The sequence below is a fragment of the Ictidomys tridecemlineatus genome, chromosome 1 (genome assembly GCF_052094955.1).
Source record: "Ictidomys tridecemlineatus isolate mIctTri1 chromosome 1, mIctTri1.hap1, whole genome shotgun sequence".
Lineage (NCBI taxonomy): Eukaryota > Metazoa > Chordata > Mammalia > Rodentia > Sciuridae > Ictidomys > Ictidomys tridecemlineatus.
This window is the reverse complement of record NC_135477.1, coordinates 1,360,979-1,421,785: the sequence shown is the minus strand read 5'-3', so window position 1 is coordinate 1,421,785 and position 60,807 is coordinate 1,360,979. Positions and strand designations below refer to the sequence as shown.

The following is a 60,807-nucleotide window of genomic DNA, read 5'->3' as shown; positions in this document are numbered from 1 at the left end:
GCGACTGTGTGGAGAGTACATTGTGAGGCTCCTCCAAGGGTGTGTGGCAGAAGTGTCCCCTGAAGACGTCACTTCATGTGACAGAGGGGCCTTTGCAGGCGTGGTGAGGGTTGGACCTGGAGATGAAAGGTCACTGTGTTATCTGGGTGGCCTGATGCTATCAGCCCTGGGGGGGACAGCGGAGGTCAGAGAGGACCTCGTGCCCAGCATCGCGCACACCTCTAGCGTCGGAGCCTCTTCTCACTTTAGGACGTCAAGTCCTCTGTTACACAGGAGGGCTGCTGGGTGCCTGCGTCTTCCCTGTAATCAAATTTACAGCTCGGCAGTCCGCAGTGAAGTGCCCAGGGCCCTGGCGGGACGCCGGCCTGCCCCTGCTGCTGCTCTCTGCCAGCTCCTGTCCTCCACCTCCTCCTCCAGGACCTGGCGCCATCACCGTCTCCCCCACAGGTGGAGAGGACACGGGGCCAGCCTGGCCTTGTGAGGTGCCTTCGCAGCGCCAGCCCACAGGAAGCCCCCGGGTGGTCAGCCGAGTCCACATCCTCCCGTCTCCCTGACCCTGCGTAAAACACCTTCCGGGGGCCTGAGCTAGAGGAGTCAGCACTGCCGTCTCCTCCATGTGAGGTTCTGCTCCTCGCATTTCAGCATTTCAGAGCTCCTCCCCCTTGGCTGTGGTGACGGGGTCTGCAGATGGGGTCTGCGGTGGGTTCCCCGTGCACCCAGCTGCCCAGTGTCCTCCCCTGCAGCGGGCGTCCACTGCCCTCCCCTCAGGTGCTGACCGCCTGCTCCCTGCCCCGGGGGCCTGAGCACACCTGGGCCTGGGGGAGACACACACCCTCTGCAGCGGCACCCCAACACGGGCATGGCCTCCCAGTGCCTTCCTTGGTGTCCCCTCGACTGCCCTTCTGGTGGCTTGTAGCCCTTGAAGCTGGGACTTTGCCCCAACCAGACCCCCTGGCTGAGGGCTGGGGAACCTGAGGAGGGATGGCCGGGCTGGTTCTGGCGCTCTCTCCCTGGGCTCCCGCAGCTCTGCGGCTGCTGGGGGCAGAGGTCGTGCTCTGTCCACGTGAACTTGAGAGCTGCAGGGCACTTGAGGAAGTCTTAACTTTCACGAATCACCCGGAGTCGTGAGCGATTTTCACTGCGGTCATCGTGGGCTCACTAAAGCCGCGGGAGGCGGACAGTGGCCTGGTTTATGATTAAAGGGCAAATCCTGCTGCCCAGTCACTTGGGCCGGTGGAAAGTGAGCTGGTCCTCAGGCCCATCAGTCAAGTCAGGAAGCAGGAGCATTAAAGGCCAGCCTGGCCAAGCGGAGACCGTCCCCTGCCAGAGCTGGGCACTGCCACCCCAGAACAAAGGGCAGGCACAGTGGGTGCCCTGGGAGACCGCCAGGTGGGCAGAGGGCCAGGCCTTATGCCTGGCTGGGGACTTCTGCATAAGAGGACTTGGCTCCACAGCCCCCTGGTGGCTGGCATCCGCCCCCTCTGCAGACCAGGCCCTGAGAGCAGGACGGGCGGTCTTTCCATGCTCGCCCACCCAGGAAGCGCCCTGGTGGCCTGGGCTCCCCTTGCCCCTCTCCATCAGCACCACGTGGAACCTCCTGGGGAGGGGCGCTCTGAGCCCAGGTCATGGTTATCCATCAGCGTAAAGTCCAGCCCAGCGGACGCCCCCACCACAGCCTTGGGCATTCTTGCTGTGTTTTGAGTGTGGGTGTGTGGGTGTGTGGGTGTGAGTGTGTGTGGGGGTGTGTGCATATGTGTGTGTGTGTGTGTGTGTGTGTGTGTGTGTGTGTATGACTCACAGAAGGGAAATCAAGAGCAGGTCTCCCCCATCCCAGCCTCTGCGCCCTCTGCAGAGACCACCAGTACCTGGCCCCTCTACCCAGGGCACCGTGTGCGTGCACATGCCCTTCCACACAAAGCAAAGGCCTCCATGGTTCAGTCCAAAAATATGCAGTGAGCGTTCCAAAGCACCTTCAAGCTCTGGTTCCCAAGGCAGCTGGCAGCAGCCCACCGTCTGCACAGCTGCCGTGATAACATGGTGGCAGACTCCTCCAAAAAGCTGAGAAAAGATCTCAGAAACAGCACTCCCCTCTCATTTCCCAGCGCCACACACGCGTGGCACGAAGCCACCGTGACACATAGCTCACTACAGCAGGACGCCCTCACACTATCACAAAGCCTCAGCCATGTGACCGACTGCCGTGGACCAATGTCACTGGAAACGTGTCTGGAATTTGGCCTGAAAGGTGGAGAATGCCCAAGTGCCCTGAAGACAATGTGTCCCTGCTCAGATGGGCCAAGACACGGCGGACAGTCGGAGACAATGAACCATGTGCCGGGCGCAGCACGTGACATGGAAGCACAGCGCCCTCCCCGTCCACGTTGCGGGGTGGAGATGAAGCCGCCCGTCCCCCCCAGGCTCAAGTGCTCAGGAAAGCCGAAAGCCTTCCTCGCCCACCCGCTACAGCAGCCCTGTGCACCTTGAGAGGGGCCTTTCCACTCAGCATGGGTCTCTGGAGATCCATCCAGGTCCCTGTGTCTCCACGGCTCACCCCTTCTTATCGCCAAGTGGCTTTCCCTGTGGGGTGCCCAGGTTGCCTAACCAGTCACCCCTGGAAGGCCTCGGGCTGTTCCCAGGCCTTCCTGTCACAGGTGTATGAGTGTCACCTACAGGCCTGAGTGACTTAGGTTTCTGTGACTTTGGTACAAATGCCCAGCCATGCCATGGCTGGTCATGCGGAAGCCATATAAGACTGCTGGACTCTTTCCCCAAGAGGCTGCCTGTCCACATTGTCCCCCCTGTGTGTGAGGGTCCACTCCCTCTGCATCCTCTGCTGCCTCTGACCTACTGGCCACCTTCCATCTCAGCCACTCCCATGGCACACAGTAGGTCTCGTGATTTTGATCTGTGCTTCTGAGTGGCTGATGCTGAAAGCCTTCTCACTGCTTATCTGCCGTCCGCCCCCTCCTTGGTGCAACGCCTCCACCCTACCTAGATTTGTGGATATGTGGGTTTGCTGTGGAAGGCTGAGCTTTGTATATGCTCAATACTAGTCCCTCGTGGGGCAGCGTGGCGCCTAGCATGAGCTGTCTCTGCCTTCTCACAGTGGCTTTCCCAGGGCAAGTTTCTAATTTGATGAGGCCCAATTTGTCAGCTTCTCCCCCGGTGGCCTGTGTGCTTGGTGTCAAGTTAGAAACTGCCTCGCCCTAGGACCTGAAGTTTTCTCCTGGTTCCTTCTGAAAGTCTTAGTGGTTTTGCTTTACCCCTTGTGCCTGCGGTCTACTTTGAGTGTGTTTGTGTAAGAGCAAGTGCAGACCAAGGTCTACTCGCTGCCCATGGGTGTCCACTGGCTGCAGCCCACTGGATCGCTTTTGCACCTCTGTCAAATCTCACAGGAAGGCTCCAAGTGTCCCTTCGAGGGCTTTCTGCCCTGTCCCCCTGATGGTGCATCTGCACTTCACCCAGCTCCTGTCTGGATCTCTACGTAAAATCTTGAAATTGGTCAAATGGATTCCTCCCGCCTTAGACTTTTTAAAAATTATCTCAGCTCTTTGAGAGTCTGAGTTTTGCCATATAAATTTAAGGATGAGCCTGTGTATGCCACCAGAACTCTTTCCTGTGTGTGATAGGAATCATATTAACCCTGTAGATCACCTGGAGCAGAGTGGCGTCTCACTGTGCTGCTTTCTCTTTTTGAGGCATATTGGTCCCATTCTTCTTCCCAGACCTTTTTCTGTTAAGACCACATCATTACCAGCTGTACTTACCTGGCACCATAGACCTCTGGAGCTTATTCCTCCTAAATGGAGTTTGGGGCCTTTTTAATCCCCACCCCAGACCTTGGAAACCACCCTGGTGGCCCCCGCCTCCGCCTGGAAGTGAGAAGTGGCCTTTGCCTTTCCTGCTCCTGGCTGCAACGCCCTCAGCAGCACGTCTGTCGCCGAGGGTGGCGGAGCGCTTCCCTCCGACATGGGAGTCCTTCTTCCTTTCTAAGTTGCTTTTTAGTCCCTTCTTCAGGTGGTGGACACGCAGTGGGGGTTCCCTGTCCCAGCTCTGGTGAACGATGGCGCCAGGCCCTGTGCGGGACCTCCACGCCGTTCTCCGCGAGGGAGGTCCTCGTTCACTCCTGCCCACAGCACGCCAGGACCCTCCTCTCCACGCGGTCGCCAGCCCCAACCCGTCCTCTCTGGTAGCAGCCTCTGACCCTGGGCAGCGAAACCTCACTGTGGCTCTAGCGTCTCCCTGGCCACTGGCGGTCTAGGCCCTTTCCTGCGGACACCGGCCCGTCCTGAGGGAAGAAGGCCCTGTGCTGTTTCTCCCCGGTGGCCTCCTTCTGCTGAGCGACTCCTTCACATTCGTGGGTGTCAGCCCTTTCAGAGGGGTGGCTTCAATACGGCCTCCCTGGCGCAGGCCCTTCACCCACTCCTTGTTTCCGAGGCCGTGCAGGAGCGCTCACGTTGGAAGTCACCCCATCTGCCCTTTTGTCCCCTGTGCTTTGGGTGCCTGTCCAGAACCGAGGGTCCAGCCCAGGATCACGAGGTGGAAATTTGTAGCTTCCTGTCTGACATGTGAGGCTCTGATCCACTACCGTTAGCATGACCCTGTCCAGATCACCCTGAGCACATGAAGCACCTACTGTTTACAGGGAAGTGTGTCAGAGGCTGAGGGGTCACAGGGCGCAGCACAAGAACCTGGGGCCTCACCCAGTCACCCAGAGCCCTCCCTGCCCAGTGAGTGGGGACAGCAGCAGCTCCCGAGGCCGGGTGAGAACCTGTGACATGCAACCCAGGCACACAGTGCCGGCACCCCATCTGTGCCCGGACACCACGGCCCACACCCTGCAGGTGACTCGGGGTGCAGCCGCAGCCGCGCACCACAGTGCCCTGTCCAGATGCAGCGGGAGCCTCTGGAGGCCAGTCAGCAGCTCGCCTCCCCTGTAGGAAGGCATCCGTGGCTTCATTAGCTGGAGCCATCTCAATTACCGTGGGCCCCATCGGTGGGCCTGACATGACAGATCTCGGTTATTACAGCCACTATGGATTGTCAGTGATTAGCAAAGAAACTAGTATATTACCCTAATTTAATTATCCTACCATCTGATGTTTATGATGATCACTAACAGTACTTATTTCTAAAATGAAATGTGCTGTTCTCTAATTGTTCACAGTTCGAAAGAAACAGCTAGAGAACATTTCCAACCATTAAGGAGATGATATTTTAAATGATGAACATACTGTATATGTGTGTACTTTAGGAAACAGACTCTGGTAATGTTTGGGGAAATTAGTGAAAATTTACCGATTCCCAGAAGAAAAATTGTTCTGTCTAACGGTGCCAGGCCGTCGGTGGGGACCTCCCAGGGAGGGCCGTGAAGGCAGCCAGCTAGGATAACCCACCAGAGGGGCCCAAGCCCCCTCCCACCAGGGGCCTGGGAACCGGGTGCCCACGGCCTGCGGGCTGTTTCCTGACCCCAGCAGCACAGCTTGAGTGCCGTGGGGTGAGAGGCCGTCCAGCCCCACAGCACTTAGGCCAGGGCTGGGGCTGGAGAGATGGTGCCCACCTCTCCTGGGGGCCTCTGGGAGCCTTCGGGAGCCCGCAGACATTCTGGAGAGGTGGATCCTCTCCCTGGCCTGGGGACAGCCAGGCTCCCATTTGAGTGCCTTCCAGCCCTGTCTGGAGCCCTGGCCAGGCTCCTGTGCTCTTGTGTCCACAGTGGGACACGGTGCCCCTGGGGCGGGTCAGAAGAGGTGGGAGAGACTGAGGGACACAGTGCGGGGGCTGGGGCAGCTCAGGGGAGAGCGCTGGGCTCTGCTCTCTGGAACTGGTGCCCCAGCCCCCCAGAAGGAGAAAGGACACAGCGGGCGTGGCCTTGACCCTGGCTCCCTGGCCGCTCAGTGCTCCTCTGCCAGGCCGGACAGTGAAGGGCAGGAAGGCCAAGGAAAGGACTCACCCAGGGAGGGGTCTGCCCGCAGCTCTGTGGAGGGCCACTTGTGCAGTGTCGGGAGGGACAGGGTGGTTCCTAAGTCTGCCAACGTGCTATCCTGCTTCTCCCTGTCCCGAAGGGTTTTCTCCCTGTTTAAGAAACTGAGGGTAGGGATCACTGGCTATGGGCCCAGCCCAACCTCCCTGCAGTCCGAAGTCCTGATCTCGTTTCCACCACCCCAGATGCAGGGACGGCGCACGGGCTCTCCCCCCACCACGCCCCTCTGCCGGTCACCTCTCCCTCTACCTATTTAAGTTAATGGCGTCAATCACCAGTTGCCCCTGAACAGCCAAGCAGGGCCTGAGGTCACGCTCTTCTCCCCTGAGCCCAGGAGCACACACGCGGGAGCTTGGGGGAGACTCCCTCTGCCCCACCAGGAGTCACGGGGTGGGGGCACGGAGGTCTCTTTGAGCGCGTATGAAGTAGGAGATACGAGCGTTCCCACCCAGGCTGGAGTGCAGCAGAGGGGCTTGAGCCGACAGCTCCGAGGCGCCAGACGGAGGTGCACAGGGCAAGGAGAGTCGCATCTCTAAGCCGAGGGCCAGTGGGCATCACCTCGGGGAGAGTCCAGAGAGGAGACCTGCTGGGAATCAACCCAAAGCCCCCGCATGGCCAGGTGGAGGACAGGGACCAGAGGGCCAGTGGGCTAGGAGCCTGGAAAGAAGAGGTGCCTCCCTCAGGGCAGCAGCAAGGGGAGAGTGTGCAGACTGGCCACGTCCACCTTTCTGACAGCCACTTCCAGAGAGCAACAGTTGCTCACCTAGAGAGGAGGGAGACCAACGTGCTGGCCAAAGACCGGCTCCACCAGGGCGAGGGCAGAGGAAGGCAGCTGGGGCTCTGGGGAAAGCCTGGTCAGCAGGAGGCCAGGAGGGTACCCTCCATGTTGGACACGTCTGACTCCCTAGTGGACTGAGCTCAGGAAGCAATTCTGATTCATTCCAGAAACTTCATGGCATGCACGCTTTCGTTTGTTGTTGTTGTTGTTTTATTTGTTTTATTAGTTACACACGACAGTAGAATGCATTTATGCCCTTTGATATATCTATCATACTTAGATGGGATAGATAAGTGCACATGTTCTGAGTGCACATGTTGCAGAATCACATTGGTCATGCAGTCACGTAGACACACACAGTAATCATGTCTGTTTCATTCCACTATCTTTCCTATCCCACATCCCCTCCCCTCCCATCACTTCCCTCTACCTAATCTTAGGTAACACTATTCTTCCCTAGTGCCCCCTGTCTTATTGTGAATTAGCAGCTGCATATTAGGGAAAACATTGGTCTTTGGTCTTATGGGATTGACATTTTTCACTTAGCATGATAATCTCCACCTCTAACCATTTACTGGCAAATGCCATGATTTCGTTCTAATTTAAAGCTGAATAATATTCCATTGAGTATATATACCACATTTTCTTTAATCCATTCATCTATTGAGGAGTACCTAGATTGGTTCCATAGTCTAGCTATTGTGAATCGAGCTGCTATAATCATTCATGTGGCTGTGTCACTATAATATGCTGATTTTAAGTCCTTTGGGTATAAACCAAGGAGTGGGATAGCTGGGTCAAATGGTGGTTCCATTCCCAGTTTTCTGAGGAATCTCCACACTGCTTTCCATAGTGGTTGCACCAATCTGCAGTCCCACCAGCAACATACGAGAGTGCCTTTTCCCCCACATCCTCACCAACACTTATTGTTGCCTGTACTCTTAATGATTGCCATTCTTACAGGAGTGAGATGGGATCTAAGAGTAGTTTTGATTTGCATTTCTCTAATTGCTAGAGATATTGAACATTTTTTTTCATATATTTGTTGATCAATTGTATTTCTTCTTCTGTGAAGTGTCTGTTCAGTTCCTTAGTCCATTTATTGATTGGGTTGTTGTTGTTGTTATTATTATTATTATTATGGTTTTTTGTGTTATTTATATATCCCAGAGATTAATGCTTTATTGGAGGTGCACGTGGTGAAGATTTTCTCCCAGTCTGTAAGCTCTCTCCTCACGTTATTTATTGTTTCCTTTGCTGGGAAGGAGCTTTTTAATTTGAATCCATCCCATTTATTGATTTTTGATTTTACTTCTTGCGCTTTAGGAGTCTTGTTAAGGAAGTCAGATCCTAGGCCGACGTGCATATTTGCGTCTATTTTTTCTTCTATTAGGTGCAGGGTCTCTGTTCTAGTGCCTGAATCTTTGATCCACTGTGAGTTGATTTTTGTGCATGGTGAGAGATAGAGGCTTAATTTCATTTTGCTACATATGGATTTCCAGTTTTGCCAGCACCATTTGTTGAATAGGCTATCTTTTCCCCAGTGAATGTATGTGGGTTTGTCTCTGGGTCCTCTATTCTGTACCATTGGTCTACAAGTCTATTTGGGGGCCAATACCATGCTGTTTTATTACTAAAGCTTTGCAGTATAGTTTAAGATCTGATATAGTGATGCCTCCTGCTTCACTTTTCTTACTAAGGATTGCTTTAGCTATTCTGGGTCTCTTATTTTTTCAAATAAATTTTATGATAGCTTTTTCTATTTCTATGAAGAATGTCATTGGGATTTTAAGAGGAATTGCATTAAATCTGTATAACACTTTTGGTAGTATGGCCATTTTGACAATATTAATTCTGCCCATCCAGGAGCATGGGAGGTCTTTCCATCTTCTGGGATTTTCTTCAGTTTCTTTCTTCAGTGTTCTGTGGTTTTCATTGTAGAGGTCTTTCACCTCTTTTGTTAGATTGATTCCCAGGGTTGTTTTGTTTTGTTTTGTTTTGAGGCTATTATGATGGAGTAGTTTTCACTTGTATTCAACATCATCCTTGAAACTCTAACTACAGCAATTAGACAAAAGAAAGACATTAAAGGGATACAAATAGGTAAAGAGGAACTCAAACTATCACTGTTTGCTGATGAGATGATTCTATACCTAGAAGATCAAAAAAAAAAATTCCACTAGAAAACTTCTAGAACTAATACATGAATTCAGCAAGGTAGCAGGATATAAGATCAACAGCCATAAATCAAGGGTATTCCTATCCATCAGCGATGAACCCACTGCTTATTTTTATCTTCAGTGCTGTGGGCTGAGCCCAGGGCCTTGCGTGTGCTGGACAAGCCAGCTACCCCTGAGCTGCCTCCCAACCCCCTGTGTTTCGAGTGTGTGTTCAGTGCACATGTGGATTCTGCGACCCTCTCTGGGCTGCAGGAGCACAGGCTTTGAGGCTGCAGGGGTGGCCAAGAGGCGGCTCTCCAAGCACTGGAGGCTTCTTTGCATGTGCCACGGAGCTGAGAGGGGGGCGGCAGCTCCTGGGTGAACGGTAGCTTGAGAGCCTGGCGCAGGGGGCTCCAGAGCAGCCTCAGCTCCCTCTGCAGAGCAAAACACAAAATAACCACGGCAAAAAAAAAAACAAATTAAAAGTATAAATTTAACACAGCAGACTCGCCCAGCGGCCACAGCCAGAGGGATGGAGGCTGGAAGGAGCAGGGATGTCCCTGGCCATGGCCCCACCGCCTCCCTCTAGGGCACTCCCCCGCTTCTCACGCCCCCCCGCCTGGCTGCAATGACCAGCTGTGCTCCCAGGAGGCCTTGGTCTCTGTGGGAGATGCCAGCAGGGTGGCAGGAGGGCCAGCAGCAGCTCTCGGGAGCCACAGTGTTGCCCCCACCCCCTCTGCCTCCAGGTCCCCACCATCCCTGGCCCTTCTCCACCCCTCAAGTGGATTGATGCCAACCGGGATGGCCTGGCTTCCTCTAGACATCTCCCTAGGCAGCTTCCGGGCCGACTTGAGTGCAGGGTGGGAGTAGGGGCCACGGAGGCCAGGCCAGCACCAGCATGGGTGAGTAGGAGCATGTGACAGTCCCCACATGTAAACGCCATTTGCTTTCTTGGATGCATCCTTTTCCCACTTAAGGAGAGAACAAATGAATTATTGAAATTCCTCCCCAGATGTCTCAACAATGTCTACTTTAATTGCCATTTAAAGTGGGGGAAATGTGTTAAGTGCATTCCCTGTGATTTGGTGGGTGGCTGATGGCATCACAGGGCTAGGGGATTGGGTGATGTCTGCTTCTTGAGCAGATCCCAGGGGGAGCCGGCCAAAGGGCCTTGGGGAGCCCGAGGCAGGACCCTGAGGTCGTCTCCAGCACAGCTGCAGGACAACGCTGGCTTCCATCGCCCTGAGGCCTGAGATGGCTGCCACCCTCCCCCAGGGCTCCCCCCTGCTCCCTGGGAGAGGAGCACCATGTCAGCAGGTCCCCATCCACCGGCTCCCTCCAGCCAGAGGTGGAGGGCAGGACCCGGACCTGGTCTTGGACTTTCCTGGTGGATCCTGACATCTGGGCAGCTTCAGGAGACAGCTGCGGGAGGTGGCACTGGCAACGGTTTCTAAGGACAGCTGCTGCTTCAGACTTCAAGGCCAGGAGCTCTGTCTGGCAGGAGCTGCGCCCTCCAGGACAGCAAGAAGGAAAATGGGCACTGGGCCAAGAACAGTCGCAGCTCTGTGCCAACGACAGGCCGGGGTCAGCCTGCTCAGTGTGCAGGCCCCTGGCCCGGGCCCTGCCCCTTGAGGGTGCCGGACCCAGGGCTCAATCACCAGGATGGGCTGAAAATTACAAGGCCGTTTCAATTTTTCAAATATTCAACTAGATAAAAACTCTTCTTACATTTAGATTTAATTTGACTTTAAAAATAAAACTCATTAATAAATTAAACACAAAATAACCACGGCAAAAAAAAAAACAAATTAAAAGTATAAATTTAACACAGCAGACGAGCGTTCCACTGACGCCAATTCCTCTCCAGGGACACCACGCCACCAGGTTTCCCGCCCTGACGGGCGCCTCTGGCAGCACACAGCCCTGGGCCAGGACGGCACCAGGCCAAGGTCACCAGTCATGGACAATGCCTTGTGGTCCCCGGAAGAGGTCCCCATCTGCATTGAGCAGGCACCAAGCTCACAGGCAAAGAGGCTCCTGGGTGAACAGGTGAGATAGGTAAGAGAGTAGCTGTGTGCAAAGGGGGTGACTGAGAGACAGGTGAGCGAACCCCTGAGTGCAAGGGGGTACTGAGAGAGAGGAGGGGAGCACCAGTTTCAGGAGGTGACCATGTGTGTGCCTGTCACTGGGCGAGTGCTCGCGCGTGCTCCGCCGTGGGTGCCTGTGTGCATGTGTGCCGTTGTCTGTGCCTGTGTGCCCGTGCATTGTGGGGGTAGTGTGTGCACACATTAGACTCCCGTGCCCTATTATCAGGACACAGAGGTTTCAGGAAATGTGGGACTCGCCCAGCGGCCACAGCCAGAGGGATGGAGGCTGGAAGGAGCAGGGATGTCCCTGGAGTCGCCTAGGGCCAGCCACCTCGAGGAGGGGCCCCTGTCACTCCCTCTGGTCAGGAGCCGGCTGGCAGCAGGGAGCACGTGGCTGGGAGTCAGATGTGGGGACTGGTGTGCAGGGACCCGCCACGCTGCTGGAGCCCAGCCTCGTCCCGTCCTCCCCGTCATGAGCATTCAAGACAAGGAGCTGCAGAGACAAGACTCTACAGGCCACCTCCTGCTGGCTGAGGGTCACAGGCCATCAGGCCCCGCTCTTGACAATGTGTCACCCCAAGCCCGCGCCATGGTTGGCCCCTCCCGGGAAGCTCCCCAGGACAGAGGCTGTCGGAAGGGTGGGTCACTGGATGGGGACCTGCGGGAGAGGCAGGGACGGCTTGGGAGCAGATGGCTAGTGAGTTTGGCAGGAGCGGTCGACGGGCATGTGTGTAGCTGACCCTGTCCTCCACCACGGCCTCTTAGGAGAACTGGTGGGTGGTGCTTCCCGGGGTCTGGCTCTTCCTGGGGGCACGGGGACATTGGACCACTCATGGGAGACCAGAGGGTGTTCCCAGAACCCCAGCCCAGCCCTGGCTTGCACCTGTCTGACACCCCAGGGTGTCCACCTTCCAGTATTAGGGAGCAGGTGGTTGCCAGGGACAGAAGACAAGCCCTCGGCAGGAGGCCATGGTGGCCACACCCTGGTCCACCCTGGCATTCCCCAAAAGGGGTCTCATAAACAGGAGCCGGCGCTGGACTCCAGGCTGTTTCTATGATTGGTTTAATTTCTCTTCCCTGATACGGACATCAATATTTTATGTTCGTCACCCAGAGATTCTGTTAAGCCACAGCAGCTGGCGGCACCCAGGGAACACCAAGTGCAGAGTCCCCCTGCCTCCCCGGGCCGCAGTCAGCCTCTGCTGGGCTCAGGTCCAGGCTGAGGGCCAGCACTCGGGGACCTCAGAGCACAGAGAGCAGGGAGCTGCCACTCCGCGCCCAGAGACGCGGGCCCCTGGGGGGCAGCAGGAGGCGGCGCAGGCCTGCCTGACGGCATCCTCGGGCACTGCGGCTGGCCTCCCCTGCACCACGGAGACACGAGCCCCGGGGTGGGGGCTCTTAAGGCCATGTAGAAGTGCAGCAGTTACAGCCCAGAGAAGGCCCCGTGGGCCCCAGGGATCGGGCCTCTGTCCCAAGAGAAGAAGTGTCCCTAGGAAGGGCCACGGAGCCGGGACCAGCAGGGCTCTTGGCATATGCGACAGAAAGGAATTCCAGCTTGTGGAGTCAGAGGCCTAGACAGAGGCTGACTCAGGACCCCGAGGGGAACGCGGCCACGTTTTAGGGTTCCTGGCTCCTCTTCCAAAGGAAGCTTGGCGAGGGGAGCGTCTGTGAAGGTGTGTGGAATGTCCCTCGAGGTGGGTCTGGGGTCCAGCGAACCTCGGGTGGAAGGTGGTGGTCTCCAGTGTCTGCTCAACAGGTGACACTGAAAGCCCCTGAATCCCAGGTGTCTTAAAACACCACCTCCTTTTATTCAATCCGTTTATTGGGGTTTAGTTAACAGTGCGCAGATTGACAGAGTTCCCAGAAATCTGGGAGTGGTCAGCCCAGAAGGAAGATGGCGTGGGGAGCCACGGGCCTGGGAGAGTGTGCAGAACTTGGGATTCACCTTCTGTTCCCTGTCCTTCTGCGGGCTCCTTTCCTGTCTGTCCCTGCTGCTGGATCCTCTGCCGCACCTCACTCGCAGAACTGGGGGAGGGGGAGGCGGCTTCTGCTGCAGAGAGGAGCACCCCCTGCACCCAGACCCCACTCTGAACTGTGCGGTGGTCAGTTGTCCTCTTAAGCCGTGAAGTTTGTGATGGTTTCTTACAGCAGCGATGGGGAAACCATCCATCATGTCTTTAAGGAAAGGAAAAAGTGTTATGCAACTGAATTTGTTCCGGAATTATGTATGGAACGTATCTCCCACTGGGAGGGAGATCTGAGTGACTGTGAAGTCGTCTGGACCAGCAGGCCCAAAGCCAAGAAGACCCGGAGGTGGGTCGGTGGAGGGAGGGCGGCCCACCCGTGGGCCAGAGGAGGAGGCTGAAGCCCCGTGGAGGCTCAGGGCCCAGCGCCCACCTGGTGGCTGCTGTCCTCTGAGGATGACCGCTCCTGCCAGCGCAGTGGACCTGTGCCCAGCTCAGAGCTCTGCCAGCCCCTGACTGTGGTGGGGAGGACGCAGGCAAGTGCAGTGAGACCTCGTGGGAACCCGCCTGGGTCCCTGCAGCCAGGCCTCAGCCACCCAGGAAGCCATGTGCCACTTCCAGGAGCCCACACAGGCCAGTTGTCCTGGAAGGAGGAATTGTGAGGCTGGGGGACCCTGGGGACCCCTGGCAGAGGAGGCAGATTTGGGCTCTACTCATGCAGGGAGAAGCACAGAGGTGCTGACCGTCCCACCACTGGACAGACGAGTGTGGGCGTCCAGAACCCAGCAGGGGCCCAGGGCCATCCAGGCAGTGGTTCTGTGGACTGGGGGAGAGGCAGACCTGGGGCGTCCATGACGGACCATCCCAGGAGATGCCCTGGCCAGGTGGGTGTGGCTGAGGAGGCCGGTCTCGGCTGCTCTCTGCTTCCTGGCTGTCACCTCCTGAGCTGCCTCTTACTCCACACCCTCTCGCCACCCTGCTCTGCCTCCCTCGGGCCCAGAGCCACGGAGCCGGCCCACCATGGCTGAACCTCCAACGCCTCCCGCTCTGGTGGTTCCTGTCAGGTACTGGTCACAGTGACCACAGGCTGACCAACACCCGAGGCGCGACCAGGTGTGCCTGTATACAGACGGCCTCAGGGTGGCAGTCACCCTGTGCAGAGTTGGGCAGGGTGCAGGCCCCCGCCCGCCTCGGAAGGTGTGCAGATCCTGTGCCATCCACACCGGGTGACCTGCCGTCCAGCTGCCCCGAGAGATCACAGGACCAAAGGAAGTCCGCCGTGCCCTTTCTCTCCCCTTTGAAGGCCGTGTGGGTTCCACGCAGGACACAGGAGCAGGCTCCAGACGGGGAGGCAGCCGAGCTCGGCTGGAGGAGGGTCGAGTGTGGAGCTGTGCCTCCCACCCAGCAGAACACTGGGCTCCTGCGTTCGTTCAACAGACGCTCCTCCTGAGCACGGGCCAGGGCCGGGATTACAGCATGGACAAGACACTGCCCATCCCCAGAGTCTCCCAGGCCTGGAGGGCAGGGGACAGGGCACCATGAGTGGCCACATGCAGCACAGCCAGCAGTGGTGTCCCAGACCAAGGAGGAGGAAGCCCAGAAAGGCCTCCCAAAGAGGTGGCCCGAGCAGGCCTTGAAGGGCCAAACCTGAGCTCTGTGGGAGCCTGGCTGCAGCTCTGCCCCGTGGGCTCTCCCTGCCCCTGGTGGGCTCTCCCTGCGCTGGTGGACTCTCCCTGCCCTGGGGGGCTCTCCCTGCCCTGGTGGACTCTCCCTGCCCCTGGTGGACTCTCCCTGCCCCTGGTGGACTCTCCCTGCCCCTGGTGGACTCTCCCTGCCCTGGTGGACTCTCCCTGCCCCCGGTGGACTCTCCCTGCCCCCGGTGGGCTCTCCCTGCCCTGGTGGGCTCTCCCTGCCCCTGGTGGACTCTCCCTGTCCCTGGTGGACTCTCCCTGCCCCGGTGGACTCTCCCTGCCCCTGGTGGACTCTCCCTGCCCCTGGTGGACTCTCCCTGCCCCTGGTGGACTCTCCCTGTCCCTGGTGGACTCTCCCTGCCCCTGGTGGGCTCTCCCTGCCCCTGGTGGACTCTCCCTGTCCCTGGTGGGCTCTCCCTGCCCCTGATGGACTCTCCCTGCCCCTGATGGACTCTGCCTGCTCCTGGTGGACTCTCCCTCCCCTGGTAGACTCTCCCTGCCCTGGTGGACTCTCCCTGCCCTGGGTGGCTCTCCCTGCCCTGGTGGACTCTCTCTGCCCCTGGTGGACTCTCCCTGCCCTGGTGGACTCTCCCTGCCCTGGGTGGCTCTCCCTGCCCCTGGTGGACTCTCCCTGCCCTGGTGGACTCTCCCTGCCCTGGGTGGCTCTCCCTGCCCCTGGTGGACTCTCCCTGCCCTGGTGGACTCTCCCTGCCCTGGGTGGCTCTCCCTGCCCCTGGTAGACTCTCCCTGCCCTGGTGGACTCTCCCTGCCCTGGGGGGCTCTCCCTGCCCCTGGTGGACTCTGCCTGCCCCTGGTGGGCTCTCCCTGCCCCTGGTGGACTCTCCCTGCCCTGGGTGGCTCTCCCTGCCCCTGGTGGACTCTCCCTGCCCTGGTGGACTCTCCCTGCCCTGGGTGGCTCTCCCTGCCCCTGGTGGACTCTCCCTGCCCCGGTGGACTCTCCCTGCCCTGGTGGGCTCTCCCTGCCCTGGTGGACTCTCTCTGCCCCTGGTGGGCTCTCCCTGCCCCTGGTGGACTCTCCCTGCCCTGGGTGGCTCTCCCTGCCCCTGGTGGACTCTCCCTGCCCTGGTGGACTCTCCCTGCCCTGGGTGGCTCTCCCTGCCCCTGGTGGACTCTCCCTGCCCCGGTGGACTCTCCCTGCCCTGGTGGGCTCTCCCTGCCCTGGTGGACTCTCTCTGCCCCTGGTGGACTCTCCCTGCCCCTGGTGGGCTCTCCCTGCCCTGGTGGACTCTCCCTGCCCCTGGTGGACTCTCCCTGCCCTGGTGGACTCTCCCTGCCCCTGGTGGACTCTTCCTGCCCTGGTGGACTCTCCCTGCCCCTGGTGGGCTCTCCCTGTCCCTGGTGGGCTCTCCCTGCCCCTGGTGGGCTCTCCCTGCCCCTGGTGGGCTCTCCCTGTCCCTGGTGGACTCTCCCTGCCCCTGGTGGGCTCTCCCTGCCCCTGGTGGGCTCTCCCTGCCCAATGGACTCTCCCTGCCCCTGGTGGACTCTCCACACTTCCTCTCCTAGGTGCTGGTTCCACGGTGCAGGGGGACCAACACCCCAGAGTGCTCCTGCCACATTCCCCAGGTGCACAGTGGTCCTGTGCCAGGACTGGCCACCACCCCCAGGCCACACAAGAGACTGGACATGAGAACAAAACCCACTTGCTCTCGTTTGTATCTCTAAACCTTTCATCAGAATCCAACATGTATGTATCTTAAGAGAGGAGCTCAACCAGCACTCAGCACTACGCACACCCACATGGTCCACCTGGAGCCAGGCACAGACCATGACCAGCCCCAGCCCCAGCCGCAGGGTAACCAGCACCCTGCACTCTGACCTCATGGTGCAGCCTGGTTTCTTTAATCCAACGAAGCTTGTTTCTTATTGATGTGCTACTCACCCTTAGACTGACTGTTGTTTGTGTTTATTTATTTTTATTTGACAAATTAGTATGTTTATGGGAATGTGAAATAAAAGGGAGGTCAGGATGAAGATGATATGGCCGGAGGTGGAGTCGGCCATCGCAGAGACAGGACACAAGACGGCTGCCTGCAGTGGGAACAACTGTCCCTTGGCTGTGACCCCAGGCATCTGACCTCAGGTCCTCATGCTGCCCAGAGGCACATGGTGCAAATCAGAGGTGTGGGGTCTCCTGCTCTCCCCATGGTACTCAGACCACATGTTCTTTTCTTGATTCCACAGCCTCGTAGCCGGTTCTTTCTCAATACTCCCGGAAGTTTCCCCAAGGGGATTTTTGCTGCTTTGCAGTAAATCAGCCCTGCTTGCCTGACCGCCCCCCTCAGGCGTGCCTTGCTGGAACACTGATTCAGAGCTATCTGAATTTGGCTCGTGAATTAAATTTCCTAAGACCCCAAGTCCCTTCACTGGGCAGTTTCTGAACTTGAATTGACCCATGGGCACATCTGAAATTTTGACCTATGTCTACATTATGGAAACTAAATCAGGCTAATTAATGTATCCATCACCTCACCAACTTGCGTTTCTTCATGCTGAGAACATTAAAAATCCATTCTCTTAGCGACTTGGAGGTGTACCGCGCATTGTTAGGAACGGCGGCCACCATGCGGTGCAAGAGACCATTAAACCTTCCTCCTCCGAGTCACTGAAGCTTCACTCTGATCACCACGTTCCTGGGCCACCCTCCTCCCCCACTAGCCTCCCGCAGCCCCCATTCTCCTCCTCCTGTGAGAGCCACGCAGTGGGGACGCAGGCTGAGTGATAGAAGCCAGACCCGGGAAGACGAGCAGCCTGTGACTCACTCACACACAGAATCTAAAGAGGTCCATCGCCACGAAATTTTTGGTTTGTGTAAACGGCTTCATTGAGACAGAATTCACAAAGATGGCACTCACAGTTAAGAGTGTACAGTGTTGGTTTGAGCAGACTCAGAGCTGTGAATGCCACAGCTGTCTGACCGTGTCACACAGCGTCACCCCAGGAAAAGCTCCACACCATGACGGGTGGCTGCCACCAGTCCACCTGTGCCCTGATCACTTCTAGGTCTGTTCGCCTTCTCTGCACACTGTGAGCCCTGCACCTGGGCCAGCCCAGCCCTGGGGGCCACTCAGCCCTTCAGCAAGCCCTGGGGGGCCACAGAGGTCCTTCATCCACCTGTCTGTCCACTCATTGTTCATGGAAGGGCAATGGATGCCCTCCAGCGCTCCCCCGGGTCTGTGTGGAGATCCTGTGGGTTTGTTACGTGACAATGACACTGATTTTTCAGATGCTCAAAAACCTCGCATGTCTGGATTCAGTTCCCTTGGTCGAGGTGCTGACCCTCCTTGGGTATCATTGGACTCCACTTGGTCACTCTGCTCACCCTCCTTGGGTGACTGGGGACTCTACCTAGTTATGGTGCTGACCCTCCTTGGGTGACTCAGGACTCTACCTAGTTATGGTGCTGACCCTCCTTGGGTGTCACTGGACTTCACTTGGTCACCATGCTGACCCTCCTTGGGTGACTCAGGACTCTACCTAGTTATGGTGCTGACCCTCCTTGGGTATCACTGGACTTCACTTGGTCACCATGCTGACCCTCCTTGGGTGTCACTGGACTTCACTTGGTCACCATGCTGACCCTCCTTGGGTGTCACTGGACTCCTTGGTCACCATGCTGACCCTCCTTGGGTGACTGAGGACTCTAACTGGTCACCATGCTGACCCTCCTTGGGTGTCACTGGACTCCTTGGTCACCATGCTGACCCTCCTTGGGTGACTCAGGACTCTACCTAGTTATGGTGCTGACCCTCCTTGGGTGTCACTGGACTCCTTGGTCACCATGCTGACCCTCCTTGGGTGACTCAGGACTCTACCTAGTTATGGTGCTGACTCTCCTTGGGTGTCACTGGACTCCTTGGTCACCATGCTGACCCTCCTTGGGTGACTCAGGACTCTACCTAGTTATGGTGCTGACCCTCCTTGGGTGTCACTGGACTCCTTGGTCAAGGTGCCAACACTCCTTGGGTGTCACTGGACTCCTTGGTCACCATGCCGACCCTCCTTGGGTGTCACTGGACTCCTTGGTCACCATGCTGACCCTCCTTGAGTGACTCGGGACTCTACCTAGTTATGGTGCTGACCCTCCTTGGGTGTCACTGGACTCCTTGGTCAAGGTGCTGACCCTCCTTGGGTAAGTCAGGACTCCACCTGGTCGAGATGCCGACTCTCCTTGGGCATTCCTGGACTCTACCTGGTCACAGTGCTGACCATGGGTGTGCGTGACTGGACTGTGCTGGCTTGTGCTGCTGACCTTGATGGCTTCACTGAGTCCACCTCCCTGGTGCTGTCCATCCTGGGTCGCTGGAGTCCGTCCGCTGGTGTGTGCTGGACGTGGGATTGTGTCCACTGCTCTCATCTCAGGTGGCCTGGTCACTTGGGAGCGTGGGGACCTGGGACCGGGGAATGTGCTGGGGAGCTCTCGTTCCTCCTCCACTTCTGGGAAGACCTCGAGAAGCGTCTGCGTCGAGACCTCTTTGATGTTCGCTAGAAGTCGCCAGTGAGTCCAGCCATTCTTTGGGGACGGGGTTTAAATAGCCGGTCCCTTCCCTCACTGTGTGTCTACCACAACTTGCGCTTTCTCCCCGGGTCCCCTCCGGTTGCTGTCTTTTTAGGAATTTCCCACCTCATCTGCCATGCGAGTTGTGGAACACAATTGTGCAAGCGTGACGTCAGCACCCTTCCTGTTCCGTGAGGCTGGCCTCAACGCCCCTCTCAGCCTCACTTCAGCGGCTGGAGTCTTCTCTGTCCTTCCTCGGTCAACCAGCAAACACTGTGCGCCTTCTGTGGAGCTCCTCCGACAGCTGTCGGGGCTTGTTGGCCTGCTGCTTTTCTACTCCATACTGCAGCTCTTTTCTCTCTGACCTATGTCCTCCCCTCTGCTTTGGCTCAGTTACCCCTTATCTGGTTTCCTGAGGTGGGAGGTCGGCCTCTGCATGGAGATCTCTGCATCCTGGTGGAGGCGGGTACAGTGCACACCGCCCTCTGAGCAGCTTGGCGCACCCAGAGAGTTTCCCGTGCTCCGTTGTCTTTTTCGTTCATCCAGCATTTTCAGCCTCCTTTGTGAGTCACTTGACCTCCTGGTCATTTCGGAGCGTGTTGTTTAATTTGCACACTTAATTTGAAATTTCTTTCTCATATTGTTTTCCAATTTTATTCCATTGTGGTTAAGAGATATTTTGTATGATTTCTTTAAGTCACTGAGGCCTGATGTATGGTGTATCCTGAGGAGTGTTCCATGTGCATTTGAGAACTACCCTCTGCTGATGCTAAGTGACTATTTTCTGTATGTCTATTAGCAAAAGTTCATTTACAGTGCTGGCCAATTCTTTGTTTCATTATTTGTCTTGTATCTAGTCTTTTATCCATTAAAATTGAAATCACCAACTAGTTATTGTTGAACCATGATCTCTACTATCCATTCTAAATCCACGAGGATCTCATCTCAAGATCCTTAACTTAACCAATCCATGAAGATCCCTGCTCTGAATAAGGCCACCCTCACAGCACCAGGTGGGCATGTCTCTGGGGAGGGACATTAGTCGGCCCACTAAGGACAGCGCATGAACTGAATTCACCAACAACCGGGGGGTGGCAGTTCAGAGGCCCTGGGAATCAGTGGCAGCCCCTTCCGGGCTCACTGTTGCCTCTCTGGGCTCCACCCACCAGTGACCAAGGCTTGGAAAGGCCTCAGGGGACCTCAGTCTCCTCTGCCCTTAGCTGACGTGCTCGCCCACAGCATCAGAGGGGGCTGCAGAACTGAGAACCAAAGCTGAGGGCCGAGCAGCTGGGTGCTCACCTCCCAGTTCTCATGTGTCCACCTGTCCACTCCCTGATCCTGCTGAGGACAGGGCCCTTCCCCCCCTCCTGGGCCGGGATGTGTCTGGGGGACCATCAGGCTTTGGAAGGTCCCATGTGAGGGTTTGGGGGTTCACATCAGGTGCTCTAAGGGGAAAAAGCTCCATTGAACATCTCTCTCCCTTTCTGGCTCCAAGGCACCACTCCAAAGGCCAGAGCCATTCGTCAAAAACGGCAGAAGAGACATCAAAGACAGAGGGCGGCCCGAGTCCCCTTCCTGCCCACCTGCATCTAAGTAGGACCCCCGCCTCCAGCCAGGCCTCCCAACCGGGCAGCACTGGGGCCTCCATCCACTGCCCCACTTCCAGTCCCTTCCCCTCCTCTCCGACCTCTGCAGACGACATGGGAGATGGTCACCCTTTAACTCCCTCGCATTCCGGTGGTTTCCTCGTCTAGTTTCCATGGTAATGGCCGTGTGGATACAGGCAAGGAAGCGGGAGGGAGGGCCCTTGAAATAATGATGTTGAAAACTTGCACGGGCCTGTGCTCCCAGCTACCTGGTGGTTTCCATGGAAACTGAGGCAAGTGACAGAGCTAAATGGAACAGGCTCTGGATTTCCTCTCCAGCACCCAGGTACCTGCAGGAGAGCTTCCCAGGGCAGGGGAGTGCTTTGGCATCGGCTCGGGGGGTTGCCTTGGCACCCACCACCAAAAGACATCTTCGTTTCTTATAAGGGGGCAGAGATGCCCCTCTTGAAACTCACCTGACAGTGGGAAGTGCAGGTGAGCAGGGCCACAGTGGCCGCTGTCCTGAAGTCAGACCCGGGCTTCACTCTCCTCCTCTGAGACACGCAGGGGAGGCTGCGGGTGGGCGTAGCAGGGGCACTGAGCACCTGGAGGGTGCAGAGGCTGCCCACCTCCAGCCAGGACCCAGGCTGACGCCATCATGGTCACGTCCCCCCAGCCACTCTCCACAGTGGCTTGTCCAGGTGGCTGGGCCAGTAAATCCAGGCGGCATCTCCTAAGCAGCACAGCCCCAGGAGCCAGAAGGTCACTGGAAATGGACTCCAGGTACCCCTCATCCAAAGCTCATCCACTGAAGAGGCCCGGGCCCCTCTGCTCCACCCAGGATGTGCTCAGGAAGTGCCCCAGGGAAGAGAGGTACAGGACGTTGCCACACCTGGGGCCATTGCCAGATTTATAGCTCTGGTTCCCAGCCAGGAGCCCAAATCAGCCCAGGGTTCCTCGTCCTGCCCTGGACACCATCTGGACACAGAAGAGTGACTTGTGCCGTAGTCCCGCTGGGCTAGATAACCGGGAGGTGACAAGCAACTTGAAGGTTCAAGCGGGAACTACTTTATTGCGAGTGAACTCAGCAGGAACTGAGTGAGAACCCAAAGTAGCGGGCACCCGAGATAGCAGGAGCCGCTTCCCTGCCGGACAGCAGAGGTACATATACCTGATTACACACAGCTTAACTCAACCAGCATCATCTAGATACTGCAGTCAGCCAATAAGGAATCCCCATCGTCTTAATGGCTCGCTGGTGTTGTTCACAAACCTCTCCTCCTGGCAAAGTGCCAGGCGCCATCTTGACTTGATTTCAACCCTCAACAGACTTGGAAGCCAGGCACAGCCTGGTCCTGCCTGTAGCCTAGCCCAGGTCTGAAAGTAGGTCTGGGCCTGTGTCCCCTTCTACTCTGGAGACAACCGGGAACACCTCTGGACTCTGTTCTCCCTTCGGCGAGATCTGCACTCCTTGAACTAGCTACTTCATTTCACAGCCACCGAGCCTGCGGTCACATCTCTCTCCATGTCTCAACACGACTGTCACATTTGAAAAATGCTGGAACCCAGAGGCGATGGCACGCAGACAGGCTCACAGGGTGCTTTCTGGCCAAGCCCTCCAGTGGATCCCACCCCACAGACTCCACACAGAGTCACACAGAGGGCTCCTGTGGAGCCTGGGGCCATCGCAGCTGCACAGAGGCCCAGCCAGCCACTCAGGAGACGGGCTGGAGAACCTGTGCACCCACGCCCAGCAGAGCAGGGACAAGCTCAGACCTGCACAGTTCCTAAGTGAAATCTGTCCCTGACTTGCCAAACCTCGTCCCAGCCCCTTCCCCAGGGTCCTGCAGGAGGCCGATTCCCGGGGCTCCGAAGCACGGCGCCACCACCCTGGGGAGTTCACTGTTATCCCCTCAGCTCTACACCCAGGCGGCTAGAGACACCTCAGACCTGAGAGAACGCGCCTGGTGAGCTGCAGCTCCAAGCCCCCGATGCCCCGGACCATTGTGGTTCCCAAGTGTTCCTAAGAAGGAAGAGATGAAAGACGTCCTCATTCTGGGACATGAAATGGGAACGCGAATTTAGATGAAACGTTTAAATCCCTCTCAAAGGACAGACAAATGTCTGAGCAGTGGGATTTCCACAGGCAGGAGCAGAGACGCCAGCAGCCTGCCCGGGAGTGCGGGGCTGGAGGGGGTCCTCACGCTTACGGGGGGCTGTGGTCCAGAGGAAGAGAGGCCTCGTTCCCCTCAGAGGGCTCCTGCCCCACAGGAAGGCTGGGCAGCCCCTCTAGGGAGCCAGCCCCTGGCCAAGCAGGCCCTGGGGTCCTCCGGCTGCTCCAGAGGTGGAGGCTCCACAGCGGGCAGCGGAGACAGAGCAGAACAGCCTGCTCTCCAAGGTCCTGGAGCTGTGCGCGCAGACCCACCCTCCGTCCAGGGAGCGCCTGCCCTTCCTGTGCGAGCCACTGTCTGAGCTCAGGCTTTGGTCGTCAGCCCAGGCGAGGACCCCACAGGCAGGCTGAGACTCGCAGGCCAAGCTGGCCACAGGTGCTGGCCAGCAGAGAGGTGGTCCAGGAAACAGGGAGGCAGAGTTCGCCATTGCCACGGCTGGCCATGGGGCCCCACTGCCCCACATCTGAAGTGAAGCCTGCGACTTGGAGGAAGGACCCTCTGAGCCAGGACAAAAGCAGCTCTCCCCCCTCTAGGTCGTTCCTGTCCGGTGTTTTGGTCGCAGTGACAGAAAGCTGGCTGATACCCCACCCCGTGGTTTCTACGCGTGACCCATGTCAGCAAAACCTTTGAGATGGAACCACAGGTTACTCAGTGTCCTTCAATGTGACAGGAGGTGCCCAGCGCTCCAGGTTCTCTGACTCTGTGGAGACCGGCGCCAGGCCTTAGGTTGGGCCATCTCCAGCTCCCTGAAGAGAGCAGTGGGCACGTGGGAGGCCGCTCCTGGTGGAGAGCGTCTTGCCCACAACAGCACCTGCCACTCTCTAGTAGAGAGAAGGTTGTGCTGAAGATGGCGCCACGGACCCACAGGACACCCCTGCTCCCGGCGGGGAGTTCCCCCCTGCCCTCCTGTGGCAGCTGCCCTCCCCCCTGACCTCCTGCTGGCGGCTGCCCTCCCTCCTGCCCTCCTTCCTGCCCTCCTGCTGGCGGCTGCCCTCCCCCCGCCCTCCTGTGGCGGCTGCCCTCCCCCCTGCCCTCCTGTGGCAGCTGCCCTCCCCCCTGCCCTCCTGCTGGCGGCTGCCCTCCCCCCGCCCTCCTGTGGCGGCTGCCCTCCTTCCTGCCCTCCTGCTGGCAGCTGCCCTCCCCCCTGCCCTCCTGTGGCAGCTGGCCTCCTTCCTGCCCTCCTGTGGCAGCTGCCCTCCCCCCTGACCTCCTGCTGGCGGCTGCCCTCCCTCCTGCCCTCCTGCTGGTGGCTGCCCTCCTTCCTGCCCTCCTGCTGGCGGCTGCCCTCCCCCCTGCCCTCCTGTGGCAGCTGGCCTCCGGTTCTCGCAGGAACTGGTTTTCATATCCTCATTAACTAATGGGGTAAATAAAAACCACGAAGTATGTTTATTTTATAATCTTATGGAAATATATGATTTTTGGCTTTTAAAAAAGTTATCTGTGGACACCCGTGACCTCAGGGAGCAGTCAGAATACTTACACCCAAATACCTCCAGAGTGGACCAGGCAGGGCCAGGAGGAGCCCCCGCAGGGCCACACCCTCGTCTCCCCAACCACAGGTCAGCACAGCTTGCAGTCATCTCCCTTGTAGTTGCAGATGCAAAGTTTAAAGTTCAAAAAACCTGAGTCCCGCCTTCCCCTCAGCTTTCCTTGTGCTGGGATTGTGGGGCGCATTTCCCCAGCTGCAGAGCTGTTCTGGAACCGTGAGAGCCTCAGGCCCCAGCATGCATGCTCATTTGTTTTCCACCAACACCAAGGAGATGAGGCGCTTTCTAAATTAGAAAACACAGCACATGTGGTAACTAGAAATGTGCTTTTATGAGCTGAGTACCTTTCCGACTCCCAGAGAACTTGTGGTACAGTTTTAGATTCAGCGATCACTCCATGCAGTCTGTCTTCATTCGACCTAAGCCAGCCAAAGCTGGTCGGCCAGTCAGGGACTTTGGTACACACCTGAAGGTCCCCCGGCTAGAGGTAGGAGGAGGCCATCGTCCCCCCACATCAGGAGCGAGTAGCGCAATGAAGTTAGACTTCACCAGAGCTTGGCTGAGGGTGCAAATATTCATTTCCAAGCACCCCGGTGGCCAGGGATAACCCTACTGTCTGCCCCCAGGAGTTCTGACCAGCCCCTGGCCTGTGAATTTCACTTCCAGAGATCAGTTCAGTGACCGCTGACAGTGGTCACTGTCACTGACACTGTGGGTGTCAGGCTCCAGGGCTGCTCGTGGAGTCGGGGTGCTGGGCTCCTGGAGCACAAGCCACATCCAGGGGCTGCAGAGCCTCCAAGGCCACTCAGCTCACGTGAGAAGCAACTTCCCACCTTGCCAGGAGCTGGGACTCAGGCCAGTCAGTTTGGGTAGTGAGTCAGAGGTGACATCAGAGCTCTCGAGGGCCAGCACCCTGGCTGGGTTGAGCCCCTCACAGACATTGGAACTCTATGCAGAGGTACTTTTAAATTTAATGCCACACGGGTGATCATCTGCTGCCTTTCCCAGGGGGAGGAGCTAGCAGATGGGTGTGCGTGGCAGACTTTGGGGATGAGAGGTTGCTGGCTGAGCCAAGCAGGAAGCCAAGAGGTGAGCTGCCAAGCCCACCCCAGGAGCTGGGGTTGGGCTCACCTTGGCATGGGAGGGGCTCCCCTCTAGGAGAGAGGCAGCTGGACGCAGGTGCCCTGAGGGCAGCACTGGCCCTCCGCTTCACAGGGCACCTGGTCCGCATCCCTAGGCAGCTGCCTGCCCCGGGAGGACTGCACAAGCCTCTTTAAACCAGTGTCCCTCTCCTGGACAGGGACAGGCAGCTCCTGTCCTCAACAGAAGAACACTGAAGCCCAAGAGAGCAGCTCTGAACCCAGTGCTGCCATGGAGATGCCATCGAATGCCATCGAATGCCATCGACGCGGAGGCTCTGAAGCCCCAGCGCCATCCCACGCCCGTCCGTGAGCAGGGGCATGCGAACACACTGCAGCTCACAGAGTCTCCCAGGGCTGCTGGGGGGGCCAGGAGGCCCGAGGCTCTTGGAGGGACCCCTGGTCCACGTGCTGCTCAGAGCTGAGCTTCAGTCCCCAGCACCTGAGCCTTCAAGTGACTGAGGGAAGAGGCACCCGGGGCCCCGCTGGCCAGCCTGGAGGCAGAGACAAAACAGGTGCCCTCTCTTCTGTGGCCTGGCATCAGATCATGCTGCCCACCTACAGCTGGTGGCCTCCGGTGGCTGCTGCAGCAAACCCCACCAATGCGGTGGCCTGAAACAGCACAGGTCCCCACACTCAGCTCTGGGTCGGAGGTCTGGAAGAAATCTCCAGGGCTAGAGCCAAGTGCTGCCAGAACCAAGCTTCTTCTGGAGGGCGGAGCCTGGGGACTATCTCCTGAGTCAGGACCTATCTCCTGCCTCTTCCCACCCCAGGGGCCACCACATCCCCAGGCCTGGGTCCCGCACTCAGTCTTCAGAGCCAGGCATGCAGCGTCTGCCAGACCTCTGCTCGGCTCTGAGCCCTCTTGACCTCCTTCTTCCACGTGGAGGAACCCGTGACTCTATGGACAGCCTGGACGACCCACGCTGTCTCCCCACGTGGCGGTCAGCTGATGGGCAGCCTCCATTCCCCTCTGTCACATGACCCAATCCACACCAGGTCCAAGGGGAGGGGTCACCTAGGCTTGGTTCTCCACCTACACGCCAGAGTCCAGCACCTAGGACGCTCCAGAGATGTTTGCAGACCGGGAACGAGGCACAGAGCGGCCCTTTGCTGGAGATAACAGCTGTCACATGAGAGATCCACACAGACGGCCAAACCCACGTCCTCATCAGCTGAACGGGAGCCTCGAGGATGAAGCCCTCGGAGCATGGAGCCCTGTGGGGAAACACGTCAATAAGAATTGGAAGATTTTTTGCCCACAAAATAGTCACTACTGGAGTGCAGGCTCCAGAGTCTAACCTTGAACTTGTGGCCAGGTTGAACCCGATTCCAGGCTCCCATCAGCTCCTCTGCTGCAAACTACATGTGCCACTGCAGAAAAAAAAGCATAAAACATTAAAATCACAGAAGAGATCGCGGGAAGGAGGACTGTACTCAGCCCTTGCCCACAGGAACACCTGGGACCCTCCCTGGGCTGGGCAGAGGGTGTGGGGAAGAATGAGGGTGAGCCTGGCACCCAGAGAGGGCAGAGAGAGGCTGCCTGTCATCCTGCACCCTGCCTCCTCATCAGGCCACACAGCAGGTCCCCACCCGGGCTGCGTGACCCCAAGACCTCAGGGAAACCGGAGTGGCTCAGGTGTCGAGAGAAGAACGAGGAGCAGGAGAGGAGGGAGGGGCAGGTCCTCCCTGGGGGGACGCAGCTCCAGCCCAGCTTCCTCCTAGGAAGAGGAGACCCTCAGACAGCGGCACTGGAGTAGAGATAGCACCAGTGATTAGGGAAGCGGAATGGACTCGTGAGACTTCAGACACTGGAACATCAGACGTGTGCACTAAAATTTTAATATGTTTTAAAAATTCAAGGGAAGCTTCAAAAGGAAGCTTAAATGTATTAGCAGGGAACAAGATGACTTGAAAAATTACGAAACTTCCCCTAAATGGGAATGAAGCAGAAGCAGAATGGACAGTAGGAGAGGGACGTGTAGTGTGGGTCAGAGTTATCTGAACACAGTCCCGAGAGGCACAGCGTAGGGCACAAGCATGGAGCCAGGGTGGGCTACAGAGAGACTGCCATGGGCCACTGTGCAGAGATTTGGACTTCAAAAGGGAACAAGAGAAACATGGGAAAGAGACAATGAGAGATAAGAGCTGATAATTTTCCAAATTATGGGGAAACGGCAGTCACCAGATCCTCAAATGTCCCCAAATCCCAGTCAGGGTACAAAGTTCACCCCGAGTGCGACATCGTGAAACTGAGAAAAATCAAAGACAATGAAAAAAACTTGAAAGCATCCAGAAATGGCCTGGGGCTGGGGGAGACCAGGGACGGCTCACAGGAGGAGACCCAGCTAAACACGGGCCACCAGCAGCAAACGGAGGGGACCGTGATTGAGCAGCATCTTCAAAGTGTTCAGGACTTTCAGCCTGGAGTTTTATGCCAATTCTAGAACTCTCTAGGATGAAGATAAACAAAGCTATTTTAGGCAGATGAAACTAAGTCTGTGCCATGTGTATTAGCTTTTGTTGCAAAACATTCCCCCTGGAAGCTCAGGGAGTGACCCCTCCTGACTCTGCAGGCAGTGCCTGGGTGAGACCTTCCTGCATCTGCAGCCAGCTGGCCTGCAGTCAGCTGCTGGGGACCCAGGACGGCCTCCCTCCCTGCCTGCTGGTGGGCACACTGATGGTTGGGGACTCAACTCTCCTCTTTGGAACACTTCATCCCCAAGAGGGGTCCTGCTAGGGCTCATTCTCAGTGTGGTCTCTGGGTGCAGTACACAGCCGGGGAGCAAGCCACGCCGAGCACCTGCCTGACAAGCCTCCGCTCCTGTCACACTTCCAAGCAGCTCCACAGGGTGGAGAAACTGACTTGGACGGGGAAGAATCTGTGGCATTTTTGCAACTTGGAACACCCCAAGGATTAGGCATGGAAATCCTAAAGGGTGCAGCTTAGGCAGAAGGCAGGCCTCAGACAGAAGAGGCTGGTGCCCCGAGAGAGTGGTCAGTCGGGGCAGAGACAGGCCTGAGAGCATGGAAAGCAGGCATGGCTGTGGGGTGGGCAGGGAGGACGCGGCCAAGGGCGCGCTGGTCAAGAGAGGAGATCAGGTTGAAGCACAGGAAGGTCACCTTGGTTCACCCTGGACCGCAGTGACTGGGGGCCCAACGTCATGCGTGTAGCATTGCCTTCTGGACAGCCCTTTAACCATGTGGTAGGTGGTGACTGGCACCTCCAGACACAGGCCCTAGGAGCAGGAAAGGAGAAGAGGACCGGCCCCGGGGCGGCAGGAGGGCGCACATCATAAACGATGAGACAGCAGGATTTCTTGAAAAAGGCCATGCAGCAGACCAGCGCTCAGAGCGTGACCCAGGTGACGGAGACACACAAGACCCTTTAGCGGGGGGGTTCTCACTGCAGCACCCCGCCACCGCGCAGCGCTTTCTCCAGAGGGTGTGATGTGGCCAGGAGCTCTGGTGGCACCATCTAACTTCTTCCTGTGGAAGGTGCGTGCATGGCGCAAACCACAGGGGGCCAGCCCTGCCCTGAGCAGGAAGACCAAGGCAGAGCCCTGCGGGACGGTCACCGGAGACCCCTTCCCCCTCCCCCATCTCCCACCCGCCCCTGAAAGGAGAGTGAGAAGGCAAGAGAGGGCGAGGGAGAGGTGAGGGACGGAGACCAGGCCGAGAGTCACACGGGGGTTTGTCTGAGCTGACATAAAGGCCATCTCCCTAGACAGGAGAGAGGCCCCGAGATGTTTGGGTGTTGGGGACCGCAAATCCAGTCCAGATGGCGTCTGGCAGTTTGCCAGGAGGAGAGGTTTGTGAGGCAGCGCCACGGAGCCATTGAGTTGGTGGGGATCCTTATTGGCCGACTGCTGTATCTGGATGATGCTGACTGAGTCAAGCTGGGTGTCATCAGTTAGGTGTCTACACCGCTGTTGTTCCGCAATAAAGCAGCTCCGCTTCCACCTTCAAGTTGCTTGTCACCTCCCAGTTATTTTGCCCAGCCAGACTGTGGCATTCGGGGGTCCAGCTTTGGTGGGGTAGTAGTTTGGAGTGGGAGCCGGGTGCTGTGGGATTGGCGGGGGGTGCCTGCATCAGAGCTAGGCCCGTGGGAATAGCATGGGATTGGCTTAGGTCGATGGCACCATGGGGCTTTCCAGAGTCCAGGGTCCTGTCATCGTGGATTGGCTTAGGGTTATGGTAGCATGGGGCAGGTCACTAAGGGGTGGGGGAAGTTCGGTAAGAGGAAGTACAGGAAAGCAAATCCTATCAGATGGCTGCTCGGATGTCAAGTCAGTATTTTATAGCCCCCAGTTGGCACAGAGAGCTCCTGGCAAGAGCTGGGGACGTCCTCCCAGCCTCAGGAGGACACCACAGGTGGGAGAGGAAGCTGGCCACACGGCCTCACAGGCAGATGGCTCATCCAGGCAGAGCCAGGGCCTTCCTTCCAGCAGGCCCAGCAGAAAGAGCCAGAGAGGCCGACGGCAAATCCAGATCCATCGCACACCTCAGACCAGAGCAGCGGCCCTGGGTGAAGGACGCGGGGACCCACACCCACCCAGGACCTTCTGGCCTGGCCGGTCCAGACTGCGCTGCAGGTGCTGCCTGTTGGGAAGAGGATGCGGGGCTGGCGAGGGAGCCAGGACAGACGCCACCCCGAGGGACGTCCCTGGGCCTGGCTGCAGCAGCACAGGAAGCACCGAGGCAGTGTTCAGCACAGACCTCTCCAGGGGGACTCGGAAGGTGTCCTTCAGCAAGGAGAGACCTGGCTGTAGGAAGAGCAGGAACGGGGCAGATTTGAAGCTCCACGTCACCAGGACCACACCTGGGGGCTGCCTCTGAGGTTGGGAAGAACCGTGACCCTGAGTCAGCCTCCCCACGACAGCAAACACGGAAGACGATCCACTGAGACAAAGGATTCCGTGGGACGTTTTGGTCTGCGAGGCGTGGCCCTGGTGCCGTGGGCCAGGGGGAGGCCGCAGGTCATGGCAGTGGCTCATGGAGAAGCCAAGCTGCTCCTGAGACTGGGAGGTGTGAGAGAGGGAGGGGCTGGGGCCACTACCTACCAGGGACCTCAGCCCCCCCACGAGGCCCCACCCTCAAAGGTCCACCACCTCACCACGCGGGGCCTGGCTCCGTCAGGACTTGTGCTGGTGACGAGGAAGAGCTTCTCAGGGTGCCGTGCTCCCTTGGTGCTGGACCACACCTGTATGTAACACCTCCTGAACGCCCACTCCAGGGCCGTGCCAGGCCGGGTACCCAGGCCCATGACACAGCCTCATCCTCGACCCACTCACACCCCGTGGCAGGATGCCATGAAAGTCACTTCTAGAACCTTCAGATCCCGTTGTGGTTCCAACCTAGTTTTTCGCCATCTCTCCTAGCTGGCAACCTAATGCTGGTTCTCAACATCTGACTACTCCAGCAACCTCAGAAAACCACCAGGAAGACACGCAACCACACGGAAGTACCTTTCAAATCAGAGGCAGCTCTCTGATCTCAAGGTCAGTGGAAAGAGAGCCACGGAATTCCTTATTATCATATAGGGGACACCCAAGGGAGGTTCCATGAACATTCCATCCCCAAAAGGGGAAAGGGGTGGGGTTACAAAGGAACAGGTGAGTGTGGCTCAGCCCCCGCGGGTGACACCTCTTCCTGGAGCCACGCCTCGGTATCCGAGCTGGGGTGACGCCCAAGTTACCACGACCTGGCACTACCAGGCCCGACTGAAGGCAAGCATTGTCCAGAACCCTGTGCCTCAGGACCTAAAGGCCTCTGCATCCAGGGCAGCTCCCGACACTAGTTCATGATAAAACTAAGCACACAGTGACATCGACATCGCAGCCACCCCTTCCACCTCCAGTAACAGCTTCAGGTGTGCTTGGCCCTTCTCCGTGGCAGCAAGGGTCATGCGGGGCCCTCAGGTCAGCAATGTGAGAAAGCACTCCCATCTCTGCCTCTGGCCAGCTGTGTGACCTGGACAAGTTACTTAGCCTCCCTGAACCTCAGTATCTTTATCTGTTACACCAAGCTATCCATTCCCTACGCTCAGGGAGGACCAACTCAGGTCGGAACTTAGAGCCCATAAGCCAGCGCTGTGAGCTCTGGGGAAGCCGCACTCTCCTTGCTTCCTGTGCCATTTGCAGCGCAGACCGTCAGAACATGGTGGTCCACGTGCTAACAGGCTCTCTTCCAGACCTTGCCAACCCGACAGGCTCCAGATGTGCTGAGCTCGCAGCCGTCTTAGACCTGCAAGTCACTTCCTTGTTCTGCTCCTGCAGCCAGGGACTCAAGTGCTGCACATCCCATGACGCCGCAGAGCCATCGCAGCCTGCAGGCCCGCGCCCTCCCCAGCGCAGTCATCGTTCACATAGAACCACACACTATTGATCTTGTCATAATAAACTCCCTGTTTTGCCTTATCAGGTCCCATCAGATCTATTCATCCATAATGTATTGTCTTTTTAAAAGTCCAAACCCCGGGGCTGGGGATGTGGCTCAAGCGGTGGCGCGCTCGCCTGGCATGCGTGTGGCCCGGGTTCGATCCTCAGCACCACATACCAACAAAGCTGTTGTGTCCGCCAAGAACTAAAAAATAAATATTAAAACTTCTCTCTCTCTCTCCTCTCTCACTCTCTCTTTAAAAAAAAAAATGTACACGCAGTGAAATGCAAAAATTAAAAAAAAAAAAAAAAAAGTCCAAACCCCAACAGGATGAGACGGCCGCCTACGCGCCAGTCATGCCGATCCACCTGTTTGACTCTAGCTCCCCCTAGTCCCAGGTGGGGCCATGGCTCAGCGCTTCTTACAGCAGAGCCAGGCCGGGCTGTGACCCGGGTGGCCCTCCTGCTGCCGCCTCTCCCTACCCTCTGCCTCCCTCCCTCAGAAGTCTTAGGGTGCTGGGTGTGTCTGGAAGTGTTCCCAGGGACCTGCAGCCAGGGGGACGCCCACAGAGCACTTCTCCTTCCTCCACAGCCAGGGCCCCAGACCTGCCTGGCTCCACCCTGGCACCCTGTGACCTTGACATTTTAGTAAATGCAGGAAACCATAGAAAGGCCTCCAAGCAGGACCCCCACAGGACTGTCCTTCCGGAACCACTCTTTGGCTCTTCTTCAAGAATGTGGCATCGCATGCCTGTGTGCGGCCCTTCCTTCCTGGCCCAGCCGTGGCCCTGCTGGCCAACCATCGATGATGGCTACTAGAGAAGACTCACCCTCACCCCGGGACCTGGCCGATTTAATTCTTTAAGTCAGTTCAGTGTAAGATGCCATCATGGAGTGATCGTGTTGTCCCCACAGTCATCTGGCTCTAGGGGCTCGTCCCACACACCGTCTCTGGAGGAGCCAGCAGAAGGACATGCCCCAGGTGGACCAGAGGAGCCCCTGCCAACAGAGCCCAGCTGGGACTGCATTGGCAGGAGTCCACTTGTGTAGGTGACAAGCTGTGCAGGTGGCAGTGAGTGGACCAGCCCCTGTCCCCCGCCCTCACTGGCACCGGTCAGGCCCTCGGGGGTGGTCTCTAGGAAGCCTGCTGTGGTGGGGCCCCACTGTGAAGGTGGCCCCTCTGCAGACCCGTTCCTCACGCGCTCCCAGGGGTTCACTGGTGCATGACACGTGGAGTCCCAGAGGCCTGAGGGACGGTGTGCTGGCAGCCCTCCTCAGCCCTGCTCCACACACACGGAGGCTGGAGGGCAGCACCCAGCCGGTCTGCCCCCTCCCAGGAGCGCCCAGGAGCGGCGCTGGCTCTCCCCAGCAGAGCACAGGGCCCAGAGAGACGCTGGGGCGTGGTCCAGAACCTGGGGTGGCTCGTCTTGACGCCCAGAGACAGGGAAAGGTTCTCCTGTATCAAGGAAACCGCGGCTGCTGAGTGTCACGGGGAACTGACTTCGACTTGGAGCAGTGGAGAGACTCGCTGGATTTTTATGAGGTGCATCTCCTGGAGTTGACGATAATGTCCTGGGCTCCTCTCCAAAACCCACCAGATCTGACCAGGCCTCGGGCTGCCGCCCTCTCACTCAATCAGCTGGGATCGATGCCCGCCCGGCCGAAATGAAATGACCTCTGACTCTAAAGCCCAAATTGCCATTCCACTCAAAGTGACATGATCGTTGTCACCTGAAAATGCTAACATCACGCCCATGGCATCTCGAGGGACACACCCTGGCGGTGGAGGGGACAGAGGCCAGTGAGTCTTGGTGGCCTGGTAGCCTAAAGCTGGGGTCTGGGGACACTCGGTACTTAGAGCCCTGGAGCCGTGCTGTGGTAGTGGCCCCAGCACCTGCAGGACTCCGTTTTGTCACATCCCCTGGCTCCCCTGTCAGGTGGCACCGACCAGCGCTGGGTAGTTCTGCTCCCTCACCAGGCCAGGCTCCCAGTGCCGCAGCAGGTCTCTCTGTTGGTGTGCGGCCACGCGGAGCTCTTTTCTCTGTCCTTCCTCGGTGGACATTGGGGGGGACAAACTAGCTGCACCTCAGCTCTGCTGGACACAGGATGCAGACGTGACCAGGACCCCCTCCCTCCAGAAACTCACCGAGGGCAGACCAGGAGGCTGCACCCTGGGAAAGGTGGAGCCCGCGGCTCTGAGGGTCCAGACGGTCTTTGGGGCTTTGGGGAAGGAAACTGCCGTGGCTTGATGACAGAGTGGGGCTGAGGACACACAGCTGACGAGGCAGGCGGAGAGGAGACATTTGTTTCTGGAGGGCAGGGAACATCAGAGCAGCAGGTTGGGAGCAGACGGGGACAGCATGGCCCAAAGGACTTGCAGGGCCAAGGCTGCCGGGCCTGTGCACCCGGGGCCAGTCCTTTCACCTGCAGAGCTCCTGGCAGAGGGAAGAGCGGTGGGCCTTCAGGGTGACGTGGAGGCTGGGGCAGGTGGTGGCAGAGAAGCTGGCCCCAGGGCCCACAGGAGCATGGAGGCAGGACAGGGAGAGGCACTGCGGCCATGGGCAGAGGTGTCCATCAGCAGAGGTACCCGTGGGCTGTGCCTGGACTGTACAGGGCTGGTGTGGAGGGCTGTGTCCTGAGGCTGCAGGAGAGGCCCAGCCCAGGAGCTGGAGACCGTGGAATCAGGAGGGGCTTGGGGTCAACACACAAGGCCAGGCAGCGCTGTCGACCCCCATGCACGAGCCCAGGGATCCTGAGGGGCCCCAGCTCCCGGCCCACAGTCTGACCTGAGGCACCACTGCGCAGGGTCCCTCCCAAGCTTCCAGCTGCCTGAAGCCCGAGATGTCCGCCAGAGGAAGTTGTGCCCCCTGCTCCCCAGAATCGGGCAGTGCTCACCAGGCCTCCTGAGGGGATCCAGGTGCTGCCTGTGCTTGGCAATTCTGCTTCATGCAACCTAAGGAAGGGGAGAGTGGGGGGAATGACCCGTGACAGTGTCTGCTTTTCCTCCGTCCGTGAGCTCCTCAGGAGAGCGGTGGACCCTACCTGCCACGGCGCAGGGCCCTGAAGGGCGCACTGCCCGCTGGGTGCCAGGGAGCGAGCCCGGAACGAGAGGAGGGGTGGTGAGCACCAGGGACACTGGGCAGGCATGCTGTCCAGCTGGGATCATGATCCAACAGTCAGCACAGCCACCCACCACCCTCTGGAGACATGGGAAGGACCCTGGGTCAGCCATGGGGATGGGCTTGCTCCTGGAGTGGCCCTCGTGCAGCCTGGCAGCGGGCCCCCTGGGCTGGGACCGAGGCTCCTCTTTGCGCCTTCTGGTGAAGTGGTAGCCGGCTGGGTGGCCCTGTCCCTTCAGTGCTTAGCCCACATGCTGGAAATGGAAACCCACATGGCCAGAGGGACACAAGAAAACACAGCAAGGGTCTTGGGACAGGTGCAGCTGGGGCACACGGGCTCCACCTCTCGGAGACCTCCACCTGGTGACGCCCAGGAGAAGCACCATGGGGCCTGCCCTGTGCTGCCCAGGTGGGGGCTTCTGTGTGCCTGAAGGCCACACGGCAGCCAGTCTGGAAATAGCCCAGGTGCGAGGCAGTTCTCCAGGTGGACTATGAGTTGCGAAGGGAGTGACCAGACTCGGGGTGTGTGCTCCGAGTCAGCGGTCCCCGCCTGCGGGCTCCTGCTCCTGGAGTGCACCCGCCATCTGGAGGAAAGTTTTCCTCTCACCACTGCTGGGGAGAGGTACTGCTGCTCCTCGTGGTGAGCACAGGGTGGCCCCTCCCCAGAGAATCGTCCAGCCAGGACAGTGGGCAACGCTGCACTCAACAGAAACCTGAAAGAACAGCTCCGCCTCCTCCCAGATTGCAGCTCACGTGAGTGCCTTGAAGAGGAAGGCTCTGTTTAGCCACCAGGTGCGTCCTCTCACGTACTCCTGCACACACATGCACACACGGGCACACAGGGCACACAGGGCACATGTGCTGAGCGCCATCTTCCAGGTCAGCAGACGCTCACTCCAGCTCCTTCTCCAGCTTCTCCTTCACCTGATTCTGCAAACTGCTCGACTGGGCTCTATGTCGGAGGCTTGGGTTTCTCACCAGGCCCTCCCAGGAAGACAGCTGCTCCCATTATCACGTCAAAGACAGTGTTTGAACAGGGAGCTCCACACAGCTCTTCACAGTGCGTCCAGAGTGGCCGTGGGCTCACGTCTGGTTCCAGGCTGTTTTCATTTTCCAGCAGAGTCCATCCACAGAGGAGGTACCTGCATGGCTGCCACTGCGGGCGGCATCATCACCTGAGAAGTTCACCCTCATCTGTTTTAGGAATGAGAATCCCTTAAAGCCCACTGGAAATTGAGGTAAGTTCTAGGAAAGCCTCCAAAACTGAAAGTACATAAGTGCCGCCCTTTCTGGAAGGATCCGATGATGTCGAGCAGGCGCAGGTGGAACATAATTAAATTAGCCCTGTCTGAGGGCCGTCTGGAGGATGTCTGAGGGATAAGCCTGTGCAGATGAAATGTCAATATTTTAATAACTTTTCCTGGAAATATATCGCTGTGTGATTCTCTTCTGGTTTGCTCTTGGCAGTTCCTTCTGTCCCTCTGGAAGATTAGCTGAGGAGTTACGGCGTTTGCTATCGATTCCCACTCCCCTCCCATCCCCCACGCCCCCACTGCAGGTTTAGATTGGAAACAAAGTCCCATGGGGCTAGACACTGCGGGTGCCTTGAGCACCATTCGCAGCTCTGGAGTCCACTGTCAAGTCTGAAAAGAAAACTAGAAGGCCCTGGCCAGCAGGACAGTCACAGCTGCTCCACCAGCACACCCCTGGGCCAGAGGCTGGACGTGGTGTCATCTGCTGGGAGCCAGGTGTGCATCACAGCAGGGCCGCAGGGTCGGCTGCAGGGGGAGTCAAGGAGAGGGCCTGGAGCCGCTGCGGCAGTCCACCTGAAAGGCACCACCTGTGTCCAAGAGCGTCTCAAGGGGCCCCCGCCACCCACAGGACAGAAGGCAGGCTGGGGGCCTCACCCACATCCCACCAAGGTGAGCCTCTGAGGGCTACACGGAAAGCCCCGCCAGCACCCAACACCGCACACTCACCCTGCAGGCCCTCCTGGCACCCCGCCCACCCCAGGGTTCCCTCCAGGGACACATAGGGCACAAAGGAAGCAGAAAGAGCGGTGTCCCCGGCAGCCTTTGGCCATCAGGAAGTGAGGTCAACCACAGCCCCTTGGCAGCCGTGGGATCTGAGGGTGCTCTGGACCCCAGGCAGAGATGGAGCTCAGTGGCCCGCACGGTGCCCCCTCCCTCCACTACGCCCCTGCCTCTCACCCCACCAGCCAGGTGTTCCTGAGACCACCCACGGACGCAGGTCCTCTCCTAGAGTCTGCCTGGGGAAGGAGAGGCCAAGACATCGCGTGGGGGTAGCTCAGGGGCACCGGGTCTCCAGGGGCCTGCGTGTCTCGGTGCCCATGCCCCAACCCCCTCCCACATAAAGGCTCAACTGCGGACATAAAACCAGATGCCCAGGGCAGGGGAACAGGGCCTAACTGCCCTGTGTACAGAGGACAGGCCAGCATCAAAACTGGTCCTACACTGAAATGGGCCAGGAGAGAGGAAAGGGACGTGAGCTCCAGGTGAGTTTTGCAGCATCAGGGGCAGGCACAGCCTCGAGGCCAAGGAGGCGAAGGCCCGCTGGCCGCAGGCAGACTGCAGCCGAGCCCTGGTGGAGGGGGCTGCTGGGCCCTGGGCGGGGGGCAGAGGCAAGGAAGGTGCTGGTGGGCCAGGCTGTGCCGCAGGGTGCCCTGGGCAGAAAGGAGCAAGGGCCACTGCCTCCCCGTCTTCCTCACTCAGGGCCCACACAGGCCTATGTGTGGCGCCAGGAGGACGGGACCTCCCAGGATCCGGGCCCCCCCTCCCCTCTGACCTGCAGTATGGCTCTGAGTCCAGGGCCGCCGCCTTCTGCCGGGTCCCCAGCAGTCTGTGTCAGTTTCATGTGAGCGCCCCCAGCCCCAGGACAGCTTCTGTGGACAGCGGTGGGAGAAGGGGACGTGTTTGGTGAGAGGCAGTCTGGAGAAGACAGTTGGTGGCTTCCTCTAAACACTCAGATTCCACAGTTAAGACCCACCCCTGGGCCCTGGTCCACTCATTGGGACCTTCCACCCTCAACATGCCAAAGGGTTCACAGCCGTGTCTGCAGGAGACGAAACACGACCCGAACTCGTCACGGCTCCACGGGACGCTGAGGGGCACGTCACGGCTCCACGGGACGCTGAGGGGCACGTCACGGCTCCACGGGACGCTGAGGGGCACGTCACGGCTCCACGGGACGCTGAGGGGCACGTCACGGCTCCACGGGACACTGAAGGAGGCACATCACAGCTCTACGTACAGCCTTGCGGCTCTGGTGAGGCTGCACGTGACACTGGGTTCGATCCCTGGCACTAGATTAAAAAAATAAAATAATGAAAATAAAGGTATTGTGTCCATCTACATCTAAAAAATATATTTAAAAAGAAGAACAGGTGTTCTGTTCAGCAGGTTGGCTCAGCCTCAGAACTGTGGGCGCCAGGAGTGTGATCCCTCTGGACCACGGGGGGCTGACATCACCACCGGCTAGAGGCCAGGAGCAGCCCAAGCATGAGAATGAGTGTTCCCAGACGTTGCCAATGGTCCCTGGGGACAGAGCCACCCGAGGGAGAACCACAAGTTAGACTCAGCAAGGACAAGCATGTGTGGGATGGCTCTGCTGACTACCTATCCGGGAGGCGTCAGAGGACAGGTCCGGCAGAGCCTCGGCCAGCTGGGTCCCAGTGAGTCAGCCACAGGGAGGACGGGAAAAGGCCAGGCAGGGACAGCCTGCCTTGGATGGAGACCAGATGGAGGCCCCGCCCTCCCTCCCACACACCTTCGGGAAGCCTCTTCTCAGAGGAGCCCTGAGACCTGCCGCCCCAGCTCAGCCTGCGCTCGGGCACGAGTGGCACCTGCACACTCGCAAGGTTCCTGCAGGGTGCCCAGCAGTGGCTCACCTTGTTCCAGGCTGTCTGCCCTGGCAGCGCCGACCTGGAGGCCATGGCTGGCCGGTGAGACAGGGTTTTTCCAGCAGTGTGCCACCTTCCGTCTCGTCTTCCTGGGGCAAGAAGTCCTCCAGCCCCTAGGGGCTCTCACCTGGGAGCCAGCCCAAATACTGGACTCCGTTTGGAGTGGTGCTGGCCTTTGCTGTGCTGTTTCCGAAGGCCTTGAAGTCCTTGCTTGGGGACACTCTCACTGCTCATCTCCTGGGTTCCAAGCCAACACCTCTGCACTCTACTTTTCATCCACAATCAGAGGGCAGCAGGGCAGCTGTTCGTGAAACTAGACACCACACCTGCCCCTTCCCCTGGGGGGAAAACAGACATTGACCATGGCACCCTTGTTCAGGACACCCGGGGGCCTTTCCTCGGAGCTCCTCCTGCTTGGCCTTTTAAGGGAATGGTAACACTGTGTCCCTCTTTCTTCCTGAAACCTTTCAGCCACAGTGACACTGTGCTCACTAGGTTCTGCTGCATCCTACAGAGCATCTCTGGGTGGGGTCCCTTGTCCTCCTTCCAAGCCCTATGGACACAAGACCTTGGATGACGAACGTCTACCTGTGCTGGAGCAGGAAGCAGGTGAGGACGGTATTTCCTGTCCATGAACCACACTTCTGGAGGACATCGACAGCAAACGTGCTGTGTGCAGATTTCCCAGGGTGTCTGTCCATATCAGCCTGAACTCTCCAGAGAAACAGAACGAGAGAGAGAACATGTTATCCATCTACACAGGGAGGGGGTTGTGGGACAGACAGAGAGAGGTACTGCAGTCGGTCCCCTGGGACCAGGAAAGCCCACAGTCTGAGCTCCAGTCCCAGAGCCAGCAGGTGGCTGACAATCTGCTGGGGGCAGAGCATGGAGACTGGCCCTTTTGTGAAGGTCCTGGAAGTTCTGGGGTCGGCCCTTGTCTGCTGGAACTTTGTGCACAAACCAGCACCTGTCCCAGCCCAGGACATGGTAGCATGCCACCAGCAAACACGTCCTTGGCCATAGGGGAGCCTCTCCTGCCAGGCCCATCAGTCAAGCCTGTCATCAACGATGCGACATCTCTTGAGGGCTTTGTATGCTTTGAAGTTTTAAATGTTGATGCTTTTCTTTCTTTTTTTTTTTTTTTTCCAAATTATTTTCCACTCAAAAGACCAAATCTCTGGGTAAAATATGCTGCCACCAGGTGGTGCTTAAGGCAGTCACGATATGTTTCACAAGTAAGGTTTGCTCCAGAAACTGGGTTTTGTCCAAGACAGCACTAAACATTTTTTTCATTTATATATGAACGTATTCATTGTTGACTCCACATGTGACAAGTACAGTTTGAACAGCAGCCTCGAGCAGCATCTCCTGACTTTATTGAGGTCATGGATGTTTTTGAAAATTTGATAAATTTGGAAGGTTCTCCCCAGGAAATTGAACACAAATGCTTGTTCAAAAAATCTCATGTGCGTGTTTGAGGAAGCACTGTACAGAATGAAAACGCTTGCTTTAAAAAACAGACCTCATCCGATGACGGCGACCAAGGGGCTCTGTCCACAGTGCCAGAACTGACCCTGTGCCAGTTCCGAGTCACAGCTGGGCCACCCTCATTCGGTCGAGGTTCACTGTGAGGGTGTACAGACAGGAGACACACGCGTGCAAACGTGTATGTGTAACATGAACACTGAATACTGACATCATGGACCTATTTATTCATGTAAAAGTTCTCTGCGTGTGATCCTTGAAGCAGACGACTGGCTCAATAGTCATCACAGGGCTGGGCTGCTCACAGCGCCACGAGCTGAGTGCTCAGAGGACTAAAGGACAGCTTCTGCACACAGAGCCCCACAGCCTGGTGTTGAGAGCCACAGCCAAAGGGGCCCCAGCAAACTTCCAGCTGCCAGCAAACTTCCAGCTGCCGGCTGATGATTGGCTCACAGCAGCCCCAGCAACTTCTAGCTGATTGGCTCCTCTGTGGTGATGCTCATTGGGCTGTTTCCCCGCCCTTTCAGACCACGGAGCTGCTCATTGGGGGACTTCTTTGGCTCCGCCCACACAACCCAGCCAATCGGCCTCAAGAGCAGGAGGATTGTGGGAGGTGGAGAGGCTGGTGTGGGGGTGAGAGGCTTGTGGGAAGCCGGTGGTGGCAGTTGGGCTCTGAGGGTTTTTCCTGAGGAGCTGTTTTGTTTGGCGTGTGTGGTTCTAAAAATAAAGTTAGTTTCTTTTGACAAGTGGCTCCTGATTTGTGCCCAGCCAGACTGCGGCAGCTGGTGGCAGCACGGGGAGCGACTGAGGGTAAGTAAACTGCCCGCCCCTGAGGGCAGGGCGAGAGGATGGGGAGCCATTCTAAGATTCCTCTTCTGTTTTGCTTCACTTTTGTTTTAACTTTCCTGTCCCTGGAGATGAGTGAGACGGAAGAAAAACCGTTCACATCTGAGGAAAAACTATTTCCGTCTGAGGAACAGATAGGGAGAAAGGACAGATGGACATTTCAGGAGGACAGAAAGGCTATAATGATTTTGTGTGGTTCCATTTTTATTGGATTCTGTCTCGGTTTGGTTTGGTGTTATCTTGCTGGGTTGTATTATAGTAGAAATACGGGATCAGAAATTAGTAAAAAACAAACCGAAAGAGTGTTAAGTAAATTGTTAGAGGAAGGAGGCATCCCAGTAAAATCAAGAGCAGTCAGGGCATACGTCGATACAATACAAAAATGTAGCCCATGGCTTTTTAAGGAGGAGTTGTTAGATATATCACAATGGAACCATCATGGTGAAGATTTAAAAAGAATAGAAAAGAACAGCCCAGGGACTCTGCCAGTTGGCACATTGTCATTGTGGACGAACGTATCTGGTTTGCTTAGTCCAAAGCCAGTTCAGACAGAGGTAGAGGAAGGAGAAGACACATTGATTCAAGTAAAAGAGAAGGTCTCTCAAGTTAGTCAGAAAGAGGAAAAGGTTCAAGTAAAAGAGAAGGTCTCTCGAACTAGTCAGACAGAGGAAGAAAGTGTAAAGCAGAAAAAGCCATCAGGGGAAATGTTACAACAGGAGACTGCTACTAACACCTTTCTATCACCAGAGGGCGTAAGTGTCCAACCAACAGCACCACCTCTACCAGAGGGCGTAAGTGTCCAACCAACAGCACCACCTCTACAGGAGACTGCTACTAACACCTTTCTATCACCAGAGGGCGTAAATGTCCAACTAACAAGGCCACCTCCATATGCTGGGAGGCTCCCAACCCCCGCAGTTGATAGTTGGGATCCTGAGACAAGATCTCAAATATTAACATGCCCTTTATTTGAGGCAGGGGGGCAGCAAGTTCACCATGCTTTAAATTTCAAAACAGTGAAGCAGCTAAAAGAGGCTGTAACAACCTATGGTCCTCAAGCACCCTTCACTGTAAGCTTGGTCGAATCCATTAACAACTTGAACATGACGCCAGCAGATTGGGCTAATATGTGTAAAGCTGTGCTAAATGGAGGACAATACCTGTTATGGAAGGTTGCCAATGAAGAATTTTGCAAGAAAACGGCTAGGCGAAATGCAGCAGCTGGTTATCCTCAGAGAAATATAGATATGTTGTTAGGAAAGGGACCTTATGAGGATCAGAGCAACAAATTGCATATGATCCTGGCGTATACTCACAAATTGCTATAGAGGCGATTAGGGCATGGAAGACTTTACAAGGACATGGAGGTTTACAAGGTCAATTATCTAAGGTAATACAAGGAGCTAGTGAACCTTATGCTGAATTTGTAGATAGGCTTATTCAAACAGCTACCAGAGTTTTTGGGAATACAGAACAAGCAATGCCATTAATGAAACAACTGGCATATGACCAAGCGAATCGTTGGTGCAGAGATATCATTAGACCATGGAAACATGAAGATTTAAACACATATATTAAATTATGTAGAGACATTAATGAATAAGAGCAAGTCGTGGCAGCTGCAGTAAAACAGGCTTTAGATGCCAGGCCAAGAACATGCTACAATTGTCAACAAACAGGACATTTTAAAAGGAATTGCCCCATAGGAGGAGGGTTTAACAAAACTAGGTATCAAAGGAGTAGAATACCGGGTATTTGCCCACGATGCCATAGAGGGAGACATTGGGCTAATGAATGTCGTTCTCAGACCACCATAAAGGGTACTCCATTATCAAAAACCGAACAAGGACTAGGTGTTTACCCACGATATCGTGGAGAAAGGCACCCGGCTCCATTGTCAAAAAATGGACAGGGGGGCCCAATGCTCCGGGGCCCAAACCACAAATATACGGAGCACTGGAGGAACCCAGTAACCCCATCAGGGTAGTGCCCAGGACACATTGTCCATCAGATCCCTCATCAGACAAACCAGAGAGAGCGCAGGGTTGGACATCTGCGCCTCCGCCAGAGCAGTGCTAACTCCAGAGATGGGAGTTCAAATCATTCTCACAGGGGTAAAAGGACCTCTTCCCCAAGGAACAGTAGGCTTATTATTAGGACACAGTTCTTCTACTCTAAAAGGCTTATGATAAGTCCTGGGGTAATTGATCCCGATTATAAAGGTGAAATAAAAATTATAGCCAGTTCTCCAAAGAGTATATCAGTAATTTCACCAGGAGATAGAATAGCACAGTTACTAATAATACCCAGCCTACACGATAAATTTTCCAGTCTTACTGTATAAAGAGGTTCCAAGAAATTAGGCTCCACAGGTGTAGATTGGGCTATGCTTTCTTTAAATTTAGATTCTTTCCCCATGTTAAAACTAAATATTCAAGGAAATGAATTTAATGGGGTACTAGATACAGGTGCAGACCTTAGCATCATCTCTCGTCAAGAATGGCCAAAACGTTGGCCATTACAACAAGCCACTCAAACACTTCGAGGCCTAGGAGTGGTGACTAATCCCCATAGAAGTGCAATGGTATTAGATTGGAAGGATCCTGAAGGATGTGAAGGAACTATACAGCCATATGTATTGGATCATCTTCCCGTAAATTTATGGGGACGAGATGTCCTGGATCAATTAGGTTTAACATTAACAAATAACATCAATCCAAATGCACCCACTATTATGGCTAGACAAGGTTTTAGGAAAGGAAAAAGATTAGAAAAACAAGAACAAGTTATAGCAGCACCAATACAAATAGATCAAGGAACAGACAGACATGGGTTGGATTTTCAGAAAGGGCCACTGAGACAATAAAAATTACTTGGAAATCAGAAAGACCAGTATGGGTTCCTCAGTGGCCCCTGACTAAAGAAAAGATACAAGCAGCCCATGATCTGGTCAAACAACAATTAGTGGAGGAACATATACAGCCTTCTGTATCTCCCCATAATACTCCCATTTTTGTCATTAAAAAGAAATCTGGTAAATGGAGATTATTGCAAGATTTAAGAGCCATTAATAATGAGATGGTTATTATGGGACCTGCTCAATCAGGGATTCATCAACTGTCTGCTTTGCCATAAACTTGGTATGTTTTAGTTATAGATATTAAAGATTGTTTTTTTTCAATTCCAATTCATCCTGAGGATAGTCCACGTTTTGCATTTACTATCACTGCACTAAATCATGAAGGTCCTGATCAGAGATATGAATGGAAAGTACTCCCTCAAGGGATGGCTAACAGCCCAACTATGTGTCAAATTTATGTTAACAAAGTAATCCAGCCACTTAGAAATCAAAATCCTGAACTACAAATATTTCACCATATGGATGATGTATTATTATCACACAAAGCTAAAAACACATTGCTAGAATGTTATGCCACACTTACAAACTTATTAAAAAATTATAATCTAGAGATAGCAATAAAATACAATTAAATTTTCAAATTAATTATTTAGGCATAATTTTTTCTTTAGCCATTGTTGTCAGAATTCCTATCTTCATCCCAGTGCCAATGAAGACAATGTAAATTGTTAAGAAAATTGTTTTCTTTTAGTGCCTTCTGGAATGTTACATAATTTTTTCTTTAGCCATTATTGCCAGAATTCCTATCTTCATCCCAGTGCCAGTAAAGACAATGTAAATTGTTAAGAAAATTGTTTTCTTTTAGTACCTTCTGGAATGTTACATAATTTTTTCTTTAGCCATTATTGCCAGAATTCCTATCTTCATCCCAGTGCCGGTGAAGACAAAGATAAAACCAATCTACAGCTTTGCAATAGCCATCACTGAACTGCTTGCAGAACTTGCCTAGACTATGTGTCACTTGTATGCATTGTGAACTCACCTGTATGCATTGTGAACTATCTGTTGGTGCAGCGACTTGTGGTAGTGTTGGGGTATTTTTGCTGATGATGTCATCGGTGGTACAATTTTTCCAAAAGGAGCCGTCAATTGGCTTGGTGTGTCTTCCTCCCTTCTGCTTGTCATGATTGTTCAGCTAAAATTTGGGGGCCAACAGAGGTAAGGCAAAGAACCTCACCCCCCTGCTGGTACCTCTGCACAGGTGTGGCTGAATACTGGACCGGTAGTCAATGACGGGTAAGATCCAATTACAATGGTACCAACCTAAGACAGGAGGCTGACGCCCTGAGGTCAGCTCATCCGAAGACGGGTAAGGACAATATGTAGTATTGGACAACCTAAGGCAGGCACGGTCCCTAAGCCACATGCTTGTTGTTTAAACAGAGAGGGGGAGATGTTGAGAGCCACAGCCAAAGGGGTCCCAGCAAACTTCCAGCTGCCAGCAAACTTCCAGCTGCCGGTTGATGATTGGCTCACAGCGGCCCCAGCAACTTCTAGCTGATTGGCTCCTCTGTGGTGATGCTCATTGGGCTGTTTCCCTGCCCTTTCAGACCACGGAGCTGCTCATTGAGGGACTTCTTTGACTCCGCCCACGCGACCCAGCCAATTGGCCTCAAGAGCAGGAGGATTGTGGGAGGTGGAGAGGCTGGTGTGTGGGTGAGAGGCGTGTGGGAAGCCGGTGGTGGCATTTGGGCTCTGAGGGTTTTTCCTGAGGAGCTGTTTTGTTTGGTGTGTGTGGTTCTAAAAATAAAGTTAGTTTCTTTTGACAAGTGTCTCCTGAATTGTGCCCAGGCAGACTGCGGCAGCCTGGCAGAGGAAAAGGGCTATGAGCAGCTCAGCCCTGTGATCACGTGGGTCCTTGAGGAATGAGTAGATCTGCCTTCCCCCTGGATCACGTGGGGCCTGAGGGCTGAGGAGATCTGCCTTCCCCCTGGATCACGTGGGACCTGAGGGCTGAGTAGGGTTGCCTTCCCCCTGGATCACGTGGGGCCTGAGGGCTGAGTAGGGTTGCCTTCCCCCTGGATCACGTGGGACCTGAGGGCTGAGTAGATCTGCCTTCCCCCTGGATCACGTGGGACCTGAGGGCTGAGTAGATCTGCCTTCCCCCTGGATCACGTGGGACCTGAGGGCTGAGTAGATGTGCCTTCCCCCTGGATCACGTGGGACCTGAGGGCTGAGTAGATCTGCCTTCCCCCTGGATCACGTGGGACCTGAGGGCTGAGTAGATCTGCCTTCCCCCTGGATCACGTGGGACTTGAGGGCTGAGTAGGGTTGCCTTCCCTCTGGATCACGTGGGGCCTGAGGGCTGAGTAGGGTTGCCTTCCCCCTGGATCACGTGGGGCCTGAGGGCTGAGTAGGGCTGCCTTCCCCCTGGATCACGTGGGGCCTGAGGGCTGAGTAGGGCTGCCTTCCCCCTGGATCACGTGGGGCCTGAGGGCTGAGTAGATCTGCCTTCCCCCTGGATCACGTGGGGCCTGAGGGCTGAGTAGATCTGCCTTCCCCCTGGATCACGTGGGGCCTGAGGGCTGAGTAGATCTGCCTTCCCCCTGGATCACGTGGGGCCTGAGGGCTGAGTAGATCTGCCTTCCCCCTGGATCACGTGGGGCCTGAGGGCTGAGTAGGGTTGCCTTCCCCCTGGATCACGTGGGACCTGAGGGCTGAGTAGATCTGCCTTCCCCCTGGATCACGTGGGACTTGAGGGCTGAGTAGGGTTGCCTTCCCCCTGGATCACGTGGGGCCTGAGGGCTGAGTAGGGTTGCCTTCCCCCTGGATCACGTGGGGCCTGAGGGCTGAGTAGGGCTGCCTTCCCCCTGGATCACGTGGGGCCTGAGGGCTGAGTAGGGCTGCCTTCCCCCTGGATCACGTGGGACCTGAGGGCTGAGTAGGGCTGCCTTCCCCCTGGATCACGGGCCTGAGGGCTGAGTAGGGTTGCCTTCCCCCTGGATCACATGGGACCTGAGGGCTGAGTAGATCTGCCTTCCCCCTGGATCACGTGGGGCCTGAGGGCTGAGTAGATCTGCCTTCCCCCTGGATCACGTGGGGCCTGAGGGCTGAGTAGGGTTGCCTTCCCCCTGGATCACGTGGGGCCTGAGGGCTGAGTAGGGCTGCCTTCCCCCTGGATCACGTGGGGCCTGAGGGCTGAGTAGGGCTGCCTTCCCCCTGGATCACGTGGGGCCTGAGGGCTGAGTAGGGCTGCCTTCCCCCTGGATCACGTGGGACTTGAGGGCTGAGTAGGGTTGCCTTCCCCCTGGATCACGTGGGGCCTGAGGGCTGAGTAGGGCTGCCTTCTGTGAGGATCACTTGGTGCAGTTATTTATTTAGCAGCCCTGTTATCATTAGGCCGTTAACATCGTTCCACTTATTCATTTTTAAAAAATGTTGTGTTAAATGTTATAAAACATTCCTTGAAAGGTCTTTCTGAGGTTATTATTCATAAATCATAATGTAAGGACCAGTTCTTGAGAGATTCCTTTCCTGAAATCATTATCTAAGAGTAATGCCTCTCTTTGTCAGAGTCGCTCAGGTCAGGCAGCCCAGAGCTAAAGTCCTGTGAATCCCACACTGCAGCTTTGTAGGAAAGAATCACTCCCCGTACTGGGCTGCTATCAATGTTCAGATCAGAATAATTTTCACAATTAAATAAAATTTAATTTTTGGCTCAGGTGATAGAAGATTATATCAGATTTCTCATTCCTTGGAAAATCAGAGAGAACTTAATAACAAATACCATAATTATCTGCAAGGACTGAAGAGTGATTAAATTATCAGGAGGCTGCTTCTCCTGAAACTATTTCTTTAATTAGCTAAAGCTGGCAGTATATATTAATATTTTCAGAGATATTTGCATACATTCACAACAGGCTAACCAGATATTAGTTGAAATATAATTTTTCTAATATTATGTTAGAAATATTTTAAGATTAAATCATATTATCATGTTTTTCAGTGATTATTGGGGTAGACACTCTTGATTTATTACCATAAATTCCCTAATGTAGGAACTGAAAATGCTTCTTATTTTCTAGGATGTGATTTTCAAGTCTGCTTACCAAACAGAAGGAAGTTCTAGAAGCCAGGATCTGCTGGTACAGTATTTTTAATAATCCATACCCCAGTGGGACACAGGACAGCCTACTGCAATTATATGGCTGGCAGCACCCTGGCCCTCAGGCCCTTGTGACCACAGCAGGAAAGGCCTTGGGCAGCAGGGCTTGGAAAGGGTGCAGGTGGGTGGTCCTGGGTTAGCCCAGGAGGACAAGAGTGGAGGACTGTGGGCAGCAGGAGTGGAACCAGAGTTCATCAAGTCTCAAGTCCACCCCCACCTGTGAGTCCTGTGCCTGACCCCAGGGCCACACAGCTGGACTGGAGGACCTTTCAGCAGGTTCCACAGCGTCAGTTCAGAGGAGTGGAGGGGGCATGTGGCTACAGAGTCACAGTGGGCTCCTCTGGCCTCGTCAGGCCTGGCTGAAGGTGACTGCTCTGAGCTTCCTTCTCCTGTAGGAAGGAGAGTCTGTGCTCAGGGACCAGCGCCCAGCAGCCAGGAAGCCCAGAAGTCTCCTCAACACAGCCTCCAGGGTTGCCTGCAAGGCCCAAGTCCACCTGCCTGAAGGAAAGTGTACCTGGAACCCTGCTTTCCTCTCCCCACACATGGAAAAAGGATTGCAGGAATTAAAATGCAATATATTCAAATTCCAATCTACCCAAATCATGATTCCAAAAAGAAAATACAGTATTCATATTCAACTTGTCATCCTAATTAATTTGTCCATATTATTTCAGGAGTTCTAAAAAAAAAAGGCAGTCATCAAGCAAAAATGGGAGTATAAATAAAGCAATTCAATTAATTCACTATCCATTTAGCCAACTGGCAGAAGGAAGACCTCTTTGCTAGAACAAGGGGGCTAGTCAGAACTGCCCAGAAAAGCCCCCCAGGAATATGTGCACAGAGGCTGACCTCAGGAGCTACCTTACAAGATTACTCCATCTGAAAACTGATAGGCTCTTCTTCCGGAAAGTTTTATTTAAAAACCTCAATGTTCATAGCAACCGACAATAGAAGGAGGTCTCCCACAAACCTCCTGCTGCCAAGCTCACACCACCTCCCCTGTCCTCATCCCCCGCCTAAGTAACACGCATTTATCAAGACTGATAAGCCTAGTGACGGGCCTCACCTCCAACTTCCACAGTTCACAGTAGGCTCCTCTAGTCATTCATGAGTCTGGTAGTCTTCCTCATGTATCACATACATATTGTGTTAATTTTATGCCTGAAGGTTTTATTTCTCTGAGTGTTAGTATAATGGCAATGTGTTTTTAGTCTCAAAATCAACTAGTACATAAGAAATCAATCAACTTTGTGTGTATAAACCTTGTATCCTAAAAGTTGCTTTAATTATTCCTTAGTTTCAGAAGTATTATTTGTTTGTCAATTATTTTGTATTTTCTACAGTCATGTCATCTATGAACAGACAGTCTGAGTTCTTCTTTCCAATCCATATGCCTCTGTCTCCTTTTCTTGTCTTATTGCATTAGTGAGGACTTCTAGTGTGACCTTAGAAATCAGTGACCAAATAACACCTCACCCTGTTTCCAACTAGCATACCTGCTTCTCTTTCCCTATTTCCCTTCTAAAATCAACTTGCTTTCACTACTCTAATCAAGTAATGAATGAACATTGCTGTTTGTTTTGAGGAAATGAGGCTATTGTATTTGAAAAATCTGAAGCCTCCTAGCTCCCACAGGAGGACTCTCCCTGGAAGGGTGGAGTCTAGATCCCAGGGGGTGCAGGCCTTGGCCTCTCCCACCAGGACCCAGCTTTGCCATATTCCCTGCCCCTGCAGAGTCCCAAGGCCACAGGACAAGGAGACGCTGTGCATGTAGAAAGCCCAGAGTGGCGGGCACTCTCCTCGAGGTCAGTGTTCTCTGCGCTGAGCCTGAAGCTCCACAGTGCCCAGCAGCTCCCCGGCTCACATGGCAAAGTGCAGGTCTGCTCTGGCTGCACCCCAACCTCACTGCTCAGAACCAGCTCAGACTGGTCTGCCAGAACCCGGCACAGAGGTGCTGAGAGGCGTGGAAGAAGCAGCATGTTTGTCAAGGAGAACATGTGCCTTATAAACAGCGTCCAGGGAGCAACAGGGGGAATCTGCCCTGCCACCCTCAGCCATTCCCTCAGAGGCTCGGGGACATGAAATGCCACAGGGTGGAGTGCAGTCACCAGGCAGCAGCTGCAGATGTGTGTCCAGGGATGAAGCCATCTGCTGGTCCACTCTCAGCAGAAAGTCCATCGTGGAAAGGAGGAGGCTGCCCCAGGGAACAGGGGTTCAGGAGGGCACCCCATTTCAGTTGCACATGGAGCAGGCACACAACCACACAGGGAAGGACAGCCACCCCAACTACTTACCAACACTGGCAAGAAGCCGTACTACAAACTCCCTGGACCGTGCAGCCTGGGCATGTGCCCACATCCCGTTGCAGAGGGCTTCTCCAAAACACGCAGAGACCCTCCACACTGTCCAGGCCACCAAGCATGCAGAAGGACCAAGACTGCCTCAAGCAGGAAGTACGTCAGGGGACAGGACAGGTAAGTGAGGGCTAGATCAGTGACAACAGCATGCAGTGTTGAACTTAGTGACAACCCAACTCATGACAGTCAAACCTCACGTGGGATCCTAGGTTAGATCCCAGAGCAGGAAAGAGACAACGGGGAAGAAAGGAAGCCCTGAGGAAGGGGACTTCAGCTAATCCAATACTACTATTCACTTATTGTGACGAAAGTAACAGTGTCACGACTGTGCTAGCTAAAGAAGGAGCTGGGCTGGGCACTGGAAGACCCGTGCCCTCTCTGCAGAGCTTCTGGAAGCCCAAGCTTCTAAACTCGCACTGGGTGGCACTGACAGCAGATCAGAGGCTGCAGATGGAAAGTCTAAAGAACAGAAGAAACACAGCAATCCAATCCGAAATGAAGCGCAGAGGGAAAAGACCAAGACACACCCACACACACCCAGAACAGGCCAGAACAGCCGGCTTGCACTGGAGAAAACAATGCCAACAGGACTGGACCATCACCTCATCCTCATAAACAGAAAGCAGCTCAGCCTGGCCCTTACCTGAATGTAAGAGCTAACATCATAAACCCCCAGAAACGATCTTTATGACTGGGCTGCAACCATCTCTCAGATAGGGACAAAGGGCAGGACCGTGGAAAGAAGACACTGATGACTCATAAGGATCTCAGACATTCCTCCTCCCAAAACTACTCTAAGAAAACTAAAAGGCAGGCTGCAGGGAAAACACTTCAAAACAGGTGTCAAAGGAAAGCATGTGCGCAGGACATGTGACACCACACAGCTCCATGACCAGAGGAGGTTGTAATTGGCCAAACAAAAGACTTGAAATGACACTCGGCAAGAGAACATGTGCAGATGGCCAATGACCTGTGAAAACAGGCTGGGCCCGTGTCCCCGGAGAAATCAAATTAAAGCCACAACGAAACCCACCACCCCGTGCTGCAGTAGGACCCACAACACCCATCAGCACACACAGCGACGGACACCCACGCAGGACGGACACCCACGCAGGATAGACACCCACGCAGGGACGGACACCCATAAGTGACGGACACCATGCAGTGACGGACACCCATGCAGGACAGACACCCACGCAGGACGGACACCCACGCAGGGACAGACACCCATAAGTGATGGACACCCACACAGGACAGACACCCACGCAGTGCCAAGCTTGAGCCACTCTGGGGAGTACGGGAGAGCCGGTGGCTCCTGGCCTTGCTAAGTGTGCCCTGCCATACCACTCAGCAGTTCCAATCCAGGGCTAAGTCCCCAGAGGGGTCATCCAAGAGAGGAAGAGCCACGTCCCCACAGAGACACTGGTGCCAATGTTCACACCACTTTATCTGTGACAGCCAGAGGGAACCAGCCCAGATCTCACCAGTGTGGGTGGCACATCCCTGGTGGGAACCACCTTGCAGGGAGGGGCTGTCCACGCTCCGCCCAGGACCGCAGCTCACCCTGGGAGCACAGCAGAGAGGAGGGCCAGCACCAGAGATCCAAGAGGTCTAGAAAAGGGAAAGTGACAGGGGTGCTCTGGAGAGGAGGCAGGGATAGCAGGAGCCCCGGGGATCCCCTGTGCACTTTGTCCAAGCTCATTGAATTCCACTCCTTAAATTGGTGGGCTTCAGTCACATGACTTCACCTGCAGGCGCTGATTTAAAGCACTAGGTTGCCACTCCCAACCTGCAGGCATTCCCTGTGCACAGAAGACTAACCGCGTCCTAGTCCTACTCCTTGCCAGGGTCCCTGGCTGCCTTTGGGCCCTCCCCCTCTCCCTGCCTCCCCAGGACCCAGGTGTGGAGAGCAGAGACTTGAATCATGGCCTCGGACTGCCTCATGGCTCCGTTTGCACTAGGAACGTCCTATGCAAAGGGACAGGTCAAGATGGGCAGCTACTATGGTGATGCCTGGCCTAGGGCAGCTCTGGGCAAGGCACAGAGCTATATCATCTGACCTTGGACTCAGGCACAAACTCCCGGGGTTAGAGAATTCTGAGCATAACAAGATAACCTCCATGTCTTGCAAGTTTCGCTGCGACCTTCAAGTCTGTCTGCTCTACTGAAACTTTCCCACAAACAACCTTTTGATGATAAAACCTAAGTAATAAACATGCTGAGCCAGCTCCAGTTTCCTCCGCCACAAGACAGTGCCCCTCTTGGTCCCAGCTTTCCCTGTGGGCTTGTCTTTTCTCAGTCCCCCATCACACCTTTAAATTAACCCTGCAGGACAGGGCACCCAGGCCCACACACAGCTGGGCCAGGCATTTCCCCACCCCGTTGCCCTGCAGCTCCCTGCCCTGGGACCCTGCCCACCAATCCCTTCACCTGGAAGCCGTCTCTCTGGCCTCTCTGCACTTCCTCCGCCCACCAGGGAAGCCCCCTTTACGTAGCACAGGAGCCACAGTACTTCCAGAGCCAGCTCCACAGTTTACCCAGGAACGTCCCATCCTGCCACCGCCTCCCAGAGAGCCTGCCACGGCAGATGTTAACTGAGACACTTGAAGTACACAGATTGTAAAAAATAGACAATTATTTCAAATTCATATAGCTGCATGCAAAAAAAGACAAAAGAAAATTCACGATTATAACAATAAGATTCCACAAGGCTTCTGTTCACAGGCACAACACAAAAATCAAAGCCTCGCTGTACACCAGCCATAACCCATTAGAAAATGTGATTTATTTATTTGTGTATACACAACGATGGGGGAAGGAGGCACAGTTACCTAGGACAAACGAACACTGGTGTCCGAACATGTGTGGAGAACGTCAGGGGTCTGCAGGAGGCGCTGACGGGGGAGCAAGCGAGAGATGCTGACGGAGGTGTGATCTCATGAACAGCTGGTTCTCCCCAAGTGAGTCCTGGGTCCAAAGAAACTGCAGTCAACATTCCTAAGAGACTACTTTTGTAGAACTTTTAAAATACATTCTAAAATTCATGAAATGAATGTATAAGCTCCCACTAACATGTACAACTTTTTATGTTTCAATATGTTGGTTTAAATAAATGTGATTTCAAAAAATAAACTAAACATCATGTGAAAGTGGGAAGTTCCAGGGTCAATGAAGGAATTCTGAAAAAGAAGCCCAGGAGGGTGGCCGTCCCGTGGGCCCCCAGGGCAGGGAGTACGTGCCCTGTGTTCCAGGAGAGGCAGCAGCCAGCAGCGCAGAAGAGGCCATGGTACGGAGCCATGGCCACACGGCACAGGACGCTGTGCCCAGAGGGAGCAAGTCGGGGGAAGGAGGGGGACCTCTCGGCTCCCAACAAAGACTCCCAAGGACTCTTGGCTTTGCATACTGGGGACCAGGGTCCTCACTTCCCGCAAGAAGAGCTGCGATCGCAGATGGGTCAAAGACCAAGTGGTGAAATTCAAATTAGAGAAGAGAGACGAGGATGTCCTAATGAACCAAAGGGCAAAAAAGAAAGGCCAGATCTTAAAGGAGAAGAGCATCCATCTGCCATATCAACGTGTAAATGCTTGACAGGAGAGAAGACGCCTTTCACACATGGAAACAGCACGGTGGGGAGAGCGCCAATTCATGTGACCTGTGAAGCATGGTTATCTAGAAAGCAGCTTTTCCTATGAGGGGCAAGAGCCCACAGGCAAGGCGCACAGGCTCCTGTTCCCGGGGAGCAGCTGGGAGGCCCAGCCAGCAGCACCTGATGGCCAGGAGGGCAAGGCAAAGAGGAGCAGTGAGGTGGCATGCCACTCCGTGGGGCAAGAACTAGAGAGGATCTGTGCCTGCTGGCAGCTGGGGTGGGGACTGCGGGGAACCCCTCTGGGGCCTCCGGTGCTGCCTGGTACCCTGCAGAGGGCCTCCAGGAGCAAAGGAGAGAGCTGGTCTCAGGAGTCGCCCACCACCTCCCCACATTCAACTGAAGTGCAGTGCACAGCCAGGGAGGATTGTCCACCGAACCCCACACAGCAGGCCTGCCTCTGACCCCAACAAGGAGGAAGACATCAATAGAGGCCGGAGGAGGGGCCCAGTCCCCACTGAACCACAGGCTCCAGCTCCAGAGGCCGAGCCGCTGCTCCTCCCCGTGACACCTGGGTTCCCGGGCACCCGTGACACAGGCCTGCCTCTGAGCCCTGTTCCTCCCCCACAGTGACTTCACTGGTTCATCTGATCAGCTAGTTTGAGATTTTAAAAAAATACGTTCGATGTAACTGTTCTTGCAAACTGGGTGAGGGACAAGTGCTACCAAGTCAGAAATCGCTGCTCTTTTCCTGAGACACATGTTAAGCTCCGTGCCTCATTAATCTTCTTTCTGCTCTAACACTGTAACGACCTGGCTACTAAATCTTTTAAGTCACCGAATCATTACTCTTTAATAATCTCCGATGCAAAGCTCTGAGATTTCATCTTTCTCAAGGCACCAGGCGGCCAGTTCCAACAAGGTGAGGCCAGCCCGGCTTGGAGAAGGTGATCCCCACAGCACCCGGCCAAGCAGGCTGCACCCACGCACAGGCAGCCGGTCCTCAAGTGAGAAAGGGCCAGGGTGGATCCAGATGGACACACTGCCAGCTCCAGTGCCTGGAGGGACACACGGGGCGGGCCCTGGAGGCTTGTCTTCAATAGGACATCTGTTGCACTTTGGGGGCCACAGACGTGACCAATGTTCTCTGGAGAAAACCTCAAAGAAAGTGAAAGCTCAGCCGGCCCTCCGGGGAGAAAGCCGGCTCCACACAGGCCCTCTAGTCCAGGGGTCAGTGTTCCCGCTGTCCTCAAGGGACCCCGCGGCTCTCCTGTTGAACTGGAGCCTTCCTTCCCTGTATCCCTTACCTGCTCCTCCCAGGGGCGTCTGGGGAGTGTCTGCTGGTTGCAGCTCCTTACGTGCAGCAGTGGTGTGAGGTGAGAACCCAGGGCCCCCTGGGCAACGTCCCTCACTTGGCATGGAGTGCCCAGCTGCTGCACCCAGGTCCCAGGTGCCTCTGCCATCTACACGTCACTGAGCTGCGGAGACCCCATCACAGCGCTGACCCATTTCCTCATATTGAGCATTTAAATGGCTTCTGATTTTTCATATGATAAATGGTCTTTTAATTAGCATCCTGTGCCAAACTCAGTGCTGACCACCCTGGAGGTGAGCCTGCTGGCAGAGCATGGTGTCCTCCAGCCCACATCCAGGAGCCGCCCTCCTGAGGAGGACTCTGCACAGCTGGCCCCCAACCCCTATTCCGTCTTGCCGTGGTCACTGCTGTGAGCACCTCTGTGCTTCACCCTGGCTTCGTTCTGTAAAGGTAAAAATTCTAAGCTGATTCCAAGCTGCAAGAGCTTGAGTTAAAGTGTAAGAGACTAGGGCATTGTAAAGCTTCTAAATTACAAGGCCTGGGCTAAAAAGTAAAAGACAATTGTTAAAATTATAAAAGTCTATTGTTACAATTCCTCTGCTATCCCCAGAACCTGTAATCTCTGTAAAGTTGTTAGGACAATGCTGGAACTGCCTAGTAAATATCTCCATTGATGCCCTGGTTGTTTAATAGCTAAGGGCTCTAGGTAGCATGGCACGTAAGCATCTAGGCCCCAGAACCAATCAGTTTAAATGTGTACCCCGCTTAGACATGACCAACCACCCCTGCCCTGATTGTTCCCGCCAATGTATGTACTAATCATGTTTCAGAATTGTTGTTCAATTTTCCCGCGCCTCATGATGATTTGTTCTGATGTATGCAAAGCCCACCGCCCTCTCCAAAAAGTGTACTTAAGCTCCACCTGACCTCCGCTCTGGGCTCTGAGCCACTCTCCCTTCTCGAGTGGGCACAGAGTCCCAGCGCGCTGGAACGGATCCCTAATAAATTTCCCCCCTGCGATTGCATGAAGTGAGTCTCTTGTGTGGTCTCTCCCCTCCGACGCTTCGCTGCACCCCAACATTTCCTTGATGGCTAATGAAGTCCAGCGTTTTGAAGGAGCCTGTCTCTCTTTGCCTCAGGGCTGCTTCAGGTCAGCAGTTAGGGGCTGAGGACTCGAACCCCCAGGCCACAGGTGGGTTCTGACCTCGTCCACACTCCCCCGCGTTATCTCGGCCCCATCATCTCCAACCGTCAGGAATTGACTGGTAGGGAGGCTGCATTCCCCCCCTGATCTGCATCGGTCCTCACATCCAGCCACAGTCACCGTGAGCCTGTGAAAGCCCAAGTGCATGCTGGGAGCCATCAGCTTGGGCCAGGCTGCTCAGCCCAGTGTGGTGGCACCGCGCTCATGCCCACCGCACCCACACAGCTCCAAAATGCTCTACCACCATTAGGGACAAAGGGAACTCCCTGGAAAACTGTGCCATCTGACCCACTTACAATTTAATGAGAATTCCAGATACCTGTGGGGTGCACCTGGCTTTCTCAGGGTGTTCATCCTCCCGAAATGCCCCCCCCAGGTTCTGACTTGTCTCTATCTCCAATTCCACAGAAAGCCAAGTGCTCAAGGCTATTGACAGAGACTTGAGCACTTGGCTTGAGCCTCTTAGAGCAAAATGAAAGTCAATACAATTGCCCTGCCCTCTTTATTGATATTCTAAACCTGCTTCAAATGGAAATGTGGATAATGAACAGACACTGATTAGATTGTCCATATGAATATTCATCGAATCACCTGGACTTTCATGTTAATTTTGTTCTTTCTCTGTGGCTGCCTCTGAATAGCAAAGCTTCCTTCCTTCCAAAGATGGGAGTTCAGTGCTGATTAGAAAACAAAGGAAGAAACTGAGTTTGAAATTCTGTCAAGGAAAAAAATAGACTTCAGCAAACAATGTCACCAGTTTCAGGGTCTAAATTGACCTTTTAATTTAAGATGCGTTCCACCTTCAAAATCTACCCTAATTCAGTTTCTTCCTACAACAGAAATCATTTCATCTTAAGTGGAAATACATTTGGTGACTGCTGTAGAGTGGATGCGTTCAAGGGTTATCATATTAAACTCCGGCGCTGGGGTTTTCTTAGACAGATGTTGAACCAATATCCACATTTCACCAAATGCCTAGAGGGAAAAAATTCCTGAACTACCAAGCAGAAGTCCCTACACTAAATCAGATCAGAGGGGACTGTTGGGTGCCCTGTTCCCCCAGGGCTGGCCATCCTGCCTGGAAGGAGGAGCAGCTTCCCAGGAAAAGGCAGCAAATGCAGAATCCTCCCAGGGTCCTGATCGGATGGCACAAGGTCCGCAGAGAGGAAGACCAGAGACCAGGTGTGGGAGAGCGCAGCAGAGCAGCTGTGTGTGCACAGAGGTGCGGCCACCCTAGGGTGCAGGTGGCAGGATGACACACCTCTCAGTCAGGGTCTTCACAGAATGCTGAGCTGAGAGCCCCTGGAGCTACAGGGAACTAGGGAAAGCCGCAAGCAAACCCAGCGTGGATGCTGGCAGCCCCTGTGCTGGGCAGGTGCATAGAGCGGGCCTCCCTCACCACGGATCTGCTGTGGGGGGTCTGTCTTAGGTGAACTGCCCTGAAGCACACTCCCAGAGGGCACGGGGTGTAGGTGGCTCCAGGATAACGGAGGGCGAAGTGGGGGCAGAGAGGTGCAGGACATCAGGACAGAAAGGTCACACCACTCTCTGGGGATGGGACGGTCCCATGATTTCAGTCTCACCACTGGTTGTGGGCCACGCAGATGGGCCAGGCGGAGGGTTTACATTAAAGTTCAGGTGCTTGACATGGGCAAGGGCCGCCTTGTGACGCCTCTTAACGGAAAGGCTTCTAAACTGCACAGCAGGGGCAGCCGCAGGGCCTGGCTCTGGCTTCTCCAGAGCAGGCGGGGTACAGTGAGTGACTGCGCAGCCCCATGCCCTGCCCTCCCGGGGTGGTGCCAGGATCAGAAGTTTATTATAACTACACCTGTCACACAGCTCCCAGGAGATGCAAGTGGGACAGACAGACCCCGCAAGTCAGACATGCCGCCTACAGAGGTGATCACTCAGCCTGCTTCAGCAGCAGCAGCGTGGTCCGGTGGAATGGGGGAGTGGCGGTGGGACGGAAGTGGCCCTGCATGGATGGTAGCACTTATGGTGAATGACGGAGAGCCCTGCAGGTGATGGTCACGCCTTCACATTTGCTTGGTTGGTTTTTATTTTGAAATACAATCTTAATTATGAATAATTATTTCTGACAATCAAGACCCATAGAACAATCATTCCCAGCTTCATCAGGACCTGTGAATGCAATAGATTTGACTTATTAAATTTTGGATGAAACGATTGCTTCTAGTCAAATTTCCAAACCGTTTGAAAAGCCATCTTGTCCTGGATCTTCCCGGCAGCCACTGCCCACTGGCTTTGCCCGGCAGTTCCCAGGCTCACCCCCTCCCTCCGGCAGCCTGAGGCCCTCTGCTGAGGGCTCTAGTGGACAGAGCCTGCTCTGCTTATGCACTCAACGGGCTGCAAGTGTCAAGAGTTGACACCTGGGCCAGGGGAGTTGGGATAAGCCCCGGTCACCACTGGGGATGGGGGACACTGGCTACTTGTGCTGGGAAACTGCTGAATCACTGGCCCTTCGTGGACTCTGCTCTTCCCTGGCCCACCTCCCCACATGCACCACTGCTGTTCCCTGGGATCGGCTCCCAGCACACACACTGCTCTCCACTCTTACCCCAGCACCTGCTGCTGCTGAGTGCCTGCCGTGAAGCACGACCCTGCTGCTCTGCTGCTCTGCTGGGGTCAGAAACCAGGTGCTCCCTCCACACAGCAGCAAGAAAGTGATGAGGAAGCCCAGCTGCTCTACCTCAGCCCCACTTCCCGCTCCAGAGAGTCCCAGCCCCAGCCCAGGCCAGGAGAGGGCAGCAACAGCGGGCAGTGGCTGGTCAGGGCTCAAGAACACACATGCAGGTGTTGGCCCCTGGTGTGGGTCAAGAGGGCCTTGGGCAGCTTGCTTCAGCTTTCAAGGTAAATACATAGGAGAGAGATCTCTCTGAAGCTCACCGCTGTGTTCACAATCCAGATGCCACAGGGGCCCTCACCCTATGCTCCACCACCCCCACTACTTCCTTCAAATCAGTGGCATAAAATAAGCTTGTTGCTTCCTTGTGGACAAAGCTTCACGCTTCCCTTTTCACTTGACCCCCGTCCCGCCCCAGAGCCTCACGCACACCAACTAGAAAGAACCATTGTATGTCACGGACTTGCAATCCTACTCTAAGACAGTAACTGTTTATATGTACCCCATTATTTCCCTAGCCTATACTTTTGTATTTCTTGCAATTCTTTTCCACTTCTGTGCACTATTTTAGACATCTCAACTATCTTGAAACCTATAGAATACACTTACCTATACACAGACTACACCTTCCAATAGGCACATACACATAAGCCCTAAATCATGACCAGAGTCATGATGACCTGAGCTCTGGATGTGATCACAAAAATATCAAAAGACACAGCCTGGCTACTGTGAACTGCGCTTCTGAAACACTGGTGTGCCTGTGTCACCATCGAAGGGTATGTAAGTCTTTGGGATAAATGCCAAGGAGTGGGATAGCTGGGTCGTATGGTGTTTTATTGCTAGTTTTTTTGAGAAATCTCCATATTGTTTTCCAGATTAGTTTACAATGTACAAGTGAAACTTTTCTCCACATCCTTACCAACATTTATTGTTACTTGTATTCTTGATAATTGCCATTCTGACTAGAATGAGATCAAATCTCAACATAGTTCTGATTTGCATTTCCATGATTGCCAGAGATGTTACATTTCTTCACACATTTGTTGGTCACTTGTCTTGCTTTTGAGAATTGCCTGCTTAGTTCATTGTTCATTTACTGGTTGGATTTGCCTGTTTGTGTGTTAAAGTTTCTGAGATGTGTATATTCTAGATATTCAAACCCCTGACAGAGTAGCTGGCGAGGACCTTCTCCCATTCTGCAGACTGCCTCTGCCCATTCTTATTTCCTTGGCTGGGTATATGCTTTTTTAATCTGAAGTCATCCCATACTGATTATTGGTTTTATTTCTTGAACGTTAGGGTCTTATTAAGGAAGTTGGTGCCTGTGCCAATGTGCTGGGGCATTGCCCTGTGTTTTCTTTTATAAGTT

At 55.3% G+C, this 60,807-nt stretch overlaps 2 long non-coding RNA genes across 2 annotated transcripts; both read right to left on the bottom strand.

Moving 5' to 3' along the window:
• Nucleotides 1-24,731: 24,731 nt before the first annotated feature.
• Nucleotides 24,732-36,571, bottom strand: LOC120885662 (uncharacterized). Its single transcript, XR_013426948.1, has 5 exons — nucleotides 34,725-36,571; nucleotides 34,363-34,604; nucleotides 34,085-34,247; nucleotides 26,861-26,932; nucleotides 24,732-26,776 (listed from the first exon to the last, which is right to left on the bottom strand). It is a non-coding gene; the product is annotated as an uncharacterized LOC120885662 (long non-coding RNA).
• An 867-nt stretch (nucleotides 36,572-37,438) lies between these two features.
• On the bottom strand, nucleotides 37,439-40,302 carry LOC144366157 (uncharacterized). Its single transcript, XR_013425051.1, has 3 exons — nucleotides 39,565-40,302; nucleotides 38,965-39,314; nucleotides 37,439-38,379 (listed from the first exon to the last, which is right to left on the bottom strand). It is a non-coding gene; the product is annotated as an uncharacterized LOC144366157 (long non-coding RNA).
• Between the last annotated feature and the right edge of the window lie 20,505 nt (nucleotides 40,303-60,807).